The sequence below is a fragment of the Capra hircus genome, chromosome 9, assembly GCF_001704415.2.
Source record: "Capra hircus breed San Clemente chromosome 9, ASM170441v1, whole genome shotgun sequence".
NCBI classification, from domain to species: Eukaryota; Metazoa; Chordata; class Mammalia; order Artiodactyla; family Bovidae; genus Capra; species Capra hircus.
In genome coordinates this window covers 89,343,419-89,413,708 of record NC_030816.1, presented here as the reverse complement: position 1 = coordinate 89,413,708, position 70,290 = coordinate 89,343,419, and the positions used below count along the sequence as shown (strand labels likewise).

The window sequence follows — 70,290 nt, the reverse complement described above, 5'->3', positions numbered from 1 at the left end:
GGAAAGTGCAAGAGAGGAGGGGGAGATGCTTGCTGTTGGGGGGTCCCTGGGCTAAGCTGGGTGAGCCTGGGCCATGCAGCAGGGAGGGTGGGTTAAAGAAAGGAAGGCTACAGATACAAAAATCTGTTTAATGGGTGGATTTGTTTTCAAAGTGAAAACTTGGGAGGAAGAAATCTCAGTCTACTCCGAGCTCTGAGGGTCTGGCCCCATCAGTTGGTGCCGTCCATCCTGAGCGTCTTTGCTCGTTAGGAATAGAGGCTGAGAGAATGAACACGTGGAGAGAACTGTTTAAGTAAAGTTGAATTATTTGGAAAACTGTGCTCCCGAGGTTCAAGCGCAGTGCTTTCTTGTTTTGAAGTGAGTCTTCTCACATGGATCGTCTGTCCCAAAGTGAGGAAGCAGATAGAAGGCTTATTTGTCCAGCATCTCCCTCCCAGGACGCCTGGGTCCTGTCCTGCCCAGCAGCTTGTCTTCACCATTTACACCGAGCATCTGCACCCATCCTTGGTCTCTGCGTTTCCACACCATCCTGAGTCTGGCTAAGAAACAACTATCTGTTGCCCCAACATCAGGGAAACTCCGGGGTTCAAAGTGTGAAGGGCTGGGTAGGTTACAAGACCAACACCACATAGCTGTGACATAATGGGAGGCCACCTTCCAAACAGGTTCTTCCAGACTCTCCTGTTTGCATTAGTTTGCAACAACAACAACAAAAAGGTGCGTGTGGGTTAGCTCTGGTCACTGAGAGTTCGTATGGCAGTGAAATAGTTCAGCACTCCAACATTCACCCTCAGAAAGGGCCAGAGGCTTAGCTGGAGTGAAAACGCAGAGCCATCAGCTGACCTCTCTAATTAAAACCAGTAAAACAAGAGGGAAACAGCAGAGATGAGCTCTGCAGCCCTTCAGGACTCCCAGGGCCCTAGCGCTACCTCTTAATCCCTAAGCCTGGTTTAAAAAAAAAAAAAAAAAGTCAAGTTACATATTTAAAGAAGGCTTAAGAAATGTGTCAAACAGTCTGGTGATGTTTCGGTGCTAGAAGACAGTTATCAGGTTACCACTCTCAGAACCAAGTTAGATCCCAAATTGTCTGGACAATCGCCTTTCTGGAGAAGTTCCTGTAAAAACTCCAGATTCTGCTGAATCTCTTCCCCCCAATACGATAACTTAACACAACCCAGACATCCGTTCGTCCCATGAGCCTTGGTCAACGTGACCCCTGCTCCCTCCAAACACGTCCCGTGCCTCTACCGGTCATACCCAGAGTTCTCAGCTGTCGGGGCCTGAGTGCTCGACATGCACCACGCGGCACCGGCCTGCTGTGACCTTAGTCTGTGTAATAACCTGCAGCAGATTCTCCCGGCCTGGGCACAGCTGACAACTTAGGCCATATCGTCCTTTGTCGTGTGTGTGGGAATGGAGGGGGCACCCTATATATGCTGTAGGACGCTGACCGTGCCCGTGGCCTCCACCCTCTGGATGCCAACAGCCCCCCCACCACTCCAGTCATGACAGCCAAGAGTGACCCCCAGCATTGTAAATGCTCCTGGGGGCCAGTTGAGAACTGCTGATCTGTTAAACACGTGTGCCCTGATTTTCAGCTGTGGAAACTGAGGGCTCAGGAGATCAGTTCATTTCCCATGTTCACGATCATGGTCACCGAGAGTGATTCTGTCCCAGGCCCCTGTGGCTCCAAGGCCCGGACTTCCTGCTTCACCCAGCACCCAGCACCCAAAGACCAGCACTGAGCACCTAGGACCCAGCACCCAGTGCCCAGCACCCAAAGTCCAGCACCAAGCACCTGGCACTCAACACCCAGTGCCTAGCACCTAGAGACCAGCACCCAGTGCCCAGCACCTAGCACCCAGCTATGGAGAGACACGCTCCTTCTCCTACCAGACAGTGCAAAAGCCATTCAACTGAAGAAGAGAGAAACCATCTCCTTCCCTTTGACCTCCAGCTTATATTAGGACTGAGTCCCTGGCTCTCTGCCTGAGTCTGCTGCAGTGCTAATGCTAATTCTATAATTAAGGCACTTCTGTTAGGTGTTTACTACTGAGTAGGAGCACAGGCCATGCCCTGTGTCACTCGCTCTCATCACCATCCATCCAGTGAAGCTCATGGATGAGGCTTAGAGGGCTGACCAGTCCCTGAATGACTGAGTGAGAACTCACGGCTGGGACAGGGCTGGCGGCTACTCCCTCTCTGGTGTGGAATCCCGAGTTTCCCATTGACTTGAGCATCTCACCGGCCCAAGAGCACCCGGTAGGCAGAAGAGCCCCCCCAGTGAAAGCCTGGCACCTGCCCACTATCTAGCTTCATCCTTGAGCCCCCGAGGAAGAGGGTGACAATGAATAGAAACTTTCCTAATAACTGGGTGGGGTTTGATTTTTTTTAAGACCAACGTATAGCTGTACACACCAGTCTGGTGTCTTGTGGGCTCTCCGTCACGTCCCAGTTAGAACATCGTGGGGTGGTGTCTGGGGCTGCAGCTGTGGCCATACTGTTCCACCCGCTTCCTGAGAGCCCTGCCCCCCAACAACACCCACCCCCGCCCTCTCCATGGACGTGACCTTCAGGAACCAAGACTCTTTGCACGGGTTGAAATGTGGAGCAAGGAGACACTCCAGGCAAAATACGAGGCAAGTTACGTGCGAACCTGTTTCGCTCTGGGAGGTGCGTGGCCTTGTTTACTGGAAGCAGACTGTCAGCACGGGAGCTCGGTCTGGGAAGACGGACGGCACCACCACAACGTACCTCGTCCTTGGGGTGCTGGACCTCCCCCTCCTCCTCTTGTCTTATCTTGGTGTCCTCATGCTGGGACGCATTTGGGGGCAACTCTGGTTCTACAGGAAGATCCTGTGGAAAGAGCATCACATTGTCTGAGGAGACCGTGGTTAGGACGCCTGCTGCCGCACCTCTCTGGGCCAGCCCCGTGGCCCATCCAGGGCCATGTTCTGGGCTTCTGTGAAGGCGCACGTCCCCAGCGTCCCTGTTCATCTGATCTGGGCCAGGATGGCCGAGTGGCAGCACAGCAGGTAAGGGAAACCTCCTGATCGAGACGTCGCGCCCCATCATCGGCCCCGATCGTCGCCCCCCCATTGTCGCCGCCCCCATCGTCGCCCCCTCATCGTCGCCCCCATCGTCGCCCCCACCGTCGCCCCCATCGTCGAGCCCCCACCGTCGCCCCCACCGTCGCCCCCACCGTCGCCCCCACCGTCGCCCCCCACCGTCGCCCCCACCGTCGCCCCCCCATCGTCGCCCCCACCGTCGCCCCCCCATCGTCGCCCCCACCGTCGCCCCCCCATCGTCGCCCCCACCGTCGCCCCCCCATCGTCGCCCCACCGTCGCCCCCCCATCGTCCGCCCCCACCGTCGCCCCCACCGTCGCCCCCCACCGTCGCCCCCCACCGTCGCCCCCCCACCGTCGCCCCCACCGTCGCCCCCCCACCGTCGCCCCCACCGTCGCCCCCCCACCGTCGCCCCCACCGTCGCCCCCACCGTCGCCCCCACCGTCGCCCCCACCGTCGCCCCCCATCGTCGCCCCCACCGTCGCCCCCCCATCGTCGCCCCCACCGTCGCCCCCCCATCGTCGCCCCCACCGTCGCCCCCCCATCGTCGCCCCCACCGTCGCCCCCCCATCGTCGCCCCCACCGTCGCCCCCACCGTCGCCCCCCTCCGTCGCCCCCCACCGTCGCCCCCCCACCGTCGCCCCCCACCGTCGCCCCCCCCACCGTCGCCCCCACCGTCGCCCCCCCACCGTCGCCCCCACCGTCGCCCCCCCATCGTCGCCCCCACCGTCGCCCCCCCATCGTCGCCCCCCCATCGTCACACCCCCCCATTGTCACCCCCCAACATCGCCCCATGCAGAGCTGGCGGGGTTCCTTCTGAGGCATTGAGGTGAGCCCATGAGTGAGGGTCCAAAGTCAAGTAAAAGCCAGAGGAAAATGTCAACTCTTAGCGCCTTACTTATGACGTCAGGAAGGGCAGAACAGAATGTGGGCTGTTCTTGGGAGAAGGGAAGGGAAGTTATCTCTCACAGCTCCCTACTTCTACACCATATTGCTGTTGCCGCGCTCCCCAGGTGGCTCAGATGGTAAAGAATCTGCCTGCAATACAGGAGGCGTGGGTTCGATCCCTGGATCGGGAAGATTCCCCTGGAGGAGGAAATGGCAACCCACTCCAGTATTCTTGCCTGGAGAATCCCATGGAGAGGAGCCTGGGGGGCTGCAGTCCAGAGGGTCACAAAGCGTCAGACACGACATAGAGACTAAACAACCACAACTTTTACCCCATAAATACGTTCAAGCCCAAATTTCCTTCCATGAAGAAAATTATAAATTCTTAAAGAGATGGGATTACCAGACCACCTGACCTGCCTCCTGAGAAATCTGTATGCAGGTCAAGAAGCAACAGTTAGAACTGGACATGGACCAACAGACTGGTTCCAAACCGGGAAAGGAGTACGTCAAGGCTGTATATTGTCACCCTGCTTACTTAACTCGTATGCAGAGTACATCATGAGAAATGCCTGGCTGGATGAAGCACAAGCTGGAATCAAGATTGCTGGGAGACATATCAATAACCTCAGATATGCAGATGACACCACCCTTATGGCAGAAAGTGAAGAGGAACTAAAAAGCCTCTTGATGAAAGTGAAAGAGGAGAGTGAAAAAGTTGGCTTAAAGCTCCATATTCAAAAAACTAAGATCGTGGCATCCGGTCTCATCACTTCATGGCAAATAGGTGGGGAAACAGTAGCTGACTTTATTTTCTGGGCTCCAAAATCACTGCAGATGGTGACTGCAGCCATGAAATTAAAAGACGCCTGATCCTTGGAAGAAAAGTTATGACCAACCTAGACAGCATATTAAAAAGCAGATATATTACTTTACCAACAAAAGTCCATCTAGTCAAAGATATGGTTTTTCCAGTAGTCATGTATGGATGTAGAATCGGACTATAAAGAAAGCTGAGTGCAAAATAATTGATGGTTTTGAACCATGGTGTTGGAGAAGACTCTTGAGAGTCCCTTGGACTGCAAGGAGATCCAACCAATCCATCCTAAAGGAGATCAATCCTGAATATTAATTGGAAGGACTGATGCTAAAGCTGAAACTCCAATACTTTGGCCACCTGATGTGAAGAGCTGACTCACCGGAAAAGACCCTGATCTGGGAAAGATTGAAGGCGGGAGGAGAAGGGGACAGAGGATGAGATGGTTGGATGGCATCACCGACTCAATGGACATGAGTTTGAGTAAACTCTGGGAGTTGGTGATGGACAGGGAGGCCTGGCATGCTGTAGTCCATGGGGTCACAAAGAGTTGAACACTACTGAGCGACTGAACTGAACTGAATAATACTACTGATTCTTGTTTTAAATACAGTGTATAATAAGCAGATCGCTAGCTAGCAGTTGGAGGTAATTATGCTATATTTGCCTTTGATTTTACTATTAATATTTTGGTTAAAAATTATAAGTAAAACTGTTATAAAACTTCAATTTGAGAACTCAAGTGATGGAAAAGTATCACTCTTATTTTGACAACGTGCTAAATGCCTCCAAGTGAAAGCAAGGAAAAATGTTTCGACATATAGGCAAAGCTGCAGCCCCTCAGCAGGTAAGGGGGGCGGTATTTGGAATCACCATGGTTTTCTGTTCTCCCCATGAAGACAGAGGGGGCATCCCTCTCAGTGCTGGGGTCTGCACGCCCTCAACACACCCACCTGTGGCTCCTCGGAGATGCTCGGGGAGGAACACGTGGGCTCATCCGTTGGTACCTGGGCGGGGAGCCTGCCTGCATCGCTCCCGGAGGGCGAGGAGCGTGTGTCTGCAGAGCAAGCATGTGAGGCTGAGAGAACAGTGCACACACGTCTTGAAACCACATTATCTAGTTTCCAAGTCCCACATGAACTGACATGAACACATTCTGTTTCCTTCACGAGATCAATATGAAACAGAGGGTCAGTCATACAGACACAGGGTCAACTGATCACGCGGGAAACGTGAACTATTTAAAGAATACGCCTGCTAAGTCGCTTCAGTCGTGTCCGGCTCTGCGAGCCCATGGACTGCTGCCCACCAGGCTCCTCTGTCCATGGGATCCTCCAGGCAAGAACACTGGAGTGGGTTATCATCTCCTCCTCCAGGGGATCTTCTCGACCCAGGGATGGAACCCATGTCTCTTACCTGTCCTGCCCCAGCAGGCAGATTCTTTATCACTAGCGCCACCCGGGAAGCCCATTTAAAAAATATATTCACCCTTTTTCACGTACTAAGATGGTTCGGGTGATGGAATTCAAAGGCCTGTTCTCTGCCTTGGAGCTGCGAATGAGCCAGCAGGCAGATGGGTGTGAGGAGAGGAAAACCTGACCCCACGGTGGCAGGTCTGCTGGGCAGAAGGGGTCTGGGGGTGAGCGCCACCTCAGTCCCAGGAGTCGGGGAGCATGTCTCCAAGGAGGCACCGCTCGTCAGGGGAGACAGGGCTGGAGGCTGAGGCTTGGGTGGGTGGGGGCTGTCCCACTCGGCATATCAGGAGCAGGAATCTCCAGCAGGTAAACTGAGGTTGGGGGATCAGGGTCGGGCCTGGCCCACAGGGTCCTCTCGGGGGCCAGGGGCCGCCAGCATTGACCCTCGAGGGGATGAAGAGCCAGCCTGGGCTGCGGGGAGACCCCGGGGTGGACCCAGAGGACCGGCAGGGGGGAGGGGCGGGGGCCCGCCGGGCAGGCAGACAAGTCCGCGTCCACCCAGGCTGAGGGTGGGCTCTGAGATGGCAAGGCCGGGGGTCCTGCCAGGAGGACTGGCATGGGGGACAGGCAGCTAAGGGCAAGGTCTCCGGAAGCCACGCGATCCTGATCGCCCTGCTGAGTCCACGAGGGCCTCGGGCACCCGCAGCTCATGCTCGGCATAAAGGTGCCAACCTGCAGGGCCCCGGCTGGCGTGAGGCAGGGTTTAGGGTGGCAGGTCCACACGTGGGTCTGAAGTGACTTGGGACGGGCTCCCTCCCTGACACGTCCGGAGCTCAGGTCTCTCTGGTCCTGCTGCCAGGACCCCGGAGGGGATGGTCCCATCTGGGTGGTAGACCGCCTGCCCCCAGGAACAGCTCTGGGTGTGCGGGGAGAGGGGGGATGTGCGGGGCAGACTGGCAGAAGACCCAAAGGAACTGGAGAAAGAGGGTCAGAGCAGGGTGGACAACCTGCTGAGAACCACAGGCGCTCGCCAAGGGAAGACCTTCAGGATAATAAACACTAACAGGATAATAAAAGCCAACGTCTGGGAGCAAACAGCAAACATGGGAGAAAAGCCGGCTCGAGGGGGCTCACCCGGGTTGGCCTGGGCTCGGTGGTCCTGGGGCGCGACCGCAAGGGCAGCTGGCGCTGGGGACCTCCTGCCGCTCCATTTCTGCAGACTTCGGGGCGATTGTTGGAGCGCCTAGGGGCAAGGACGGGCACAGAGCTCACAGGCCCGCTGAGCTGCGCACCTCGGGGCCAGAAACGACACCACAGGAAACCTCTTCCGCTGTCAGTGTTTTCAAACTGCCCGAGGGCTCCGCCAGCAGCCCTGAGCCCAGCGCTGCAAGGACCGAGGGCTCCGCCAGCAGCCCTGAGCCCAGCGCTGCAAGGACCTTTATTTTTGGTTTCGGTCATATTTTTGTTGTTGCTGCTGTTGTTCTTGAAGCAGAGTTGATTTGCAGTGTTGTGTTAATTTCAGGCGCACAGCAAAGTGATGCAGTTAACTATGTCTATTCTTTCCCAGCCTCTTTTCGCTTATAGGTTATTACAAAATATTGAGCAGAGTTCCCTAGGCTGCACAGCAGGTCCTTGTATCCGTTTTATCTGCAGCAGTGTGTACCTGTTAATCCTAGTTTATCCCTCTTTGCCCCGTTTCCTCTTCGGTAAACATAGGTTTGTTTTCTGGGTCTGTGGGTCTATTTCTATTTTGAGGGTAAGCTCATTTACATCATACTTTAGATTCTGCATGAGTGACGTCGCATGTGCTTGTCTTTCTGTGTCTGGTTTTGCTCAGTACGGTACTCTCGGGTTACATCCACGCTGCTGCACGTGGCCTTGCTTCACTTGTTCCCTGGCTGAGCAGCGCTCCGTTGTGTATCCGTGCCACGGCTTTATCCTTCCTCTGTTGACCGACCCTTAGCTAGCGTCCGCGTCCTGGCTGTTGTAAACAGTGCTGCCATGAACGCTGAGGTGCAAGTGCCCTTTCAAATTATGACTTTCTGTGGCTGTGTGCCCAGGAGTGGGAGTGCTGAGTCACGTGATGGCTCTATTTCCAGGGGCTGTTTTTTTAAATGTATTCTATCGAGGTGTAGTTGATTCGTAATGTCTCTCAAGGTTTGCCATACAGTCAGTTCAGCTCAGTTGTGTCCGACTCTTTGCAGCCCCAAGGACTGCAGCCCGCCAGGCCTCCCTGTCCATTACCAACTCCCGGAGTTTACTCAAACTCATGTCCCTTGAGTCAGTTATTCAAGGGGCTGTTTCTAGGTGCAGGAATATACAGAGCACAACAGAGAAAATGATAATCAACTCCATTCATTTACTTTTTTCGCATTAAAGTCAAATAATATTCATTAATACATGAAAATATAATTATTCTTAATAAATTTAAACTATTTAGAACGATAAATTGAGTCTCCTTTTTAGACACAGTGGAATTTCATCTAAATCTAGGTTTTCAGTGTACAAATTAGCGCTGCTCTCCAGTGTTACCTTTCCATCCTCAGACAGGGCTGGCTTTTCTTCAGAGCCTTGTTCCCTCCCAGGAGGCTTTGCATGTCTGTCTTGAAGACTTCTGGAAAGAGCTTTATCTCCGTCTTCACATGGTATCAGTTTCCCCGAGTCAGTTTTCTCTGTCTCTCTGCTTATTGGCTGAAAACAAACGTGGGAGTACTGTTGCATTAATGACAATCATTATCCAAAAATATCAGCAAATACCTCATCTTGGCCATCACAGAAGCTAGGTTGTTATAGCCCTGTTTTCACGTGCTGCAAAGCAGAATTCTTGGTGTATCTCATCTCCCATGCGATAGCCCATGTTCACATGGAGTCGAGGAAAGTTAGCATTGATTGTCTAAAAGAGGTTTGCTATCACGGCAAAACAAATTGCTCAAAACTGAGTTTTAAAACATACAACATAAATTTTTTCTACCCTTTGCATTATTCAAAAATGGATAACTTTCAGGTGTGAGCACACCAATTCACTTGCATGTGCATTGATTAAGGAATTATGTTGCACGCTCCTAATTAATTCAGTTCAACACAGAACATAAGAGAAAGCTTCATCCCAAAGCTAACCAGTGACTCCACATAGCGCTGGAACTTCGGACACTCCCCACCCCAACAACCCGAAAAAGATAGCTTTCCTACTTTTAATAAACACCTGGATTAGGAGATCCCAGACCCTCCTTCAAGGAAAAAAATATTTTCTGCTCAGTAGAGGTATTGGGGCAGGAGGGCAGGACACGAGGTCATCCCCAGCAGTCCGGGGGCTTTTCAGCCCAAGATGCTAGCCTCCAGGTGTGAAGACACCTCAGAGTTGAAGTAGCAAATATGCTGCTAGTAAGATGGGCTAAAGAGGGGCTGCCCTTAGCCAGGAAAATGCCGCCAGGATCAAATAACACCCAGCAGGAGGCCCCCAGAAAGCAGCGTGGACTGTGCGTGGGGAGAGGCTGGGGCACGGGCCGCGAGGAGATGCGATGGCTGCAGGTACACACGAGGACGAGCCGGACAGTGTCGCGGCTGTGGTCACCTGGGCCCCGGCCCGAGGCTGGGCTAGCAGAAGGGAAGCGCAGACCCAGGTGTATGGCTCTCCCGCACGTGCCCAGCTCCCTGCCAGGCCCTCTGCCCTCGGGGACCCAGGGAGCCTGCAGCAAGGGAGGGGAACCCCTGCCTTTACCAAGAGGGATTTCCTCCAGGGAAGCAGGGTGCCCCTGGGACGCGGCGGGGACACGTGGGCCTGGGTCCCCAGCCTTCACATCCTTTCACAGACGACACACCCGAGAGTCAGCTGGCGGAGGTTACCTTTCCTGATGGCAGTCCCAGGAGCGCTGCCTTGTGACTTCGGCCAGCGTGCTTCGGCATTATCCCTGTATCAGCTGGCAGAGGGGACGTTTTCCCAAAAGCAGACTCTGACACCTAAGACAATTTATCACACAGAAAATTCAGGAAGCGAGGTCACATCTCCTGAGGTACAGTAACTGAGAGAAATGCACATTTAATCCATTCAACAGTAACTACAGGGGAAACAGGGATGCCAGGTGGGGGACCGGGGTGGGATCCTCCACTCAGGGTGTTGCCAGCTCTCAGGAACACACGCCGCGCCCCAGACAAGGGGCCCTGTGTGCTTTGTGGTGCTCTGTGTCATGGCTCACTGTCTGAAAATATCCCGAGATCCCCAAGGCAACGAAACCAACGCCTGATCTGTTTCCTTGCGCTGTGTGTCTTCAGCTGAGAAAGGATTCAAGAAGGAAGAAAACGTGCCCCCGTTTCTAGCATCACTCACAGTTGATCTAAGATCTGAACTGGGAGACCCGCAGCCTCCCAGCTCTGAAGCAAGTGGCTGGATCCCTCAGGTGGGAGGGAGTATTCTAGTTACTCACCACTCAGCCCAGAGGGCGGGGAAGGGGCGGGGGGGCAGGGGGCTGGGGGAAGCTGGTCCAGCGTGCTAATGGGTGGTCACTGACCTTGAGGTCGTTGGCCTTCTGATCTTCTGCCCCTGAGTCATGTCTGCACACAGATACGCCTGTGTGCACCTAAGTGTGCAATTCACTTGTGTGTCTGTTCCCTTCAGGTCAGGTGTGTGCTCTGCAGGGCAGGCCCGGTCCCTCTAAGCAGCCCCGTGACCCTGTGACGGGGACTGTGCACAGAGCTAAGGGATGTTTGGAAGCCCACCAAGCACAGGAGCTCAAAATGAGCGAGAGAGAGAGGAAGAGGGAGGCCCATCCGTCGTATCACAGACACCCCAAGTCCTTGGGCTTCCCTGGGGGCTCAGCTGGTAAAGAATCCACCTGCAATGAGGGAGACCTGGGTTTGATTCCTGGGTTGGGAAGATCCCCTGGAGGAGGGAAAGGCTACCCACTCCAGTGTTCTGGCCTGGAGAATCCAATGGACTGTACAGTCCCTGGGGTCACGCAGAGTCGGACACGACTGAGTGGCTTTCATTTTTCAGTTTCAAGTCCTTATACTACAGACTCAGAAGCCCACACAGTGAGTGTAGACAAGAAGTGTTAGCGCTTCCCTTAATCTGCTGGAGGAAACCCCCAGTTACATTTCTAGGGTGTTTACGTGGTTTCTCGCTGACTCCTGCACACACAGCTCGAATGGCCCAGTTCTTTAGATGCATATCAGGAAACATGCCAACCCAGCAACAGACTCCCAGCCACCCCACCATCTCTGCGGCCTGTGCTCAGGACAGCCACCCACGTGCGGAAGCGGGCGCTGTGTGCAGGGAAGCAGGGTGAGCTCTTTCCCATCGCTCAGGACGGCCACCCACGCGCGGAAGCAGGCGCTGTGTGCAAGGAAGCAAGGCGAGCTCTTTCCCATCGCTCAGGACGGCCACCCACGCGCGGAAGCGGGCGCTGTGTGCAGGGAAGCAGGGCGAGCTCCTTCCCATCTCTCCATTAAGTGACCCCAGTGCTTGGACAGAGCCCTGGGGCCTGTAGGCTGCTTCTGGGGTCAGCGAGCTGGTCCGAGTCTGGACTCTGGCTCCCCAGCCACATGACTAACCCTGGGGTTAGACGGACCCACCTCAGGGGTCGTGACACTGGTCAATAGGAGCAGAAAGCACAGATCGCTCCCCGTAAACCCGGGCAGCATCCAAGTGCTTTTGCTTGGTGTTAGTAGATGTCTTTGCAGACAGACGCACAGGGCCCCCATGAATGCCCTGGCCCACTCCCGACTGTAACTGGTTGCTCATGGGGCGTGGAGTTGACCAGAGGAGGCAAGCCCTCCTGTCTCACGGGAAGTGCCACAGTCACCCAACGCCAAGCATGCGGCTCTGTGGGTGATGCTCTGGGCTAGCAAACAGAGGCCCTGGTACCCGAGCGTCTGAGCGTCTTCTCACATGCACCGAGCCCGCTGAGCTCCGCTTGGCCTCCAGGCGGCGCCGCTCCGAGGCCCTTAGCCCGGCCCGAAGCTCCAGGTTCTGCTTCACCAGCGCGTCCATCTGGGCCCGGAGCTCACGGTGGGTGGCTGCCCAGCGGGCCTCCTGCCTCCTGAACTCCTCTCGGAGCCCCGAGACCTCCTGCTGCAGCTGCTGCAATGGGAGAGAACAAGGACCGCTGTCAGGAGCCCATGGCCGCTGGGCCGGACGCAGCCAGGAGACCTCCGTCCGTCTCCACCAAGTCACGTACAGGTGACACAACCAGCTCAGGAGGCTTATCCTTCCTGCTAAACACTACTGGGCAGAAGGAGGCTGAGAGGGCTCTCGCTTCTTCCCCCCTCATCTTATCCTAAAGGGTCAGGACAGCCTGGACTGAAGAGTATGAGCGCTGAAGGGATTCAGACCCAGACTGTGACCTTGGCTGCCCCCCTTCCTTGCTGTGTGACCTCAGGTAAGCCACTCAACCTCTCTGGGCCTCAGCTTCTGCTCCTCTAAAATGATGATACAAAGCGACCTCAGGCCATTGCTTTGAGAGGGGAAACTTATGCGTAGAACACTCAGTGCGGAGAATGAAAAATGGGGAATAGATGTTACTTGTTGCTTTGCACTTCTTCACTCAATTATGTCCAGCTCTCCACGTTAAAGTACAAAACAGACTTCAAAATTAGAAATACAAGGGGCTTCCCTGGCGGTCTGGTGGTTATGAATCCACCTTGCAGTGCAGCGGATGCTGGATCAATCCCTGGTCCAGGATCGATCCCTGGTCCTACATGCCAGAGGGCAACTAAGGCCACGCACCACACCTACTGACCCAGGGCCCTGGAGCCCGTGAGCCACAAGCACTGAAGGCTGAACACCCTAGGGCCTGCGCTCTGCACCGAGGGAAGCCGCCGCGGTGAGGACCGCAGCCAGCAGTAGACCCTGCTCCTCACAGCTAGAGAAAGCCATGCACAGCAAGGAAGACCCAGCACAGCCAAAAATAATAGATAAGTAAAGAAATAAATATGCTTTTTAAAAAGTGGGTGGAAATCATCTTTTTATGAAAGAAATATAAGCTGTTGGGCATAACAAAGGAAATGTTCTTTGTATATCAGAATAAAAGCTGTTTTCAGAAAAAAAGGTATTAATTTGCCTACCTTAGAAACAGTTTAGTAGAGAGAGGGGAGGGAAAAATAAGTTTAAAAAACTCTAGAACTTGAGGAAGATATTTTCCTTTCATAGAGATTACCTCCAAAAAGTAATTAACATCACATTTGCAAATTAACTATTAAAAGGAAAAAAACACAATTTGAGAGAAAATTAGTAATTATATTATTCTCTCATTTTCTTCTAGAAATAGTGGGAAAGTCATTGCGATTCCATAGTGAAGTAAATTCATATTCTTCTTCTCCTCATCTGTAGCAATTATTCTAAAAACAAACAAGTTCTTGAAGGCTGATGCCGCAGAGCTTCTGGGCAGAGGGGTGGGCTGACGAGGCCCCAGAAGCTTGGGCGTGGTTCCCTGTCCTCCAGACCCCGGTTACTTTCCCACATAGAACCTGCGGGTCATGAAGAGAGGGCGGGGAGCAGGGGCATTCCAGAGCTGGGTGCCCAGGACACAGTCGGGCAAGGACTGGCAAGAGTGGGTCAACACCAGGGACTGAGAAACCCAGGCCTGCGCCACTCAGGACTGCACCCCCCAGGCCTGAACCCCCTGGACCTTAACCCCCAGGGCTGCACTACCCCTAAGCCTGCATTCTCCAGCCCTGCACTCCCCCAGGCCTGTACCCCGAGGCCTGCACCCCCCAGGCCTCCACCCCCCAGGTCTGCATCGTCCAGGCCTGCACCCCCTGGACCTTCATCCCCAGGCCTGCACCCCCCAGGCCTGAACCCCCTAGATCTTAACCCCCAGGGCTGCACTGCCCCTAAGCCTGCATTCTCCAGCCCTGCACCCCCCGGCCTGCACCCCCCTGGCCTGCACCCCCCAGGCCTGCACCCCCTGGACCTTCACCCCCTGGACCTTCATCCCCAGGTCTGCACCCCCAGGCCTGCACCCCACTCACCAACATGGCCTCAGCCCCGCCATCCTCTGGGGAGCACCCAGCTGCTGTCTCGGGCTTGGGCCCGGCCCTGCCATCTTCTGGGCAGCCGGGCTCTGTCTCCGCCGGCTCTTCGGCCCCCAGGTGAGCCCTCAGCATTCTGAGGAGGGAGCAGAAGGTCGGTGGGCGGGGAGGGAGTGCAGGCTGCCCCCGACTGCCTCATGGGAGCCCCCCTCACGACAGCCCAGCTCGGCCAGCGTGGTGCCTACAAAGCTGTCTCACGGACCGGCCATGGCGCTGTCTGCCAAGCTCCCACGGAGGACCGAGCAGCCACACGCCGGCGCTCCTTGGCGGTGGAGCGCAGACGCTGTGACTCACAGACCATCGGGCCATGCAGACGGGACCCCGGCTGGCCCCGGGACCGCAGCTGTGCTCAGGGGGGTCTCTGTGGGAGGCTGAGGCCCTGGCTCTGCGCGCAGCACTGCCCAGACTGCTGGAATGGACCCTCTGCCCACCAAGCTGAAGGGGCGGCTTCTCTGGCACCAGTGGGCTGAGTCTGGGCCACCGGGGACCAGGGACGCCACCCAGGAGCGGGGATGCTGGCCCTGCCCCCGGCGCCTCAGGCGGGGGACGGGTGGGCAGGTTTCCAGCCTTCAGGCTGCGGGCTTCTGGAGACTCCTGCGGCTCCCGGCCAGGCTGCGTGCAGACACGAGGAGGAGCCGGGCTGGAGGGGAGGCGCGTCCACCGCCGCACCTCACAGCCGCGGAAAACAGAGCCAGACCCGAGAAAGCAAGTTCCCGCAAACACGGGGCATCCTCCGAAACCGCTCTCGGCCGATGGTCCTTCCCTTCTGCTCTAAGGAAACCCGGGCCTTGATCAGAATGAGGATTAAGGCTGACTCAGAGTGACGGGCGAGTGTGGCCTTGAGTACAGAATGAAGCAGGGCAGAGGCTAACAGAGTTTCGTCAAGCGAGCACGCCGGTCATAGCAAACATGTTCTTCCAACAACGCGAGAGACGACTGTTCACATTACCGGGCAGTCAAAACCCAAATCAGACTGATTATATTCTTGCAGCTGAAGATGGAGAAGCTCTATACAGTCAGAGAAACAAAAGACCAGGGGCTGACTGTGACTCAGATCATGAGCTCCTTATTACAAAATTCAGACTCAAGCTGAAGACAGTAGGGAAAACCACTCAGGTATGACCTAAATCAAATCCCTTTTGATTATACACTGGAGGTGACAAATAGATTCAAGGGATTAGATCTGATAGAGTGTCTGAAGAACTATGGAAAGAGATTTGTAACACTGTACAGGAGGGGGTGACCAAAACCATCCCAAAGAAAAAGAAATGCAAGAAGACAAAGTGGTTGTCTGAGGAGGCCTTTCAAACACCTGAGAAAAGAGAGAAGTGAGAGGCAAATGAGGAAGGGGACGATAAACCCAGCTCTCCAGAGAACAACAAGGAGTGTTCCAGAGAACACCAAGGAGAGATAAGACAGCCTTCTCAAGGGCATAATGTGAAGAAATACAGGAAAACAACAGAATGGGAAAGATGAGCGATCTCTCCAAGAAAATTGGAGATTTCAAGGGAACATTTCAGGCAAAGATGGGCACAGTAAAGGACAGAAACCACAAGGACCTAACAGAAGCAGAAGATATTAAGAAGAGACGGCAAGAATACACAGAAGAACTTTATGTAAGAGGTCAGAATGACCTGGATAATCACGATGACCACGATGGTGTGGTCACTCGCCGAAAGTTAAACCTCCTGGAAAGTGAAGCCAAGTGGCCTCAGGAAGCATCACTACAAACAAAGCTAGTGGAGGTGTTAGAACTCCAGCTGAGCTATTTCCAAACCTGAAATACGGTGCTGGGCAAGTGCTGTACTCAATGTGCCAGCAAACTTGGAAAACTCAGCAGTGGCCACAGGACGGGCAAAGGTCAGTTTTCATTCCAATCCTAAAGAAGAGCAATGCCAAAGAGTGCTCAAACTACTGCACAGTTGTGCTCATTTAACATGCCAGCAAGGAAATGTTCAAAATCCTTCAAGCCAGGCTTCAACGATACATGAACTGAGAACTTCCAGTCGTTCAAGCTGGTTTTAGAAAAGGCAGAGGAACCAGAGATCAAATTGCCGACATCCGTTGGGTCATGGAGAAAGCAAGAGAGTTCCAGAAAAACATCTACTTCTGCTTCATTAACCATTCTAAAGCCTTTGACTGTGTGGATATCAACAAACTGGAAAATTCTTAAAGGGACAAAAATACCAGACTACATTACCTATCTCCTGAGAAACCTGTGTGCAGGTCAAGAAGCAACAGAACCAGACATGGAACAACTTACATGATTCAAAATTGGGAAAGAAGTACTTCAAGGCTGTATATTGTCACTCTGCTCATTTAACTCTTATGCAGAGTATATCATGTGAAATGCCGGGCTGGATGAAGCACAAAGCTGGAATCAAGATTGCCAGGAGAAATATCAATAACCTCAGATATGCAGATGACACCACACTTAAGGCAGAAAGTGAAGAGGAGCTAAAGAGCCTCTTGATGGGGATGAAAGAGGAGAATGAAAAGCTAGCGTAAAACTCAACATTCAAAAAACTAAGATCATGGCATCTGGTCCCATCACTTCATGGCAAATAGAAGGTGAAACAATGGAAACAGTGACAGACTTTTCTTGGGCTCCAAAATCACTGCAGATGGTGACTGAAGCCATGAAATTAAAAGATGCTTGCTCCTTGAAAGAAAAGCTATGACCAACCTAGACAGTATATTAAAAAGCAGAGACATTACTTTGCCAACAAAGCTATGGTTTTTCCAGTAGTCATGTATGGATGTGAGAATTAGACCATAAAGAAAGCTGAGCACCGAAGAAATGATGCTTTTGAACTGTGGTATTGGAGAAGACTCTTGAGAAGACTCTTGGACTGCAAGGAGATCAAATCAGACTACCCTAAAGGAAATCAACCCTGAATATTAATTGGAAGGACTGATGATGAAGCTGAAACTCCAATATTTTGGCCACCTGATTCGAAGAGCCAACTTATAGGAAAAGATCCTGATGCTGGGAAAGATTCAGGGCAGGAGGAAAGGGGGGCAACAGAGGATGAGATGGTTGGATGGCATCACTGACTCAATGGACATCAGTTTGAGCAAGCTCCAAGAGATATTGAAGGACAGGGAAGCCTAGTGTGCTGCAATCCATGAGGTCACAAAGAGTGTACATGACTTGGCGACTCCGACAACAACAGAGGACATCAGTGATTGTCCCAGGGCGAAGGACATGGGGGAGGGGCAGGCTTACAAGGAAACTGAAACTATGACACCTACAGCTGTGTGCAAACAGAAACGCGTTTATTCATAAACGTCAAGCTATACTAAACATGGAATTTAACCACAGTGACAGATAAGTCAGAAGTTAAAAGCATCTGTTTTGTGAAGAAAGACAATCAAGAGTACCAACAGCAAAGACTATGAACAGACTGATAATTCCATCGTCCCACCCCCAGTCGGGTTTTACTAAAGTTTTGCTCAGAAGTTGGCTTGAGTGTGTCATTTTTGTGCCTCTGAAAAGGTACTTCTTTCCTATTTCTCTAACAGGATGAATATCAGCTCCAAAGGCAGTCTTGGGGTCACCCCCAGCATCAGCCAACCCAACAAGAACTGCCGCCTCACCTAGTCCAGGGTGGTCATCAGGCAGGGTCCTGGAGCCCCCCGACCCCTCCGCTCCTTCTCAGAGAACAGCGATCGATTCTAAACTGCCTCCCCACCTTAAAGGGGCACACGCATACCACACTTCCCAACACTCTGGCTAGCTTTATGACTTCATAAAGTTAAAAGACAATTAAATGTTTACAAACATGTGGTTTGGGTATAGTCAGTTCAAAGTCAGTGCAATATATTACCCACACAGGGAACTGAAGGTGGTGGGACTCCACCTCCCAACTGGCCGCCCACGATGTGTTTAATATCGGGCTCTCCGCGTGTAGCACAGAGCAAGGCCTCATCTCTCTCAGCCCGTGTCCTCAAGGACGCAAACCTGCCCTCTCACCCGTTAGTTGCTAGAAGGGTCCCTGCAGACACAGAGGGAGCGTGGCTGTGTGAGTCCGCAGCTGGGGAAGTGAATCAGATGGCGTCCCTGGAGGTGGGGGAGGGCCCAACCCCAGGCCTGCAGACCCTGGACAGGAGGAGAGCAGGGCTTCCTGGCGAAGCCACAGGATCAGAGGACCCGGACACAGGCTCTGGGGCACCACGTGGCAGTGAAAGCATGCTCTCGACCATGCTGGCTGTTGCTGGGAGTTCTAGGAAAGTGCTGGAAGAAAAAGGCATTTCTAGTCTCTTAGCTCTATGAAGGCATGACCCTGTGATTCATTAGAAAGACTATTTGTGACTAACGCTGCCCGCTGAGAAAACAGTTTGAAAGTACATTCCTAACCGTATCTAGTTAGAGAATCCTCTTAACAAGAACAGTTTGACCAGATCGTAATATTCTTCAAATACACCGGGGAGAATGTCTAGTTAACTGTGGCCACAGTGTTTGAATTTGGAGTATGACTTTAAATGTGCTCCTGGCTCTGGGATCTCACTGAACGTGCCAGTTAAGAGCCCAGTTGGTGCTGAGTGGGGTCCTCTGTGAACACCAGCTCCTCTTCTCTCGTCACAAAATTTCAGCACACGGGGCAGACTCCACCTCTCTATGCCCCCATCTGCCTTCTGAGCGTCAGGTCAGAGGGTCCCTTTTCCCCAAGGCCCCCCAGCCTGCAAAATTCAGACGTGAATGTGGTTTCAGGTTTTGTTCAGTGTCGATAAATGAAGAAGACTGCTTGGTAAACTGTGATTCTTTCAACGCTTCCCGCACCCAGGAGCCCTGTGGGAAGCTGCCACCCACGGGGGCTGCCCGAGCAGGGTCACAGCTGGGGGAGCAGCCAGCTCGTCGCAACCACAAGCCTGAGAAACAGGAAGGGGCGGGCCTGTCCCTGAAACCCATGCTGTGGTGGCCCGAGCGCAGGTTCCCAGAGCTGCGTGGAGCCAGCCTGCAAGGTTCGTCCCGGGTCACTGATGGAGCGGTGGGGCAGCACTTCCTCCGGGTCACGGCTCGGTCCCGGGGCTGCGTGTAGAGCCGGGGGCCCTGCAGGGTCCCACGGTAGGAGAATCCACCCCCAGTGCCTCCTCGGCGAGCTCCCCAGAGTGTGTTTCCTCCCCCAATTCCTGGCCTAGAAGATCCATAAAGAAAAGCAAAGAAATGCACAATCTTCTGTGTCAACTCCACAGCTATTTACTAAGAACAACGAAAATTGAGATCAAACCCACGGAAAGCCCTCCTGTACCCTGGACACAAGTTCTGACTCTTAGAACCTTTTGTAAAGTCATAGCTAGTGGCCTAAATAAAGGCTCAGCTATAGGATATCCCCCACCTTGTCTGCGACGCTGATTTCCAAACATTTCAAAGCATAATGACATGAGAAGCTATTTACGATTACAGATTAAATGGAGAAAAAAATCCACTTTGTAAACATCTGCTTCTGCTTCACTGACTGCACTAAGTCCTTTGACTGTGTGGATCACAACAAACTGTGGGAAATTCTTAAAGAGATGGGAATACCAGACCACCTTGCCTGCCTCCTAAGCAACGTGTATGCAGGTCAAGAAGCCACAGTTAGAACCAGACGTGGAACAACAGACTGGTTCCAAGTAGGGAAAGGAGTCCGTCAAGGCCGTATACTGTCACCTGGCTTATTTAACTTATACGCACAGCACATCATGCAAAATGCTGGGCTGCATGAAGCTCAAGCTGGCAAGATTGCAGGCAGAAATATCAGTAACCTCAGATATGCAGATGACACCACCCTTACGACAGAAAGCAAAGAGGAAAATAAAAAGCCTCTTGATGAAGGTGAAAGAGGAGAGCGAAAAAGCTGACCTAAAGCTCAACATTCAGAAAACTAAGTTCATGGCATCCGGTCCCATCACTTCATGGCAAATAGATAGGGAAACAATAGAAACAGTGACAGACTATTTGGGGGGCTCCAAAATCACTGCAGACATGCAAATAAAGATGCTTGCTCCTTGGAAGAAAAGCTATGACAAACTCAGCATATTAAAAAGCAGAGACATTACTTTGCCAACAAAGGTCCATCTAGTCAAGGCTATGGTTTTTCCAGTGGTCATGTATGGATATGAGAGTTGGACCATAAACAAGGCTGAGTGCTGAAGAAATGATGCTTTTGAACTGTGGTGTTGGAGAAGACTCTTGAGAGTCCCTTGGGCTCCAAGGAGATCAAACCAGTCTATTGTAAAAGAAATCAGTCCTGAATATTCATTGGAAGGACTGATGATGAAGCTGAAACTCCAATTTCCAGCCACCTAATGCGAAGAGTCAACTCATTGGAAAAGACCCTGATGCTGGGAAAGACTGAAGGCAGGAGAAGAAGGGGATGACAGAAGATGAGATGGTTGGATGGCATCACCGACTGAATGGACATGAGTTTGAGCAAACTCCGGGAGGCAGTGAGGGACAGGGAGGCCTGGTGTGCTGCAGCCCACGGGGTCGGGAGAGTCTGACACGACTGAGCGACTGAGCCAACAGCAGCAGCAAGCTGAGTGAAGCAGCACCTGACGGAAAGCACTGGACGGAAATTCACCGAACTTTTAGCAAACAGTGTCTCTAAGCAGTGGGATTAGAAAAAAACGGAAAATGGTTTTATTTTACTTTACAGCTCCCCATATGTTCTATGACAGAATAGATCACTTTACTAATAAGGAAGTAGCAGTGAATTCTAACGTTTTTAACCTTTAGAGGGATATGTTGAGAGGGACACGTTTTCTTTGGAAGAATCAGTCTGAGACTGAGGACCGCAGTGTTTGCTCGTGTGACGAGCAGCCTCGCAGCGCAGTTCGTTATGTGGACACGGGCATCACACCCTCTTGAGAGACACACACACAGAGGCAAAGACGTCAGGAAGGGCGAGAACATGTGTGATTAGAGAGTCATGATTGATCTCTTGAGGACAAGAATTTAAAGCTCACTAGACCACTTTCCAATCGATCTCATAAGCATAGAAATTACGTTGGCCATTTTCACGTCTGGGGGAAGAAGAGCAGGGAGGAGGCGAGAGAACGCAGATGGCACTGGCCGGAGGGCATGAAGGGGGAGCAGTCACACCGTCTGGCAGGAAGCCCACCCCACACGCAGTCACACCGCTGATCCGAGAGAGGGGCCCGGTGGGAAGACAAGCTACACACAGCAGTTACTGGGCGACCCGCTCTGTATGTGAAGGCCCACGTGCAACGGGCGGTTATGTAACAGCGACTTCCCTTTTTACTGTGTTTTTTTACTTCCCTTTTTACTGCGTCGCCCGTTTGCTATGCCCTGAGATGACATCAGACTGCAATGAGACGAAACCTGAGACTCCTCTGTGAAAAAGCAAACCTGGGAAAGGGCCTGGGAAGACAAGCGTCGATTTCTCCTCATCCTTCGAGCTGTGCGTTCTCAGAGTGGTTCTCAGAGTGGCGGGGTGGGGGGGTTGTGGCCGCAGAAGGCGGGGGTGGTGGGGATGAGGCGGCTGCACTGACCGCCCCCTAGCCCCCGGCCCCCAGGCTCTGCCCGGAGGGCGAGGAGAGGGACGCAAACTCGGGACCACAGCATCACTGCCCCTCGTCCAGGCGTGGGGAGGAGCGCAAGCCAGGGGCCACGGCGTCCTAACAACAGTTATCCAAGTTGCCTTCGAGGCAAATAAAGACCTAATGTAATAGTCGTCTTCCCTGAAAACTAGCTGAGCTCCTCTCAGCTCAGTGTAGAGACTGTGATGCCCACACAGACGCACGTGTGCACACACTGTCCATATCTGCTAGCTCATTATCACATGAGGGCTTTTTTAAAAAACTGTTTTATCGAAATAAAGTTGATTTACAATGCTGTGATAAAATCTCCTGTACAGCAAAGTGACCCAGTTACACAGACATGCATGCTTTTTCATAGTCTTTCCGTTATGGTTTGTTATAGAATGTTGGAGACAGTTCCCTGCGCTGTGCAGTAGGACCTGGTTGTTTATCCGCTCTGTACGTAATAGCTGGCATCTGCTAACCCCGAACTCCCAGGCCATCCGTCCCCCAGCCCCCCCCAGCCCCTTGGCAACCACAAACCTGTTCTGTCCGGTTCATCTGTGCCACCCTTTGGATCCCACGCGTGCGTGACAGCACGTGGTGCTCGTCTCTGTCTGACTGCTTCCACTCAGGGCGGTCATCTCTGGGTCCATCCGTGCATGAACAGCATACTGCAGCCCATGGGGTCGAAAGACTCTGACACGACCGGGTGACTGACCTGAAGATTACGCTGCGGCCCACGCGTGGTTCAGGCAGAAGACTTGCCACCTTACCAAACGTCGGCAGCTGCCGCCCTGCTCGCACACTGTCCAGACGCCGAGCTCCCGTGCGGATCCTCGGTCTGGAAGGAGAAAGGGCTCCCTGGCTGAATGTTGCTCACACCCAGCCCCTCGGTGAAGCCCCTTCTGGTGAGTTTCCCCAAGTATGAGGGCTCCTCCAGCAAGTGCAGGCCCCCAGAGGCGACGCCCCTCCTCCCTGCCTATCCTCCATGTGGCACAGCTTCCAGGGACCTTCGTTCACTCATAGCATGGAAATTTCGACAGCGGCACAGCGTCGAAAGGGTCCTGCAGGGACCCTTGCCGGAGCCGCCCTCTGGGAGCCTGTCCCCCGTGGACCAAATCTGCTCACTGGCATGGGCACCACAGAAGGGTTTCTGGGATTTCACGTGCTGGGACAGACGGAAATGTCTCAAGAAAAGCACAAAGTCCTGTAAAGCAAGTTTATCACGTTCTGTATATTAGACTGTTTCTTTACTAAAGGCAAAGGAGAAAAGGAGAGATATACCCACCTGAATGCAGAGTTCCCAAGAACAGCAAGGAGAGATAAGAAAGCCTTCCTCAGCAATCAATGCAAAGAAATAGAGGAAAACAATAAAATGGGAAAGACTAGAGATCTCTTTAAGAAAATCAGAGATACCAAGGGAACATTTCACACAAAGATGGGCTCAATAAAGGACAGAAATGGTATGGATCTAGCAGAAGCAGAAGATATTAAGAAGAGGTGGCAAGAATACTCAGAAGAACTGTACAAAAAAGATCTTCATGACCCAGATAATCACGATGGTGTGATCACTCACACTTATCTAGAGCCAGACATCTTGAAATATGAGGTCAAGTGGGCCTTAAGAAGCATGACTATAAACAAAGCTAGTGGAGGTGATGGAATTCCAGTTGAGCTGTTTCAAATCCTGGAAGATGATGCTGTGAAAGTGCTGCACTCAATATGCCAGCAAATATGGAAAACTCAGCAGTGGCCACAGGACTGGAAAAGGTCAATTTTTATTTCAATCCCAAAGAAGGGCAATGCCAAAGAATGTTCAAACTACCACACAATTGCACTCATCTCACAGGCTAGCAAAGTAATGCTGAAAATTCTCCAAGCCAGGCTTCAACAGTATGTAAACCATGAACTTCCAGACGTTCAAGATGGATTTAGAAAAGGGAGAGGAACCAGGGATCAAATTGCCAACATCTGTTGGATCATAGATAAAACAAGAGAGTTTCAGAAAAACATCTATTTCTGCTTTATTGCCTACACCAAAGCCTTTGACTGTACGGATCACAGCAAACTTCTTAAAGGACAATACCATCTTCCAGAAGTAAGGAGAACAGACCAGTATGCTGAGAAAAAGAAGCAGAATTTTTTTTACTCTATAACTTTGATTTTCTATATTTAAAAGGAAACATATAATTACTTATATATTATATAAATAATTATATATTAAAATATATAATTATTTCCCTTTTATATTTAAAAAATACATAATCATTAATGTTTAGGTTACTTATTGAGTAATTGAGTATATTGAGAATATTAATAATTTAGTATTGAAAATATTGATAATTTAGAAAGTTTTTGGTATACTGTGAATCTGCAGTTAAGGGGTAGTAGCTTTTAAGGTCTCTCCAAGTTTTCAATGCATTGAATGATTTAATCCGTTTCTTTCCTGAGTTTGTGTAACTTCTGCCCCTGAGCAGCTGAGTAAGTGCCAGCTTTCCTGGGCGTCACCAGGAACCACAGCATCCCTGGAGACACTGGTGGTCTCCAGCCAGCCCTCGTTCCAGCTGGAACGAACACATCCTCTCGTGTCCCTGGAGGCGTCGCCGGAGGCACCAAGTGGGACGTTTCTGCAATTGCAAAAGCTTAGACGACTCTCCAAATGCACCTTTCAGGGAAATAGGGGGCAGGCGGGCCTGCATGATGCAGAGACGGAAGGATGTGAGTGCTGGCGGTCCAGCTGGAAAGGAAAGCCCGACAGAAGTAAAGCAAGAAGGAATACAAGTCCAAGTGCCGGAAAAGTCACGCAGACCAAAGGCCGCGGCGGGCTTGCTGCGGCCTGGACTTCCCACGCACACAGGAGTGAGGCTGCCGCAGGCGTGGAAGCCGTGGGCAGCGTGGCCGAGACGCGGGCTCTGGGGCAGGCTGGGCTGGGAGCACCCGGCCCCTGCCGCTCGCCGCCCTGTGACCTGGAGCCAGTGGCCTCGCCTCTCTGAGCCGCCGCGCCTCCATCCACGATGCAGCGCTTAGACCTGTACCTTCTCCACCTCGCACCACTCAGTTCAAAGCAGTAGCACAGGCGCGCACACGACGGCGCCTGGAACACGGAGGACACACTGCAGCTAGCAGTCCCCACTGTTGGAAAATCCCCTGCAGCTTCCAGCTCAGGCCTCAGCAACGAAGGTGTCGTAGCACGTGGAACTGAAGCCAGGTGTGGAATTGTATCACTGCGCTGGGAGAAAAAAGTTTTGTTCAAAGTGTAAGTACTGGATAGAGGTTAATGACGACCGCAGCACCCGTGTCTGGCACCCGTGATCTCCCAGATAACGGTGCCCAGCACCATGCGTGTGAGAGTCTCAGACACGGGGACCCTGCTCACAGATGTCCTCACATGCACCCCGCAGAGCGGCTAAGTGGGGAAGCCGGATGGAACTGAACTCTATTTGACTCCAAAGCTCAAACCAGGATGAACAGGGAAATCCCTAGTGATAGAGGGTAAGAACTTCACACTGCCATTGCAGGGCACACAGGTTCAATCCCTGGTCAGGGAACTAAGATCCTGCCTGTCATGAAGTCAAAAAAGAAAGAAAAAAAATTCAGGCTGAACAGAAACAGGGAGAATCAGGGTGAAGAGCGGGCCAAGACCTGAGTGAATTGGGATCAGGTCAGAAGGGCGGGTTCGCCCCCGTTTAGCTTCGACTCTGCTCGTGCGTCAGACACGCGGAGCATCACCAGCATACGGAGTGCGTCCCTGGGCTCGTGGGCCGGACAGGCTGGTGGAGTCCGTGCATCCAGACCCATCACTGATTTTACTCTGCTTTCCAAGCCCGTGGAGACCCGGAGGTGCTGGTCCCCATGCGGCGGGCGTGGGAGGGGAGGGGAGGATCTTCTCCTCAACAGAAGATCAGCTCTGATGAAATGAAAGGACAAGTGAAAGTGGGCAACCATCGAATGACCGGGTCGTCCACCTCCTCTTCTCTGGGACCGCAGCACCGGGTCTGACTGTCGGAAGACAGTGCCAACTCGAGAACAATCTGTTCCCACCGTTGTCTTAACTAAAGTCTTCCTGAACTTCCCAAGCCCCGCAGGGGCCACACGCAGACCCTCAGGATAAAGTGCTGGATTTAACACAGGACGACAGGAAGTGAAACACAATTTCCCCTTTTTCAGGGCAGAACAAAACTGCAAGGGTTTTTTCCCTCTGCTCCTGATCCTCTTTCCCCAAACAAATTTTACTTTATCCGGATGCTGTCAGTGTGCCGTCTGCCCCGGTGGGAACCAGCACAGCCTTGGGCTCCATCCCTGACTTTCGCTCTGGAAGCCTCGGCCCCGCAGACAGACGGACGGACAGACGGACGGCGAGGACTCGCGACATGCTGCAGCCCAACTGCTCGGAGCACAGCCGCGCAGCGGAGGTGGCCGCGGCCTCGCTGCTGCTGCTGGAGTGCGGGCTGGGCACGCTGGGCAACGCCGTGGCGCTCTGGACCTTCTTCTTCCGTCTGAAGGTGTGGAAGCCCTACGCCATCTACCTGTTCAACCTGGTCCTGGCGGACCTCCTGCTGGCCTCCTGCCTGCCCTTCCACGCCGCCTTCTACCTGGGACGCAAGAGCTGGGGCCTGGGGCGCACGTCCTGCCAGGCGCTGCTCTTCCTGCGCGCCCTGTGCCGCGGTTCGGGCGTGGCCTTCCTCACGGCCGTCACCCTGGACCGCTACCTGCGGGTGGTCCACTCCAGGCTCAGGGTCAACGCGCTGTCCCTGCGGGCGGCCTGGGGCATCTCGGCCCTGGTCTGGCTGCTCATGGCCGCGCTCACCCACCAGAGCGCGCTCCTCTCGGAGGCGGACTGCCCCAGCTCCGAGCCCCAGGAAGAGTCCTCCTTCCGTCGCCTCTGGCAGGAGGCGCTCTTCTTCATCCAGTTCATCCTGCCCTTCGGCCTCATCCTGTTCTGCAGCGCGGGCATCCTCAGGACCCTGCGGCAGCGGCTGCGGGAGCCGGACAGGCAGCCCAAGCTGCGGCGGGCGCAGGCGCTGGTGGGCGCGGTGGGCGCGCTGTTCGCGCTGTGCTTTCTGCCCTGCTTCGTGGCCCGCGTCCTGCTGGCTGCCTCCCGGGGGGCGCGCGCCTGCGGGCTCCGGAGCGCCGCGGTCCACGCGGCCGACGTGACCGGCAGCCTCACCTACCTGCAGGGCGTGCTGAACCCCGTGGTGTATTGCTTCTCCAGCCCCGCCTTCCGGCACTCCTACCGCAAGCTCTTCTACAGCCTCACCCTGCGCGCCCGCCAGCGGCACGCAGAGGCCCCGGGCTGGGACCTCAGAGACTCGGACTCCTGAGGACCGCCCGCCCTTCCCGTCTCCAGGACGACTCCCCCGGGGGCGAGCAAGCAGGATGGGAAGTCAGGATTAGGCTCTACACACTCCCCACCGTGGTCATGGGGATTTCCTCCAGCGATGGAGCCTCACGGAGCCGCTACACAAAACTGAGCCGGCAGAGCCTCCGTGACACAATTCTGAGGCAGGCTGAACTGCTCAGTCATGGCCCCACGCTCAGAGCTGAGGAAAGATGCTCTGGTGTCCGCTGAAGGAGGGGGAGGAGGAGGAAGGTGGCATGGCTGGTGTGGTTCTGACGGTTCGGCGTTGGCAAATCACTTAACTTCCTCTGCTGATTTGTTAAAGCAAACTGCTCTTTGGCACCTGCTGTGCAGACCGTGGTAACTGACGTGGGGAAGTGGGGCTTCGGGGCTGAAACCAGGTTCCGCCGGGTGTAAGCGTCCCGTGCTCAGCTCTGCTTAGCTCACCGTGGTTTGATAAACTCGAGCTTCACTTGCATAAATTATAGGTCACACCAAGACAGCACGGTCAGTGCCTACCTTTGTTATTAGGAGCGCTTTCTTACTAAACCTCTCAAAAGTGCTCGTAGAACTCTCTAAGGTTTGAATGGCTACGTGCTTCTGAGAATCCGTCTGCTTCCTCTCTCTGTTTGAGCCTCCTAGAAGGAGCACTCGGAGTGAGACACCACTTTGCGTGTGACAGCGTGCTTTCCACCCCAATGCCCTCGACGCCAAAGTCCTGAGCAAGGTGGCTGGGGCCTGGCCGGGAGCAAGGCCACTGCAGAGGAGGTGGGCAGAGCCCCTGGAAACCGGCAATAGTGGCCTCCTCCTCTCTCTTAAATGATGTCCCAGATTTGCAGCCCACGCTGCTGACAGAGGACTTAGAACATCACCTTCATACCTGCCTCATCGCCCGTTCTCTGTTCAAGGCGGTGATGCCGCCCCAGAGAGACTCTAAGATGCTTAGATGAGGCCTGGGCTCTGCCTGGAGCGCTGGGTCTCAGGATCTGCCTGGAGCGCTGGGCCCCGGGCTCTGCCTGGAGCGCTGCGTCTCAGGATCTGCCTGGAGCGCTGGGCCCCAGGCAGCCCACACTGGGGCCTCACATGACCTTTACCTGTACCGCCCCCAGGGAGAGACTTCTGCTTTTCCCAGAAGGTGGCTCCATGATTGTTGCAGTATTTAAGGTTAGAACTGCTGGAATTAGATAACAAAAAATGGCAAAGCTACCTCCTTTCCAGGACCCGTGTGCCTCCCATGTAGGCTCCTTGCCAGAACCAGGCGTGAAATGTGGGCATGGCCTTTCTACTGTGCCCCTGAAGGATGCAGGCCACAGTGCTAGGCACAGTGTGCCCAGGGCTCCAGGGAACGCGGGTCACCCAGCGACACTGCGCTCTCTCCTCGGAGTTCAGCTCCTCCCGAGTGAACAGTTTCAAAGGCCTTAGGAGGGAAACAGGACCAGATGAGGTGTGATGCCTCTGAGTAGACTCTCTGATGTGGATTCTAAACTGTGTTTCTTCTGTCTCAGAGAAAAGAATTGTCTCCATTTTTCTTCCTTTGATCTTACTGCATATATAATTTTTAACGCTGCTTTAAAGAAACAGGGAAGCCTGGCGTGCTGCAGGACATGGGGTCACAGAGTCAGACAAATGAGCAACAGAACTGAACTTAAAGAAACTAGCGTTCAATGTAAGCATTTCCCATATTATGATTAGTTCCCCATAAGCCTTACTGATAACCCAGTTAGGGTTTTGGTTAAGAAACTAACCGTCCTCGCGCTGATGACATTTACGTCCCTATGCAGGTAAATCCACACCCTGAAAACATGTAGCTGTCTAGATATCAGGTACCCTTGGGCGGGCGTGGGGAGAGCCAGCCCATGTGACCGTCTGGACAGGCTTGCTGGCGCACACTGGGCACTGCCTGCTTCCGACACCCGTCCTTCCGGGCTCCCTCCACAACGCTGGGGCCAGTGGCTCTGCCCGCACCCAGGGGGGCCAAATGGGGAGGTCTCGTCACAGAACTTCTGCCTCTCAGGGTCCTGATGACCGTCTCCTGGACTCGCTGTGGTATCAGCCCGGGAACTTTTGAAATCTGGATGCCTCAGCTCACCCCGGGGGTTCTGACTCAGTTGGTCTGGGAGGCATGGGAAGGTCTGAAGCCCCCTCTTGACTTTCGTTGGGTTTCCCAGGTGGCTGCCGGGTAAAGCATCCACCTGCCAGTGCAGAAGATGCAAGAGGCCTGGGTTTGATCCCTGGGTCAGGAAGATCCCCTGGAGAAGGCAACGGCGACCCACTCCAGCCTTCTTTCTGGAGAAGCCCATGGACAGAGGAATCTGGTGGGCTGCAGCCCACAGGCTCGTAGAGTCAGACACGACTGAGCAACAGCGTCTGCCGCTGTGCAGCCAGGCTGAGCGTCCCGGGGTCAGCGGTCATGCCCGGGGCCCCAGGTCAGCCTGCTTCTCCGTGACGTCCTTGCCTTGTGACCTGGGACAGCTCATCCAACTGCTCTGAACTTTCCTCTCCTGTCAAACGGGGACAGTAGAGAGGACCACACAGGGCGGTCGCATGGCTGAAACGACGTGAAACTGTGGGCACTGAGCCCGGCCCAGGACACAGCGCGCCGCAGGGGCTGCCCGGCCATCTCCACGTCGCCTGCTCAGTCAGCAAGCTCTGTTTATGTGCCCCCAGCCTGTGGTCCCTCTGGGGACTCAGCTGTTCACCCTCAACACAGCCTCCTGAGCCGGGTGTCCAGCAGCTCTGCTAAATCAAAGCTTTATTGCTATTTTTTCCTTCCAGTAATTCCTTTCTGCATATTTCCTAAGGATCCTGTGAAACGGGACAAACTTCTGTGTGTGGAAGGTTCAGGATCCTCCAGGCATCTCTGAGGATGTTTTGGCCGCCTGGTCCTGCCTCTCCCGTCGGACGCCAGCTCTGCACTCGGATGGGCCTTTTCTTTAAAGACACGGAGCATGGAGGCTGTCTTCTCCAGATTATTTTCTGTGAGTAAGGAAATGACTCAGAATGAAAGTGTGAGTACACAGTACGCGGCGGTGTCGGAACCACAGCCATCCTGCTGCAGGCGGAGGTTTTGGTTTCTCTTCTCCCCTGACTCACTGCTTGTAACGCGGCGGGTCCCCAGCCTTGCTGTGCGTCTTGCAAATCTCAGCCCTGCCTCAGCTCTGACCCGGATTTCCCTACGAGAGATGTATTTCTTTCTCTGCTCAGATCACGCCGTCGTGCTTTGAAAATCCCGGCCACCTTCTCCTTCCCCTTTCCAGACTCTAGCAGCCTCTGCGCCCACCTGGGTCACACGGCCTGCAGGTGCAGATTCCAGGCTGGGATGTTCCCAACTCTGTCCCGGAAGCCCCTCCCCGCCGCCCCCTGCCCGCCGCCCCTGCCCGAGGTCTGCCTCACCCTGCCCGCGGCCCCCTGCCCACCGCCCTCTCGCCGCCGCCCTGCCCATGGCCTGCCTCACCCTGGCCCTCGGCCCCCTCCCCGCCGCCCTCTCGCCACCGCCCCTGCCCGCGGCCTGCCTCACCCCGGCCCGCAGGCCTGCGTGGGCCTCCCATCTGTGCTCCCCACCCTGGAGGCTCCTTGCACCAGGCCTGGCGCACAGTAGATGCTTAATAAATCTGCAGACTAAACACATACTCAAATCAACCTGATTTAAAGTTTAAAAATGCACTTTATTCACTGTTTAATAGGGATCTCTTTAAAATGGGAGGAGCCGTGCCCGCAGAGGGGCGCCGGGCCCGAGGCTCTGGGTCCAGCGGTCTGAGGATTCCGCGCCCTGTACGCACAGTTCTGTCACCGGTCCACGCTCCTGCCGGCTGTGCACGAGGGCTCCAATTTCCCCACCTCCTTGCCAGCCCTTATCATATCCGGTTTTGCTTGTTCACTTTGGTAGTAGCCCTCCCAAGGGATGTGAAGGGGAGAAACGTTTCTCTGAAAATCAGGAAACACTTGATGACTTCAGAGACAGAGAAGAAGGCAAGAACCAGGCCCTCAGCGGGTTCATTCTGCGGCCACCCTGCTCTGTAATCCACCGGGATCTCAGGCAGCTTCCGTGTCTAAGCCTCTTTTTCACTAGAACCGTAGGTCGGGGGACACGTGTCCTGAGGGTGGTCGGAGAAGCCACTCCCTGGACGCAGGGCTGAGGGCCCCCCGTGCCCAGCCTCAGGCATGGGACCCCCGGGAGCCTGGAGTCAGGGCGGGATGGGCTGCCGTCCCCGGGAGTGCTCCGGCCTCAGCTGGAGGTTCAGCCCCACTGCCCTTTGGCCAGGGAAACTCGAACCCATCACCAGGTGGGGCCCATGTCTCCATCCGGAAAGGGAGATGACCGTTCACTGGAAGGACGGCTGGGAGGACGGCCAGCCCTCGGGACCACGTCCTGACCCGTGCACATCAGACGCCTGGGGTCTTCAGTGCACAGCGCCCTGCAGAGCAGCCGTCTGCCAACTGCGGTCAGACAACGGGAGACCGGGAGCTGTGAGGCGCAGGCCCTTTTCACACCCTCCCCCGCCGCCCCCCGGTACCCAGGCTGACACCTCAAGTTCACCAGGCCCGCCGCCTCCCCGGGCACTCCCCGCCCCAGGCTGGGCCGGCGGGAACCTGATGGGAGCTTCTCTCCATCAGTCCAGCCCCTGGACAAGCGGCACAGATGGTTTCCACATTCGCATTCAACGGGACAGTTTGCTTAACGCGCTGGTCTTTGTCCTGTGACTTCACTTTACCTCCGAGTAGGGGAGAGCAGAGTGGAGGACGCGCCCCAGGGCGTTCCTGGTCCCACGTGAGGCTCAGAGGATGGAGGACAGAGATGTGAGTGTGCCGCACAGGGCGTGGGAGACGGAGCAGGAGAGAGGGTCCCGGCCTGACCTCTGAGGCCCTGCACGGCCCTGCACAGCCACCTGGCGTGTACCGGCCCCCTGGCAAGCACTCGGCCACCTGGCATGTAGCAGCTCCCTGGCGTGCACCCCGCCACCTGGCGTGTACCAGCCCCCTGGCGTGCACTGCACCATCACAGCACCCACCTGACCACCCAGGGGTGCAGGAGGGGCCTCCCCAGGCTGCCACTGTGCCTGGATTGTTAAGTCCTCGTCCATCTCAGAATTCTAACAGCTGCCCGAAGGCTGCGCTCCACCCACAGGAGGCTTCTGGTTGCCTCACAAGTAACTTTTAATTTGCCTTATACTATACCTAGTTAAGAAGACCCAAGACTCTACATTTTTTAAAGTCTAGATTTTCACCTCTTCTCTGAAAACTGGCAGCCCTGGGCACAGACCACCCCATCCCAGGCTTTGGTGGGGTGGAGCCACACTCTGGAGTGGCCTCCCTGCCAGTCCGTCCTGGCGGCTGGGTGGCCCTCCTGGCCCCTGCGAGCAGCTACACCTTCGTGAGCTCCGGTCCGCACGTCCCTGCCGCTGCCTGTTCTCAGTCATGTCCAGCCCCGTGGACGGCAGCCCGCCAGGCTCCGCTGTCCCTGGGATTCTCCGGGCAAGAGCACTGGAGTGGGTTGCTGTGCCCTCCTCCAGGGGGTCTTCCCGACCCAGGGACTGAACCTGTGTCTCCACGTCACCCACGTCGGCAGGCAGGTATTTTTTACCACTGAGCCACCTGGGAACCCGTATGATCAAGGCACATCGCTACCAGGAAAGTCCACGGCATCCCAGTAAATGAGCACTGAAGTGGCTTCACTGACCTACGGTGGTGGTGATCTAGTCACTAAGTCATGTCTGACTCTTGCGGCCCCGTGGACGGCAGCCCGCCAGGCTCCGCTGTCCCTGGGATTCTCCGGGCAAGAGCACTGGAGTGGGGGGCCACTTCCTCCTCCAGGGGGTCTCCCGACCCAGGCACTGAACCCAGGTCTGCTGCACTACAGGCGGATTCCTTGCCAACTGGGCTCTGAGCAGCAGGCTCACTGACAGACCCTCACCCTAAAGCACCGGCCACCTGGGAAGCCCGACCCCCCACCCCGAGTTTCAGATGATTTTCCAGCTTCCCTTCTCCGGTCAGCGCGATGGTTACCTGTCCGTGTCCACACAGCCCGACCTGGGTGCCCAGGGACTCACCAGACCCTAATCCAGGTGATGTGTGGAAGAGCCTGCGGACGGGTCAGCATCTGCCTGTGAGGAGAGGAGCTCACCCTTCCTGACGGGGTGGGCCTCGTCCGATCAGGAGGGGGCCTTAGAGGCAGAACCCCGGGTTTCCCCGAGAAGGAGGCACTCGGCGCTCAGACCCGAAGGCAGAAACCCTCCGCAGCCTGCAGCCCGCGGGTGCAGGAGGCCCTTTAAATGAACCCCTGCACCTGTGCGCATCCTGCCTGCCCCTCAGGGAGGCGCGCTCTCCTCCACTCTCGCCCTCCGCTTCGCGGTGCCGCAGCAGTGACCAGCTCGGCCGCCGGGGCAGGTCGCTGGAGGTCTGCTCTTGGCGCTTCATTTCCGTTTCCGCCGCCCCCGCCCCCCGCGGCCGCTTCACCTGGGCCTGCGTTCCCTCCCGTCCGCAGTGCCCTCCTGTCCTCGGATCCCCGACTCGCGCCACCCCCACCCCTGGCTTTGCTCTGCCGTCTTCCTGTGCCCGCATTAGGGACAGTCTGGAGTCCCCAGAGCGCGCGCATTTGGTTTCCGTTCGACGTGAAACTGAACAGTTCTCGGTTAGATTCAGCCCCTATCAGATCAGGCTGTGTGTTCGCACAGCCGTGTTAGACACACGGGAGTTCAGCGCAGAGGACAGGCTTGTTTCTCAGTTCAGCTCAGTTCAGTCGCTCAGGCGTGTCCGACTCTCTGCGAGCCCACGGACCGCAGCACGCCCTGTCCATCCCCAACTCTCGGAGTCCACTCAAACTCATGTCCGTCAAGTCGTGATGCCATCCAGCCATCTCATCCTCTGTCCTCCCCTTCTCCTCCCACCTTCAATCTTTCCCAGCTTGAGGGTCTTTTCAAATGAGTCAGTTCTTCGCACCAGGTGGCCAAAGTATTGGAGTTTCAGCTTCAACATCAGTCCGTCCAGTGAATATTCAGGACTGAGTTCCTTGCTGTCCAAGGGGCTCAAACCCAAGGGACTGTCCCACCTCTGGACAAAAGCACAAACCACTCTAGTAGCTATATACTCGTATGACACGATTTTTCACTTAGAAAAAAGTAGCCAGTTCTCACCACAACCCTACCTGGTCCAACACCTGCATGAAACACAGTCCCCAGGGCTAAGCTACAGGCCTTGCTTCGTTTCGTTGTTGTTGTTTTTGAGTCACTAGGTTGAGTTAGACCTTTCCTGACCCCATGGACTGCAGCACGCCAGGCTCCTCTGTCCTCCACTACCCCCCAGAGTTTGCTCAGATTCTTGTCCATTGAGTCAATGATGCCATCTAACCGCCTCATCCTTTGCTGCCCCCTTCTCCTCTTGCCTTCAGTCTTTCCCAGTATCAGGGCCTTTTCAAATGAGCCAGCTCTTTCAAATGGGCCAATGTATTAGAGCTTCAGCTTCAGCATCAGTCCTCCCAATAAATATTCAGGGTTGATTTCCTTTAGGACTGAGTGAGTTGATCTCCTTTCGGTCCAAGTTATTAAAACTCAAGAAATATATTTTTTAAAAAAAGAAACATATTTAATTATAGCAATTATTTCCAAATTTAAAATACAGGCAAAAGAAACTTTTTAAGGCTGATCAGGAATGTTGCGTGTGAACACACTCACCATACTAGAGAAAATAAATGTATTTTATGGAAATAATTCCTCCAAGCTGCTGTGAGCTCAGCTCAGGGGGAGTTGCAGGCACACCCTTTTGATTTCTAACTTGAATTTCTGTGTCAAGTGGGAGAATCTCTAGGACCGTCTCATGACTCAGTTTTCTCATTTTTACTAGAACTCTGATGCTATCATGCATTTATTTACTGAGAACCGCCCCCTCCCCCAATCCTGCTGCACCATAACAAGCCTGCAAGCAGTTAGAGCTTTAATTTACTCTAAAACATTCACTGTGATTCCAAACACCAGCATCATAAAATCTGAAGGGCTGTCTGCCTAGAAAAACGCACTGGCTATGCCTTTTGCCAACACAAAGGCAAACACTGTTAAGATAAAGGAAGAAAACAGCAAAAACGAGGTAGCAAGATTCCCTGAAAACTATGGTGACTCAGCAGTTGCATTACTTGAAAATTAAATTCCCAACCTGACATTTAAGGTGTGTGTGTGGAGAGCTGATAAAGAGAGCCGGTTTATCAACAGAGAGGCAGACGAAGGGACCCTGCTGTCCTCCGTGGCCGAGAGACGGGAGGGGGCGTCCAGCAGATTGGGGTCTCCCAGCTTCCTTGCCCACTCACACCAGACCGCAAGAGGGAAGGGCTTTCCTGGGCACTGGCAACGGGGGCTGCTCCCCTCCTGCTCCTGCCCACCTGTCTAGTAACCGTGGTAACCGCCACTGGCCTGTGGAAACCCTGGTACCCGAGTTCCTGGCAAGCATCTGGCAGCGTCCCTCCTTCAGCCGTAGACCATCAACAGATTCCTTCCCCGCCCCAAGTTGGGGGTGCGGGGCATGAACGCCTCCAGGGGAGAGCGCGGGAAGCCCAGCTCCGACTTAACAGGAGACTCATCATAATTCCCACACAGAGGGCTCTGCGTCTGCTCCCCCGGGCCCCTGAGACCCCTGCCACACTCAGCTTTGGTCCCTCAGGGCCTGCGAGTCGCTCCTCCCCACCAAGACAAACAGAAACAGCAACACTGGAATTTTCAGTTCAATTCAGTCACTCAGTCATATCCGACTCTTTGCGACCCCATGAACCGAAGCACGCCAGGACTCCCTGTCCATCACCAGCTCCCGGAGTTCACCCAAACCTATGTCCATTGAGTCGGTGATGCCATCCAGCCATCTCATCCTCTGTCGTCCCCTTCTCCTCCTGCTCCCAATCCCTCCCAGCATCAGGGTCTTTTCCAATGAGTCAGCTCTTTGTATCAGGTGGCCAAAGTACTGGAGTTTCAGCTTTAGCATCAATCCTTCCAAAGAAATCCCAGGGCTGATCTCCTTTAGGATGGACTGGTTGGATCTCCTTGCAGTCCAAGGGACTCTCAAGAGTCTTCTCCAACACCACAGTTCAAAAGCATCAATTCTTCGGCACTCAGCTTTCTTTATGGTCCAACTCTCACATCCATACATGACCATAGAAAAAACCACAGCCTTGATGAGAAGGACCTTTGTTGGCAAAGGTGGGACCAAAGTGCTCATGGAGAGAAGAGTGAGACCCGAGTGCTGAGCACACACCAGGCTTTCTGGGTCGGGGGTGCAGACCTGGAAAGATGGCTAAGGACAGCTCCTTGGGAAGGCCGGGCTGCTGGCCGCCTCTGACGGCATCTCCAGGGCGGCGGCCCGTACCCCACTGACCTCGCGTAAAGACGGAACGCACTGAGACGCAGGACACCCTGGCCAGGTTTGCCCTCTGAGATGCTGGGGCCTCGGTCGCCTGGACTTTCTGTAAGCGCAGACTGTGCCCAGCAGGTGGCGGCAGTGTCCCGTCCAGGAGGTCCGGCCCCCACGTCTCCTGCGAAGTCAGGAGTGTGTGCGCTCAGTCAGTGTCCAACTGAGACACTCGGTTCCTAGGCAGCTTGATAAGCAGCCCAGGGTCCCCAAGGAGGAGACAGGGGTCTGGGGCTCTCAAGAAGACAGGGAGGGGTCTGGAATTCTCAAGGAGAAGGAAAGGACAAATTTTTTTTTCTGCATTCATTAGTCTTCGTCACATAAAAACATTTTTTTCTTTATGCCCAGAGCTGATGATTACACAACAAAGAAACTCAGCTTAACCTCTGTACTGTGGCCCCTGATGCGAAGAGCTGACTCACTGGGAGAGACCCTGATGCTGGGAAAGATTGGGGGCAGGAGGAGAAGGGGACGACAGAGGATGAGATGGTTGGATGGCATCACCAACTCGATGGACATGGGTTTGGGTGGACTCGGAAGATGGTGATGGACAGGGAGGCCTGGCGTGCTGCAGTTCATGGGGTCACAAAGAGTTGGACGTGACTGAGCGACTGAACTGAATGACTGACTCTAGGAAGAATGTGAGAAAGCAATCTGGCAGTTTTCAATGAGTTGCGGAATCATAGCAGGAGAATATAAGCCCCAGCTGCTCACTCTGACCGCTGGTTCTGCAGCCTCCCCGCGTGTACAGTCCCTGAGCTCGAGGACAGCGAGCGTGTCCCTCCGGCTCCCTCGGGGCAGCAGGCACCACGTGGGAGGAGGTGCTGCAATCCCACTAATCGACCATATTTGTGAAGCATGTGTGAAGCCCTGACTCTCCCTGCGGTTGTGAGGGAGGCTATGGGCTGCTGATCAGACAGCAGGGGCCTCTGCAGCCTCGAGCCAGGGATCCCCTGTCTGTGCAAACAGGTGGGCACACAGGGCCCCCCCTCCACCAGCACCATCAGAGCTGCTTTTGCAGCCACAGCCGCTGCCCACAATCCGGAGGTCCCCGAGAGAAGAGGGTGCCCTCTTGCGTCGAGCACAGAAGTGGCCTGGGTTTTGGGGAATGCCCCCTACGGAGCTGAGGGCGGGGCTGGGGAAGCAGGACCACCCCCTCCCGTGGGGTGAGATGGAGGGGGCAGGTGGCCAGCGGAGGCTCCCAGGGGAGGCCCGTCTGCAGCGGGAGCACGGCAGGGGTGTCCACCCAGGACCACAGCATCGTCATTGTCAGCATCCAGCGGGGAGCACACGTGGAGACTGAAGCCCGCAGTGGGAACGACTGCCCGGGCGCCCCTTACCAGGGAGGAGGGCACCACCCAGAAATGAGTCCTCAGGCTTGAAATCAACTCGGATATGAAGAGCCGCTCTGCCTCCAGGAACCTAGCCCTTATGGGCTAGCTGGACTTGTGGCCCCCAGATTAACACACCGGGGTCCCGACCCCTCTTCCTCAGAACGCGACTGTGTCTGGAGTGCCTGTGTGCCAAGCCGCTTCGGTCGTGTCTGACTCTTCGTGACCCTATGGAGCCTGCCAGGCTCCACTGTCCATGGGATTCTCCAGGCAAGAATACTGGAGTGGGTTGCCATGCCCATCTCCAGGGGATCTTCCTGACCCAGGAATCGAACCTGGGTCTGTAATGTCTCCTTCATTGGCAGGCAGGTTCTTTACCACTAACGCCACCTGGGAAGCCCAGATTTGGAGAGAGGATCTTTATGAGCCGATTAAGTTAAAAACAATACCGTTAGGGTGGCCCTAATGTGACTTATGCAGGCTTATGTGACTGGTGTCCCTATAAGAGATTAGAACACACACACTACCCCCCAGAAGCACAGCCATGAGGACCCAGGAGTGAGATGGCCGTCTGCAAGCTAGCGAGAGGCCTCGGAGAACCAGCTCCGCCGCACCAGGGCCTCAGACACTGAGAAGCCAGCTTCCGCTGGTCAAGCGGCCTGGTCTGTGATCCTCTGCTTCAGCGGGCCTCCCCACGAGACACACCAGGAGACTGCGTGCAGACACACTGTATTCACTTAGACCAAACTGTCCTGATGCCTCCCGGAATGCCCAGGACTGGCACACTGGCAGAAATCTTACAAAGATTCTAAAATACTGTACTTTTCTGGCCTTCTTTAAGAGCCAGCCTCTCGTCATCAGAAGAAAATCAGTGTACAGTTTGGAAGATAACACTTTAGCCCTGAATTTTCACCTGTGCTAATATATCATATATACATATACATATATATGTGTGTGCAAATCTCAATTATCCAGAAGCAATTGATCAAGACCATCTCATTTACTTTGTAACAGAAACCAAGAAAAATTATCTTCTGGTCAGTATATATTAAAAACACATACATACGCATTTGCAAGAAATTATGCACGTGCATAACAGCTTGGCAGGCACGAACCCGCTCTCCCTGCAAGTACAGGCAGCTGATCCCCAAGTACGGTGGAACAGTGTTTGCAAAGATTCAGAGGAGGGGCAGAAACCACACACTCAAGGTCCAGCCAGAGCTGACCGTGAGAGAAGACGCGAGAAAGCGGAGAAAAGACCTGGGCGCCATTAAAGACCAGTCTGGGGTCATTTAATGTGGACCAGAGATGTGGTAGTCCGGGGTCGACCAGGGGTGTCCGCCTCTGAGTGCCAAGTGGCTGTTGATACACCTGTTCTGACGCCCAAGGCAGCAAGAAAAAAGATCCCATTTAACGAAACAAAGCACATAGCATGTTTGCAAAACATCTTTATTCACTATGGCTGAAATCTGAGAAGGCTTACTGCATAAACAGGCGAGCTTCACCCCTCTGGGGCCAGGTGCAGAGCTGTGCAAGCTTCTGTGTGGGTTTAGAAACACACCTCCCCAGATCGCATCAGGGCTCTCTCTGGTCAAACCGAAAGAAGCATCTGAGTGATGTCTCCTCTGCTTTGATTTCTGGAGTCACATGCTAACAGGTTTGCAAGACCCATATGGGACGGCTGAACACCTGGGTCTCCAGTCAGAACGCTGAGACTGGAAGACGATTCCTACTTCACCCACAGAGCAGTTCTATTTTGCAAAGCCAAAACCGTGTTTTAAAAATACAGACTTTGGATCTTAAGAAATCCCATTGAAATGCATGTAGAGACGCAGCTGAGACTTGTAAGAATAGGAGAAACTTTCAGACAACATGCTGGTCAGCATTAACCATGTCAGCATCTTTGCAGTTCATGTCAGGACCTTTCTAATACACATTTTTCGGGGGAGGGGGGCAGGGAGGTTGTTTATTGTTTGGCCAGGCAGCTTGGGGAATCTTGGTTCCCCTATCAGGGATCAAACCAAGGTCCTCAGCAGTGAAAACAGAGTCCTAAGCGCTGGACCGCCGCAGAATTCCCGCCTCTGCGCTTCCATAAGATTCGCTGACACTTTTCCGCTCTGTTGGCGGTGGTGGTGTTCAGTCACTATCTTGTCCAACGCTTTGCGACCCCATGGACCGCAGCACGCCAGGCCTCCCTGTCCATCACCAACTCCCAGGGCTTGCTCAAACGTATGCCCATCGAGGCGGTGATGCCATCCAACCATCTCATCCTCTGTCGTCCCCTCCTCCTCCTGCCTTCAGTCTTTCCCAGCATCAGGGTCTTTTCCAGTGAGTCAGCTTTTTGCATCAGGTGGCCAAAGTATTAAAACACTTTCAAAATTTGAGTTCTATGATCTTTCTGTGAAGTCAAAGAGAGTTGTTATTCTGTAGTTAACCTCAGACTTTGGGTAAAACCACTTTACAGCAGCAGACACCGACATGACCCTTGCTCTCTGCCGGAAAATCTGACCAGACTCCACACGTCTTTCTTTAACACCACAATGGAAAGAACAAAAGCCCTTTCATTACTGTCTCAGCAGTTTCCTGGTTCTTTCTTTAAAAGTATTCTCAACAAATAAATTTGTAAAAACTAATTAAAAAAATTTAAACCACCAACTCAAACTGGTGTTTCCCTGGTAGCTCAGTCGGTAAAGAATCCACCTGCAATGCAGGAAACCCCAGTTCGATTCCTGGGTTGGGAAGATGCCCTGGGGAAGGGAAAGGCTACCCATTCCAGTATTCTGGCCTGGAGAATTCCATGGACTGTATAGTCCATGGGGTCACAAAGAGTCAGACATGACTGAGCACTTTCATTCTTAACCTGTACTAGAAGCCCCAGTTGTATTATGTTTTGTTAAACAAGTATTTATTGAGCACCTTCGTCTAGCTGATTTTCAGAGGATTGCCATTGTGGAGAGAAACGCAGCGCGCTGTGCTCCCTGACGTCCTGTGACGACCACAGCGGCCTGACCCCTGGGGACCAGCATCGCCAGCACTTCTGCGGCCACCTCCTCGGTCTCTGAGCTTGGTTTCCCTTCTGCCCTTTCACAATCTCATGCAAGCTGAGCGCATCATAAGGAAATGAGAGAAAGCCCAAGCTAGCCCATTTTGCTGCTGTGTGACCAACAGTAACCATGGCAATGGAAAAATGTTTAGTCCTTTGCCTAAAGGAGCTGTGTGAGGGCTTTTGATTGTTGTTCCTGTTCCGTTTTGGTTTTAAGCCATGGGGTGTTCCGCAATGACCAGGAGAGACTGTGGTTAAAGGCTGCTTTGCGAATATTCCTGAAAGTGTTTGCGCTTGTAAGCAGTTCATTTTCATCCAGCGCTTCCCAGAGCCTGCTTTGTGGAATGCCAGCCCTCGGGGACAGGGGCACAGGGCACTCCCGGTCAGATGAGCTGGGGGTGCTGCCTGTGGGAGCCCCCCAGCACCCGGAGCCCCCGCGGCCCTGATTCTGCAGGAACGACCCCACTCGCTTTTGCTTCATTTCCACGCCCCCCCCCCTGCATTTCCGTCCTATCTGCGCGAGCCTGGGGGGCGTCACATGGTGAAGGAGGACGGGCTGTCGTTGTCCGCGGTCTCGCTGTTCTGCCGGGAGGTGAAGGTGTCCGAGTGCAGCCGGGAGCAGGAGAAGCCCGGAGCCTTCTGCCTCCTCCTCAGGCACCACAGGTCCTTCATGATCTTCAGAAAGTAGCTCCGGAACTTCTGGCCAATGAAGGCGTAGAGCGCGGGGTTGAGGCAGCAATGCAGGAAGGCCAGCACCTCGGTGACGTTCTTGGTGTAGCCCAGCAGCCTCTCGCTGCTGCACGAGCGGCCCGTCCTGCCCAGGTTGACGGCGGTCACGAGGAGCACCATGTTGTGTGGGATCTGGCAGGCCAGGAACACGAGGACCACCGCGATGATGACGCGGATGGCCCTGTGCCGCTTCGAGTTCTGCGCCTGGACTAAGGTCTTGACGATGAACGCGTAGCAGAAGATCATGAACACCAGCGGGATGAAGAAGCCGAAAAGCAGCTGCAGCCCCAGCATCAGCAGCTTCCAGCGGATGGGCTCGGACACGGTCTGGTACCGGGGCTCGCAGACGTCGCCGCCCTGCAGCTTGTACTTCTGGTTGAACGTGAAGGTCGAGCTGGAGATGAGGATGGACACCACCCACACCGCCAGGCAGATCAGCTTGTGGTGAGCCAGGGTTCTGGAGCGGAGCCGGAAGGACTTGGTGGCCTGCACGATGGCAATGTAGCGGTCCAGGCTGATGCAGGTCAGCAGCAGCATGCCGCAGTTGAAGTTGACGGCGTAGATGCCCCGGGTCAGTTTGCACATGGTGTTGCTGAAAATCCACTCACCGGTGGCGTGGCTGACCGCCCAGAACGGGAGGGTGAGGACAAACAGGATGTCCGCCACGGCCATGTTCAAGAGATAAACGTCCGTCATGGACTTGGCTTTCTTATAGAAGGCAAAGGTGACCACCACCAGAACATTGCCCAGGAGGCCGCAGATGCTTATCAAGGAGTAAGCGACCGGCACGAAGAGCCCAGAGAAACTTCTGACCTCCTGCAAGGAACACAGGAGGCTGTCATCATCCAGCGAGTAGTCCGAACTATTAGCCAATCCAAAGTAGTCCTCGTTTGAATCGTAGATGTTGGTGGAATTCACTGGTTCCTGGGAAGTGAAAAAGGATAGTCAGCTGCAGTGTAAGTTTCTAGGAGTCAGATTGACTGATATTATCCTCCCAGGCAAAGTAAAAAGGATGCTCACCACTCTCATCCTGGTGCTTGATCTGGGCAGGAAGGCCGGGCCTGGACTGGGAGGGAGTGGCCTTTTCACCTCCGCTGGCTCACAGTGGAGAGAACGGGAGAGACGTGGACCTAAGGGGGGAGGCAAGCAGAGCGCACTGCAGTTGAGCGTTCTCGGAGAGCCAGAGTCCAGGAAACGGAACTCTTCCCGCTTCAACCCAAGAGTGCACAGCATGCTGTTTTATACAGAAATGCTCATTTAGAACTGGGGTCAGTGACCTCTTTCCACGGAAGGCCAGTCGGTGAGTATTCTAGAATCCGTGGACCGTGTCGTCTCTGACACCACTACTCAGATCTGCTGGCAGAGCCTGAAAGCAGCTTCAGACGGCTGCGTGGACGAACGGGCACGCCAGCCGCGGGCCCCCACCTGGAGTGTAAAAACAGGTGATACCAGCAAAACCACAGGCTCGCTCCGCAGAAAAACATTCTTGAAGATTCGGCTTAATCACATTCAACACGATGCCCCTGAACAAAACCTGTAGAAGTGTAGATGTTGCTAGGATACTTATGGTTTATAGTCCTCGCTTGAAAATATTATATATGCTATTAAAGACTGCATGGCTTTCCAGGTGGTGCTAGTGGTAAAGAACCCGCCTGCCAGAGCAGGAGACACAAGAGACCTGGGTTGGATCCCTGGGTCAGGAAGACCCCCGGAGGAGGGCATGGCAACCCACTGCAGTGTTCTTGCCTGGACAGTCCTATGGACAGGCTACAGTCCCTAGGGTCACAAAGAGTCAGACGCGACTGAAGGAGCCACAGATGTGTCCAAAATACACTCTCTCGCTAGCAACCACTGACCTGCTGGGGCAAACACACCCTCATCTTCAGAAACCAGGCTTCAGGGAGGGAGGCTTAGGCTGGCGTGGTTAGGGAAGGCTCTGTGGGCAGTACAGCTCTGGGTCCCTGGAGAACCAACCCCTGGCAGGTGGCCACTCTGGCTGAAGAGGAATGCTGACCACCAGGTGTCTGTGAGAGCCCAGCCTGGCCGGGCCGGCTCGACTGCTGCTCAGCAACCCCGATGGTGCCGAGACCGTGCTGGGAATGCCAACGGGGAGCTGCAGGGCTCCAGGCTCAAGGAGCGCACAGGGAGGTGGGTGCAGGCTGGAGCTGGGCCTTGCAGGAAGGCCTGTGAAATCCACCACTTTGAAACAAACAGGCAGAGGGGAACGGCGGCTCGGTGCTCTTCCCACACTCCCTCGTCCCTCTTTACCTGGTGTGGCGCAGCGCTCTGCTTTGTCACCCAGCCACGGATAAAAACCCTGGCCTGGACGTCTGAGACTCACCTGAAATGCACACTCCCTCTTCTCCTGCAGCTCCAGCAGCGCCCCCGCGCCCTCGGCCCAGGAGGCCAGGAAGAACAGAAATGCCAGCCTCGGGTGCTCAGACGGACAAGGCGGCCCCTGCCCTGAGCCCATCGGCTGTGCCAGGCCCGTCCTCAGCTATGGAGGCCACGCTGATGCTGGGGGAGGGATCCCGGGTATGCAGAGGTCACCCTGGAGGACTTCCTGCACACGCTTCTTGGGTCACGTGACTTCCACTGCGGCTTCCTGACCACACACCAGATGGCCTAAACCCACTCCCTCTCTCCTGCCCAGGGCCCGAGTCTCTGCTCTGCCTGGTCCCTGCTCTGGACACAAGACTGCACGGACGCTTGGCTCACCTCTGCACTTTTACAACCGCCTGCGGAAGACGCGCAATCAGAGCTTCTGTGTTGCAGAAGCATATGAGGAGATAAGCATCCATCAGATCACCAGATTAAATGTATCAGTCGAAATATGACCTCAAGATTTGTGCTTCCGGCCACGAGGGATTAGCAGAGACCAAGCGCACTGTACTGCATCAGGCCACCAAACTCGCCCCCAAACTGCATCAAATCACAGTTTTCAGACACTGGGGACGGACGGGGACTGTGGTCTGAGCTCTGTGAAGTCCCCGGGTTCTCACTGGGGGCCGTTCTCATGTGCAGGGCAGGGCCCAGAGAACGGCCTCCTCATGGCGCTGAGGAGACAGGGGCCAGAATCCAGGGAGACGGGCAGAGGAGAGAGGGCCCCACACACAGAGAGACAGGGGCCTGCAGAGCTGTCCTGAGAGGAAGGGGAGCACAGCCAAGGAAGAGCCCCCAGCATGGGCACAGGGCCGCCCGCAGATGCCTCGCAGGCGGAGACCAGCCCCCTGAGGCAGGGCGGGGCTGTGACAGAGCCGGCTGACGGCCCCCACAGCTTTAAGCGGTCAGCGTTTAGCCCAGCCCAACACTCTCTCTCACAGATCTTTTTTCCTGTCCTTGTTGAACTGCGCTTCGAAAGTGATTATTTTCTGGTTAGAACTATACTCTGCCCCTGCTGCTTACTTCTTCAAGAAAACACTCCCTCGCGGCCCTTTCCTTCAGAGCATCCTTCGTTCCAGAAAGAAGGGCAGAGAGCGACGGCCTCTAGGACCACCAGAGCCTCTAACAACTGATGGCTGGACATCAGCTGGGATGATTCTGAAACTCTGCTGAGGTGAAGAAGATTACACACCAGCGCCCTAGTCTGCAGCCCGATTTCCCTGGACTGTGAGACCCTTTTCTTCTCTGTCAAGTGAGGGCACCGGCTTGAGGTCCCAAGCCCCTGTGGCCCCCTTTGCCTGGCAAAACAATCAAAGCTGCTCTTTTCTGCTTCACCCAAAGCCCTGTCTCTATACTTTTATTCGGCTCCAGCGAATGGAGGCTGGGTTTCGGCCTTAGCAGCGACCACGACTTTCCAAGTCCCAGGACCCTGGGAGCGTACTCAGAAGGGAACAGTCTCAGGAGTAACAGGGTTACGATCAGCCGGGTTACGATAAATGCCTCTCAGGACCTGCCATGACAGAGCCTGAGAGAAAGTCTCAGATGAGCCATCTGATTCCAATCATACAGCTACCTTCAGAATGAATGAGTCCCCAAATTAAAGATATACGACCAAGTGGAGCCTTCAACATGTAAAATTCATAATGTCAGGTACCCAACAAGATGTCTAGACTTCTGTAGACTGAATGCTTGCAACTCCCCAAGGTTCACACGCTGAAGCCGAATCCCCAGGGTGACGGCGTGTGGACGTGCAAGGCCCCTGCCCGCTCCCCCGGGGGATCAGCAGCCTCACAAGAAGAGACGTGTATGAGAGCCCACTTCCTCTCTGCTCACCCTCCTGTGCGGACGCCGTGAGAAGATGCAAACCAGGAAGCGGGCTTTCATCAGACCTGGATCCGCTGGGGCCCTGACCTTGGACTTCCCAACCCCCAGAACTGTGAGAAGTAAGACGTTTGTAGTTGAAGCCAGTCGGTCTGCAGTAATTTGTTATCGCAGCCGAAACTGATCTAAGGCACAGACACCCAGAATGACAGGGAAGTGACCCGTGAGCTACCCAAGGAGACGGATGGAATTAGCAAAACAGAAGCTCCAGCAGCTGCTATGAACGCACGGTGCCTACAGTTGTGTCTGGCTCTTTGCGGCCCCTGCTCTGATGCTGGTATAAATACAGTGAGGTTCCGAAAGTGGCAGGAATTGCAAAGAACCCACCTGCCGAAGCAGGAGACATCAGAGACACAAGTTCGATCCCTGGGTCGGGAAGATCCCCTGGAGGCCGGCACGGCAGCCCGCCCCCGTGTTCTTGCCTGGAGAATCCCGTGGACGGAGGAGCCTGGCGGGCTGCAGTTCACAGGGTCACAAAGAGTTGGACACGACTGAAGCCTCTTAACACGCACGCACTATAAACACTGCACGTGATCAGGAAGGCAGAGGAGAGCACAGACATGATGAGGAACGCCATGAGAGATATAAAAAGGCCGAAGAAAGATCCTGCAGACGAGATACGCAATGTGTAGAATGAGGTTACACAGGCTGGGTGACTTCCCTGCTGGTCCAGGGGTTCCGACTCCATGCCCCCACTGCAGGGGGCTCAGGTTCCACCCCTGGTCAGGGAACTAAGATCCATAATACCTCTCAGCTGTAGCAGAAAAAAGAAATACACCGATGGGGATTAACATCAGACGGAACTCTGTTGACACGCACAAAACAATTGTGATTCTATATTGCAGCAACATTTAGAAACTGAAATTGAAACCAAATTATAATAGCATCAGAAGACATCAAATCAAATATTTATGGCCACATCCCCCCTTATCTATACCCTGAAAACTATAAAACAACATGGAGAGAAATTAAATAATCTAAATTAATGGAAATATATATATATATTTATGATCAAACAATTCAATATTGTTAAAAGGTCAGTTCACTCCAAATTGATCTACAGAGACAAACAAACCCAAGTGAAAACGGTGGCAGGGGTGTTTGTAGAAATCGACAAGGTAAATTTAAAATGATAAAGAAACTCAAGGGATTTAAGATAGCCTAAGCAACGACCGAGGATGAGATGGCTGGATGCCATCACTGACTCAATGGACGTGAGTCTGAGTGAACTTTGGGAGTTGGTGATGGACAGGGAGGCCTGGCGTGCTGCGATTCATGGGGTCGCAAAGACTTGGACACGACTGAGCGACTGAGCTGAACTGAAGCAACTTTGAAAGAGAGACAAACATGTAGGACTCACAATATCTGATCTCCAAACTTGCTACAAAGCTGCAGTAGCTAGGACAGTGGGGTGTTGTAAGAATAGATCCACAAAGCAGAATAGAAAAAAGACTGAGTTCTTACTAAAGGACCACAGGTAATTCGGTAGGAACAACAGTCTGTTCAGTAGATGGAGCTTGAAAGCTGATCTGTACCCCTTATCTCACAACACAGGCAAAAAAAAAAAATCAGCATAGGTTATAGCTCTATATGCGAGAGCTAAAATCACAAAACACCCAGAAGAAAACATAGCAGAAAATTGTCAGGCCCCTGGGAATGAATATCTCTTATATAGATTGCTCAAGGCATGAGCTGTTAGAGAACTGATCAACTGTAACTCTTCAGAATCTAAGACTTCTGTGCCTTGAAAAACTTCAGAAAATGAAAAAGACCGTTGAATGGGGGGAAAAATGTAAACTGATATCTCATCACTGTAGCAAACATCTTCAAACACTTACAACTCAAAGACCACTCAAGAAGAACCAGGCGAAAGATTCTAAGTCGATTCACCGAAGAAAACACGTGGATGGCAAAAAGCATAAGAAGGGGCACATCGCGTCCTTAGTTATCAGGAAAACGCAAGTTAAAACCGCAGTGAGAGGCCACGCCACGCTCACCAGACTGGCTGAACTCAAAAGGGCAAGCGACAATGTGGAAGAGACAGCCAAGGGCATCCCGCCCAAGCAGTGGGGCCGTGACGCAGAGACCGGCTCTGAGAAAAGAGGGCCAGCCCTCTCGGGTCACACACACACGCACTCGCCACCCGAACCGCAGCTGGCCCCTGCACTCACCCGAGAGAATGGAAATGAAAGACGCGCAGTCACAGGTTTGTTCCCAGCAGCCCAGGCTGGAAAGGAGCCTGGTGCCCATCGGCTGGCAAGCAGACATGTGAATGGCGCCCCAGACACACACTGGGCCCCAGTCCATGGGCAGCCGGGGGCTGCTGAGAGCCCAGACTCCAGGGCATTGTTCTGGGAAGAACTTGGACATGTATGCCCGGGTTCTGCGTTGTTCCAATTATACAGAATTCTAGAAAAGGCCGAACGGCGGTGGTGGAAGCCGAGTTGGTGATGGTTGCAGGTGGGGAACGGGGAGAAGGGCCCGGCCGAATGGCCCGGAGCGGGGGAGCCTTTCTGAGGTGCCCGAGATGCACCCCGTCAGGATGATGGCTGCTGGCAAAGCCCACTGAAGGCTGGCTTTCAGTCTGGGGCCGTTTACTGCTATCATTTGTGCCTCAAGCGGCTAATAAAACAACTGCACGGGGCTCCACATAAACGCACTGACGCTGGTGACAGGTCCCCTCTGAGGACCAAGAGGGTCTCAGGTCTGAGGATGGGCACTGGGCCCAGCCAGACCCCCGTTCAGGGGAACTACTTTTCAGGGACAGTGTTATACCCCTGTTGGGAATAAACATTGTTCAAGTGTGGGTGATGATGGATGCATCGGTCTTGTGGTGAAGCTCAGTGTTCTTGAAAACACGGCTTTCGAGTCCTCGTGTGCGCCAGGCACGAGCAGTAATGGTTCAGCCTGCCTCAGACCACCATCCTCATCACAAAAATATGGCGGAAGGACTAGTGATGACCCCAGAAGGAGCAAGAGGGACAGGCTGAGGGGTAGGGGTGCAGGTGCTTGGGGAGGGGGCTGGGGCAGAGCTGCAGTGGAGACCCCATGCTGCCGGGGGCCGTGCGGGGCCCGGGGGCCCGGGGGAAGGCCAGACCCGGGGCATCAACATGGGCCCTGGGTGGGGCGCCTGGGTGGGGCGCCTGGGTGGGGCGGGGTCAGCTCCTCGTCCTGTGTGGAGATGAGGGGGGCAGCCCAGCTGAAACGCGGCCAGGGAGGACCCAGGGCACTGGGCCCAGCCAGAACCCCACTCAGGGGAACTACTTGTCAGGGATAGTGTTATACAGCTGTTGGGAATAAGCATTATTCAAATGTGGAAGATGACGGATCCATTGCTCTTGTGCTGAAGCTCAGTGTTCTTGGAAACACGGCTTTCGAGTCCTCGTGTGCGCCAGGCATGAGCAGTACCTGGAAATGGTTCAGCCTGCCCCAGACCACCACCCTCATCACAAAATCACGTCAGCTCCGTGCAGGAATCGTGCTGGTGACAGGCTGGCATCAGCGTCACCACACCTGCCTTTCTTCCCCGCAGGTAAGTGACCTCAGATCTTGAGCAGCAACAGTCAGCTTTTTGGAGGACTCTGTTCTAACAGAAGGACTCTCTGTTGTTTTTATGAAAATTGGTAAAAACATTAAGACTTTTAAATGGAGACATATCTGTGCCTTCTTTAATGAACAGAGAATAAAATAGACATGAGGAAATTTGTCATGACCACAATAGGAAAGTTAAATAATGCTCAATAAAGGTTAAAAGTAACTGACGCTCCGTTCTTAGGCCAAATCGTTGTAAGGTTTAAAACGAGGTGCGGGATAGTGTTGTCGGGTCTACAGCAGTCAGACTTACAGAGGAGTTTAGAGTTGCGCTGTGGGGAACGCGGCTGGCCAGAAGCAAGGGAAGCCAAGCGGCCGTGATGGTGCAGAGAGACCCCGTGCACCAGAGCGGGGTGCTCCTCTGCAAAGACGGGGGCCAGGGAGGGGCGAGGTCACTGACCACCTGCAAGGAGGCCATTTGAGAGGGTCTAGGCTTACACCACCCTGCAAAGGGTAAGAAGGCGGCCAATGAGTAGAGATGGAATCCAAAGAACTGACCGAACGTCAGGAAGATTATTTGAACGGTTTGGCAAGCTGGGCACAAGCTGCCTTGGGGGCCAGCAAAGCCCAGGTCAGGCACAGTGGTCACTGCTTACAGAGCATGAGGTGCGTGTGAGCCGGGTCAGACCTGCCGAATCGGAGTCTCTGGTGGAGTGCTCTTTGGAGAGGAAAGGATTAGAGCGGGTGCCCCTCTCCTCTCCAGCTGGGGGCCGTGGGGCAGGATGGGCTGGAGCGTCAAGAGGTGCCTTTGCGAGCAGAGGGTCTGGCTGAGGAGCTCTGAGGCAGACAGCCCCGCGTGCCCCGGACGTTTCACCACCAATGAGCCTGGAGGTGGGGCTGTCAGTTACTTTTAACATTTAACACCACGGGAGGGTGTGGGGCTGCGGGGCCCCATACACGCTAGGGTATAGGGCGGGGGAAAGGCAGCTTCCAGCCGGGCAGTGAGCGGGAAAGATGCTGTTAGGGCGGGGCTGTCACGTGTCCTGCTCACGGCAGGAGCTCTGCTCCCCTGTCTGTTGAGCCATCAGTGCAGTTGGGCGTCAGATGAGTTCGAGAGCCGGCGCAGGGCAGCGGCGGCCACTCACCGCCCTTCACAGCACCTCTGGTGACTCTACCGCACATTTGTGTGAGCGCCGTGGCTTCGTTGGGGAGTCCAGCTTCTAACACCTATAGCACTGGAGTTTAGATCAGCGTGTCAGTCAGTGAGCTCAGATCAGTGAGTCCTTGGGAGATGCTCTCACTTCAAAGAAGCAGGCGCGAGGACGGGCTGGGGAGAGACGCTCCGGGGTTAGCTTTGGGAGCTGCCGCCTCCTGCCTCCTCCTTCTGGAACGTCCGCATCATCGTTTATCCCCAAGGGCTCCTCAGAACCTGTGTCACCCCTTGGAAAAAGCTGGCGGAGAGGAGTCCTTCCTTCCCTGCTTCTGCCCTCCCTCCCTTCCTTCCGAGACAAGCATAAACGTCAGGCCTGTGGGCTGCCCAGCCAGCGGCTCGGAGCTCTGACCAGGCCTGGGAGGACATCCCCAAGGCAAGGGACGTCTCCCCTTCGGTACCAGCTGGTCTCCGTGCCAGGCTGCTGCCAGGAGTAGACGCACCCTCAGAGACTGCAGGGAGGGGACAGTGAGCAGGGCCTGCACCAACCCCGGCGGAGTCGCGTCTCATCGCGGACACACAGAACTCATGTTTCTAAAAGTCAGGCCATCGAATGGCTTCTCTTCCTTTGGCAGAGGCACACAGTGACAAGCTGAACCTTTGCACGACTTTGCACTGAAGGTTTGAGGCCATAAATGACAAGTAGGCGTGCCAGAACCCAAGATTGAATGGAGCCTTGGGGAGCAAGCCTCTGCCCTCAGCTGTCACACCCAAAGACTCAAGGAAACCATAGCGCTACTTAATTAGACCAACATCTTTAACACGGTGTTCACAATGCTAATTTACATTTCGTCACAATTAAGCAACGTGGCTGCCTTGGACCACTGTCATTAGGTACCGTGGACTAAAGAAGGCACCTCCGAAACTATCAGCTAACTGACTGCCTCGCTCAAGAATGCAAAGAACAGCTCACGGCACGTGTCCTCAGATCAGAACGGCCGTGCAGCTGCTCTCAAGCCCACCAGAGGCCACCCCCACCACCCCCCGCCGCCGGGGCCTCCACTGCACAGAGGCCTCTTCTCAGGACTCTGAGGGCTTCAGAATTCTGCTCACAGGCAGAGGACAAGGCTCAGGTCCTCAGCAGACAGTGTCTTCACTGGGACCGGGTGACAGAGGACAGGCTTGCAGGGAGACGGATTACTGGTCTGTTCTCCGCTGGGGCCAGAAGCGGGTGGGGCAAAGGGGAGCAGGATACTGGAGAGGAGAGGGGAGGAGGGGAGAGGGGGAGGGGAGGGGAAGAGGGGGAGGGGAGGGAGAGAGGGGGAGGGAGATGGGGGAGGAAGGGAGGGGAGGAGGGGAGGGGGGAGACTAGGAGGGGAGGGGGGAGGAGGGGAGAGGGGGAGGGCAGGGGGAGAGGGAGAGGGGAGGGGGAGGAGGGGAGGAGGGAAATGCGTCCATAAATATGTGATTTCATGTTTTCTGATGCTATTATAATTTGTTTTTCAATATAAATTTCTGAATGTAGGGATCAGAGTCGGAACCCCTGGACCAGCAGGGAAGTCACCCAGCCTGTGTAACCTCATTCTACACATTGCATATCTCGTCTGCAGGATCTTTCTTCGGCCTTTTTATGTCTTCCATGGTGCTCCTCATCGTGTCTGTGCTCTCCTCTGCCTTCCTGCTCACGTGCAGTGTTTATAGTGCGTGCGTGCTAACAGGCTTCAGTCGTGTCCGACTCTTTGTGACCCTGTGAACTGCAGCCCACCAGGGAAGGGAGGAGGGAAGGAGAGGAGGGGAGGAGAGGGGGGAGGAGGGGAGGGAGGGGAGGGGAGGAGGGGAGGAGAGGAGTAGAGTATAGTAGAGAGGAGGAGGGGAGGGGAGGAGGGGAGGGGAGAGGAGGGGAGGGAAGGAGGGGGAGGAGGGGAGGAGGGGAGTAGAGTGTAGTAGAGGGGAGTGGGGAGGAGGGGAGGAGGCAGCTGGAAAAGCAGGAGGGGTGGGCAATAGGCCACCCTCAGCCTTTGGTCCCTTTGACCAAGGGCAGACTCAACCCATGAAAATTAAATATGCAGAAACATTAACATTTATCAAAGTATTATCAGCAAGGAAAACTTAAAGTTTTCATTTAAACAAATTAAACAAGTTTAACGGTTTGCTAAAATTAAAGCAGAAGGTTTTCAGTCTGCGCTTATTCTCACAAATAGTGATGGCCCCCAAGACAAGGAACAAGAACAACAGGCATATGTGTGTGTACATGCGTGTGCACGGTGAGTACGCACATGCACGTGTGTGCATGTGTGGATGTTACCCTGTGTGTATAGGCATGTGTGTTATGTGTTACACGTATGTGTGTGGCGTGTGTATGGCGTGTGTGCTGTGTGCACACATGGAGGCATGTGTGTGTAGGCCTGTGTATATGCGTGTGCATGCTTGTTGAGGCTGGAGGGTGGGTGTGCGCGCTTTCTGCTCTGGTTACACAGTGGGCTCCGGGAGCACAGCTTCATGTCTACTACCTTGCTGAGTCTGTCAACATCCCTTTCAGATGGCCTGCACCCACTTTACAGGCTTCCCTCATGGTAGTGTGCAAGCCACAGGCTCGCCCTCGGGACAGGGAACATGCCCTGGAGAAGGGAGTGGCAGCGCCCTGCAGTGTGCTTGCCTGGAGAATTCCACGGACACAGGAGCCTGGGAGGCTATAGTTCGCGGGGTCGCAAAGAGTCGGATGTGACTTAGCGCCTAAACGGCACACCCGCTTTACAAATGGGAAGACTGCAGTTCACTCTAATTCACCTGGTCTCCAACAGGTCTCACTGAAGGACTATGCAATTCCCACAAGATCTTAAATAACGTCTTTATTTTAAAACATTATAGATATCAGAGTCTTACATACCACAGAGGTAGGCATTCAATACCATGCCAACTGCTGTCTTAATGCACTTGACTCACAGGCACACAGCATTTTATCCTTTTTTAGATGAATGTCAGTGGAGCTGAAACTCTAGGCTGGCTTCCTTCTGCTTTTGCATGAACGTGGTTAAGAAAGAAGCCAGAAGGTTTTTTCCAGTGAGTTGAATATAGGTTTTTTTTTTTTTTTTTTCCTTCTGGTTCCTTTTGCTTCTTCAAAAGCTTTTTTACCTTTTCTTTTTTATTTACAGTAATTAATGTTATACCTCTAATCATTCCAAGAGCTAGTGACTAATTCAGACTTCGCACCGGTTTCTTTCCAGTGCTGATCACTACAATATCAGCTTTCTGCAACTACTTGGGCTTCGGGGGAATCTGTGGAAACTGTCTTAAAGACCCCCATGCATCCTTTTATAGTCATGAGACACTAACTCCCTAGTCACTGTGGCGTTTACAGCCATTATCAGAGCTTTTCCTGTGTTGTGCTGAGTCTCATAAAAATTTCCACCCCATCAACTTCTCTTAAATGACTGCCTGACAAGCTCCTTCCCAATCAACCTCCAACTATTCAAGACCTTCACTCGAACTTTGTCATAAATCACGTTTCTCATCACCTCCAAAACATTTTTAGCTCAGGTTTGGCTTTCCAAACTCTCTGTGGCCTTATTTAAGTAAAGAACTGCACCTCTCCCCAGACTGATGCCCACGGATATCACGTTATGAGGCAATGATCACACTGCCCAAGCTCTAGTGAGAGACAGTTAGAATGCAATCACTTACTGTATGTTTAGGAGGAAAGCAAGCTTCCTGAAAACGCAGCACTATTCCTCAAAGTGCAAGGACACTGTGCGTGCGAAAGTGAGGGTGCTTTACGAAGTGTAAACACAGACAGCACGCCAGCATCCTGGAATCCTCAAGAGGCAAGCAGGTGCATGTCTAATATTCTTCAGATGCAGGATCAGAGAAGAAAAGACGTTTTTGAAAGGGGCTCAGCAGGCTCACCTCCAAAAGGCTGTGGTCCAGAGAGCACGGTCCTGCTACACGGCCCTCACACAGGCGCGGGCATCCCCACTGTGACTTCTCGCCAGACGCACTTTCTAATGGTCATTAAGAAAAAAACAGTGAGGGGCCAGGATTAACCAGAAGCAAATTGCTGAGTTACCACTTCCTATGCAAAAGGAACGCCTATTTGCCCAAATACAGATGGTTAACCATCTATATCCTGTAGGTTATAAAATGATCATATGACTCCCTGGAGCGGCAGTAGAGCTGATGAGAAGGGAGGGGCCTGGTTGGGGTTATTCCTGCAAGAACGGCTCTGAGCTGCCTTTCAAGGTGTGGCAATGACATCGTGCTCAAATACGGCTCCTCCGGGCCAGCGACGCCTGGGAGCAGGGCAGCGTCGTGCGCTGCCTGGAAAGACTCACACGGGTTCAGAAAGGCCATTGAGCATGGTGGATGGAGCCTCTGGAGCCCCCTCCCTGGGTTCTCCTGAAAGCTGAGCGCCACAGCCAGGTTCTGGCCCTCCACAGCCCCAGGCCCTGCTCTGTGCAGTGAAGGCCGAGGCGCAAAGCCCCAGAGGGCCACGGGGCAGTAGGCCCAGCTCACGAGACTGGCCGGGAGGACAGAGCCTGGAGCGGGGCATTCAGTGAGTGGGCTCCTCAGGCGTCTTTGACTCTTTGGGACCCCATGGACTGCAGCCCACCAGGCTCCTCTGTCCATGGGATTCTCCAGGCAAGAGTACTAGAGTGGGTTGCCATTTCCTCCTCCAGGGGATTTTCCCAACCCAGGGATCACACCCAGGCCTCCCGCATTGCAGGCAGACACTTTACCCTCTGAGCCACCAGGGAGGCCCAGGACTGGAGAAAGTGCTCAATAAACTTGAGTTTTGGGAGGATAAAAACCCAGGTGGCTCAGTGGTAAAGAAGCCATCTACAATGCAAAAGATGGGGGTTCAGTCCCTGGGTAGAGACAATCTCCCGGAGAAGGAGATGGCAGCCCGCTCTAGGACTCTTGCCTGGAGAATCCCATGGACAGAGGAGCCTGGCAGGCCACAGTCCATGGGGTTGCGAAGAATCGGACCCGACTGAGCAGCTAACACATACACACACGGTATTGTATCCTCTGGGATCAAAACATCCTGTGTGGTGATGGATGCTGGCTAGACTTAACGTTCATTTCACAATATACGTAAATATCAGATCGTGGTGTCGCGTACCTGAGACTAATATGATGGAAGACGTCAATCATCTCTCAACTGAAAGAAACACAAGGCCCTAGACAGCAGGACCCGCGATCGTCAGGAGGCGGCGGGTGACGAGCCCCCCGAGCACCCTGTCGCTGCGTGCAGGGGTGGATGTGAGGAAGAGCATTTCAATGAGCCCCAGGCGAGCTCATTTTTCGGTATAAGTGGCTTTAAGAAATCAGCGAAAAAGTTAAAGAAAAGATATTCTAGAATCACAGAAGTGTTCACCATCACGTAGTGTGTTATGATCCAAGTCTCAGGAAATCGTTTCATAAAAAGGCTGATAGCAGAGTGCTACCGCTGTTGTTTGGTAGCTAAGTCATGTCCAACCCTTGGCGACCCTGGGGACCGCAGCGTGCCCGGCTCCCTGGTCTTTGCAAGGGTTTACAGCAAAGACCGACAGAGAGTAAGGCCGGGTGGAGTGATGCATTCCCTCCTTCCGAGCCTGGGCCCTCCCACCTCATGCTGAGCCGACCACGCTGCCCATGCACGGCCCCCGTCCCTCAGCTGGGTGCTGACCAAGCATCGGTCAGGGTCTCTCCGTGCTGTGGACCCCAGAGCCCGGTTTGCCCCAGGCCTCGGCCGCCCTGCAGTGTGGCCCCGGCCCCCTTTCCGCTCTTCCCGGGAATTATCGGAGCAGAGCGGGACCCTCTCCCTGGAACTCGCGGGCTACTTTCCTGCTCAGTTTCTGCTCATCCCTGCCCCCCACCCCCGACCTGCAAAAGAAGAGCCTTTCTCCATCTGACTGAGAGGCTGGACGACCTCCCGGCTCCAGGACCCCGCCGTCCCAAAAACGCTCTTCCTCTGCCACAGCAATCCTTTGGAAGGACAGTCTCTCCGGGTCCCGACTCGTCTTGCTCTGCTGGGTCTTAAGGTTTTCCACTGACGTGGGTGTCCTGCCCGCTCCCCTGAAAAGAACCCTCCCCGTGACATCCTGCGCGGTCCCTGACCCAGAGGACCAATGCCCAAGGGAGAGGAGGGGACCGTGTCCTTCCCGCCCCTCCATCGCACCTGCTCCTCACCCCACCACCGCCACCGCCTCCTCTGAGACCCTGTTCCTGCGGGCGGAAGCTGCTGGAAGGGCTGCCCGCCATGCCAACTCCTGGCTGAGGTCAAGAGTCAGGTCACCGCGGGATCGAGGGACACGGGTGTCACATACCCTCTAACCCACCAGTTCCCCCTGACGTCCCCTTCGACAGTCTTATTTGGCAAGAGGGTGGGAAGGTATGTCCTTTTGTGGCTCAGTATCACCCCGGGCCCAGCCTGCCTAAAACAGGAAAAATAGACTTGACTTTGCGGAGGACCCTGAAGGGCAGTGAGTGGGGTTCAGAACGCCAACAAGAGCAATGCCGGGAGGCAGCACCCGGAGGCGAGGGGCCTGGAGCGCCTTCCCTTCCTGGACACGGGTGCTGGGCCACCCGTTGGAGGAGCCTAGAGCTGGAGGGGGCACCCCCCAATGGACCGCTGCCCCTTGCGCACCTCCTCTGTGCCAGAGGGGAGCAAGTCCGCAGCGGGTCTGGCCCTGGTCTCTGATGGGCTCCAGCCCGAACGGTGGCCTTCCCACCCACCCCTGAGGCTGCTCCTGGGTGGGACTCAGGGGGCCTGTGTGGTCCTCCAGTGTCCTCTGCCCCCAAATTCCTTCTGCTTCAAAGTAAATTCCAAACTATACACCATCCTTGAGAAGCTCAGACCCATCTGTTTTCTCTCTCTAGAAGCGTCCCCACGTTGGGACTGTCCTGGTGGTCCAGTGGTTAAGAATCCGTCTTGCGGTGCAGGGGACGCTGGTTCCATCCCTGATCTGGGAGCACGTGCTAAGGGCCGCCCCACAGCTAGAGTCTGTGAGCCACAATGCAAGGCCCCACACAGGCAACAAAGCCACGGCACAGCCAAAGAAATCAATACTTTCTTTAGAAAAGCAAAAACTTCCCACGTCAAATATCTGTGAGCTCTCAACACTACGTCAATAAGATGACATGGTGATGGACATAAAGAGGTCCACCCTAGATCGTGCGATTTATATAAATGGTTCCCAGTCTGAAAGCCTGCCAGGAAATGTGAACAGTTCATCCAGGACAAAGTCCAGGGGCCCTTTGGTAAATTAACATCACAGTCAAGCGGGGAGTGCTTTACCCTTTGAGGTGAGACTGTGGTGAGTCCCGGGGACCCTCCTACTAACTGGCGGGCTCACCCCTGGGCCGTGGAGAGGCAGCTCCTCCAGGGCAGGGTCTGTGGAACCAGAAAGAAGGGAGTCCCAGCCCCGCAGAGAAGACATGCTTATCCCCCAAGGAGGAAGAAGAATTTAAACGGGAAAAGAGGAACTTGGGAAATGCGCATAGGTTATGAACAAACCCACGTGCACATGGCTATATTTAACATAGATAACCAACACAGACCCACTGTACAGAACAGGGAACTCTGCTCAGTATTATGTAACTACCTAAATGGGAAACGAGTTTGAAAAATAAGACACAGGTACCTACATAAACTGAGCGTCTCTGCTGTGCTGGAGGCGGCGCTCAGGCGCTCAGTTGTGTCCGACTCTGGGACCCCGGGGACTGTATCCCGCCAGGCTCCTCTGGCCATGGGACTCTCCAGGCAAGAATCCTGGAATGGGTTGCCATGCCGCCCTCCAGGGGATCTTCCCGCATCGCAGGCAGACTCTTCCCTGTCTGAGCACCAGGGAATACTCTCTACATCTGAAACTAGCAGAACATTGTCAGGCAACTGTGTGTGTGAAAGAGACGGTCCATCAGTCGTGTCCAGCTCTCTGTGGGCCCGTGGACTGCGGTCTGCCAGGCTCCTCTGTCCATGGGACTCTCCAGGCAAGGATCCTGGTGTTGGCTGCCATTCCCTTTTCCAGGGGATCTTCCTGACTAAGGGATTGAACCCAAGTCACCCACACCGGGGACAGAAGCTTTACCACCCCCCCGACCACAGCAACTGTTCTCCAGTAGAAAATAAAACTCTTAAAAAAGGAAAAATAGGAACTTGGGGAAGTTTGCATGGACTATGAACAAACACATTTTTCATTATAAAAGTTAAAATAATTCTGGGCAACAATTTTGTAAAGAAAGTCCTTCAGTCACGTAGGCTTCCTCAGCACGGATAACTGTGTGTCCCTCTAAGGATGACAAGCGTTTCATAGATTTTCACCTTTGTGGCTGATTTCCAAAGGTGTGCGACACATGGGTGACCGGGGTCTGCTGACGGCCAGGTGGCCCATCAGGCGGGCAGGTGGCCCATCAGTTCCAGCTGACTGAGATGCTCTTTGTCCCTACTGGGAAATTTGCTGGCAGGATGCTAGAGGTGGGGGAAATAAGACGTCTGAACAGCAATGTTGCTGGGGAGGTGAAGCGGGTAAGGTTGACAGCAGAGGGTCTCACTGGGGCGGCTCGGGCTGGGCCCTGGGGTGTGTCATTCCCTCCTCAGAGAAATAAGGAAACCCTCCTCACCGAATCCTGCCAGCAAATCTCCCACTAGGGACAAAGAGCATCTCGTGACGAAGTGAAGAAGTGAAGTCACTCAGCCATGTCCGACTCTTGGCAACCCCATGGACTGTAGCCCTCCAGGCTCCTCCGTCCATGGGATTCTCCAGGCAAGAATGCTGGAGTGGGTTGCCGCGCCCTCCTCCAGGGGATCTTCCTGACCCGGGGATCGAACCCGGGGCTCCCGCATTCCAGGCATCTCATTGAGCATCTCTTTGAGGGGATTAATTGCCAGCCGTGCTGACACCGTGTGTCTTGGAATTGGCCGAGACTCCAGGTTGCCCAGCCTCCCTGTTCAGGGCACGTGCTGCGGAGTCGATGTCCTGTCTCTCTCCGCCCTGAGCATTGTCCTCCGGGGCAGCGAGGGGCTCGCCCATCTCCTTCGCCCGCTGTCAGTCACTAGCTCAGAAAACCCCCTGTGCTCTCCTGCGGGGCTCCCCAGTCTCTGGCCCCCAAAGGCTGCTGATCTGAGGTGCCCCTGAACTAATAATGATAGGAGTACGGCATATCCCATTGCCACGCACTGAAGTCAACCCGAAATCTCCCCACTTCCTCTCTGTGGGAGGACAGGGGCTAAGTTCCCAGAACTGACCCTGGCAGGGCGCCGTGCAGGAGGGAGGTGGCCCAGAGCCCAGAGCCGCTGGCAGGCTTGAGGGCAGAGCCAGCCGGCCTGGTGTTCCCCTCATCCTGCTCTCTTCATCCTAACGGGAAGCCGGAGGGCACCGATGCCGTCAGACTGAAACTCAGAGACGCGGCAGCTTCCTCAAGAGCGCGCACCTCAGAACTTCCAGCCACGCCCGCAGGCTGCGCGTCTCTGGGATAAATGTGGAGAGAAAGGACGCCCTGAAACACCAGGAAGAAGCCAGAGGAACAAGGAATGAAAACGATAGCTTCTCTTCCATCTCAACAGTCGTGGGGGGATCAGACCTGGACGCTTACTTCTGGGTCTCTAACACATTTCTACACAGAAGGACAGAAACTGCTCGAGGAGGAAGGAAATGAGACTCATCCAAGGTGCGGAGACTGAGGTCTCCTGTCACGGGGAGTCTTGACTTTAGATCTGGGTCAGCCACGTGACGGGCATTCCTCAAAGCGGTCCCTGGGGGTCTGTCTCCTCCTTGATAAAGGGAAGAGGAGGTTCGTGGAGGATGAAGGTGCGGACTAGACCCACGCCTTGCGGGTCTTCCTGTGCGTTCGGCTCCACAGCCGGCCCCCCGCCCCTTCCTCCTGCTCCTCTTCCCCCCACTTCTTCTTCCCTGCCGTCCCAAAGAGGAGCTCCAGCACGCAAAGCAGGGGCAGTTCTGGGCAGGAGGTCACAGCTGAACTCAGAGGTGCTGATGAAAGCTCAGGGGCTTGCACTGAAGCCCAGGAAAGTGTTAGTCACTCAGTCGTGTCTGACTCTTTGGGACCCCATGGACTGTAGCCCTCCAGGCTCCTCTGCCCGTGGGATTCTCCAGCCCAACCTAGGGATGGAACCCGGGTCTGCCGCATCGCAGGCAGACTCTTTGCCTTCTGGGCCGCCAGGGAAGCCAGGAAGCAGGAGGACAAATCTAAGTGAGGAGGAAAGCAGTGGCCGGAAGCAGCGGCCACTGGGAAATCAGCTCAGTGTCACTGTGCTTGGAGAAAGCCCTGCAGAGCCGCGTCTGAGGGCTGAAAACCGGCCTTTGCTGTAATCGCTGGCGTTTACAGTGCTCTTGGAAGATGAGCTTTCGGTATGGATGTCTGAGTGAAGGCGTTATTACAAGGGTCTAAGAAGTGAGTGTGGTCTCAGGGAACAGAGACCACAGATGTAGGAAAAAATTTTTCTTAAATTGGCCGTGAGAAGCAACAAGGTCCTGCTGCATGGCACAGGGAGCTACGTCCAGTACTGCGATAAAGCGGAAGAGAAAATAGAGAAGAGTGTATGTATGTATAAACGAGCCACTTTGCTGTACAGCAGAAATGAACACATTAGAAGTCAACTATACTTCAATTCAAAAATGAATAGATAGAAAATAAAACTAAAGAATTGGCACTAAGACCCAAGAGACAGATGGCGCTGCAGAGGCAACAGGCACGAGTGAGACTGGGTTGAACCCCATTAGTCAGCAGACCCCCCACCCCCCGCGGCCCCCCACCCACCCCTGGCCCACATCTGATTCCAGCTGCAGCTGTGGGGCCAGAGGCTGCCCGCCCAGACAGTCCCCATCTCAACACCCAGAGCCCTGGTCTCCTGACTCCAGGCTTTTCCGCTCAGCCCTCGGGTACAGCCCAGGCGGGCAGAGGGTTAGGGCCCTGGTGGACCAAGGGGGACGGGAGCCAGCCCTCAGCCCTCAGAGATGGGGTCCAGGGTTCCTGCCAGCATCGTCCTCCTGTCTTCTCGTGGGCTGCCAGGATCTGGTGGCCAACCTGCCTGGCTTCCCAGAACCTGGAAACGGCAGGGCAGTCCCAAGCGGGCCAGGATCTATCGGAAGTAGTCGTAGAGTCCTGTCCCAAGGCCATGGACATGGAGCCCGGAACCAAGGTCCCCTCCGGAACTGACCAAGGCCCTTTGTAACGGTTGCCAAAGGCTCCCCTGATCTTCCCAGGCAGCTCTCTGATCCCAAATTAGGCAGAAACACCCACTCTGGTACTCAGCCTGGCTCACCCTCACCAGTCACCGAATGCCACCCTTCCGGCAGGAATTTTCCTTGTCTTGAGGCTCTACAAGTTGACTACTGACCCATGAGGAGCATCAGCTCGCCCTTGAGCTGGCCCGACCCGGGGTCCTGGCGAACCCCCTGCCCGTCAAGAGGTCGGCCGGGCCGCTCCCAGCGCCCTCATCACCTCTGCTCTTTGTTCGTAGTAAGCTCACTCCCTTCTGAAACGCTCTGGGTCTGAACGATCCCCAGGCAGGGTGCAGGAGCCTCCGCACGCGGGCCTGCTTAGCGCAGAGCGCGGTCAGGGAGCAGAAGGGGCCTGGAACCAGGACGCACCGGGAAGGAGGGGGTGGCTGGCTACCCCAGGGCGGGAGAGGGGACCACGGGGAAGATGCTGGAGTGGAAAAGGAACAGCCTATTCTCAGTCACGCCAAAAGGGAGGCCATGGGCCAAAGGACCCGAGGGTGGGAGGAGGCAGTCTCCGCAGGCGAGGGCAGGGCTCATGCCCCAGCCACCTGGCCATGGGGTACCGGCTTCCCTCCCTCTGACCTCCCGGCACGCACTGCGGACAGGAAGCCCAGGGAAAAGGAGCTACCCGGTCTAAAAAGCAGCGTACTGGGAGGTGGTGGAGGGAGAAGGGTGCTGGGAGGAAAGAGTGATGGGGTGCAGAGGGGTGTGCGGAGGGGGACAGGGAGCGGGCGTGGGGTTCGGGTTAGGGTGGTGGGGGCAGGCTCTACGAGGCTCCAGGGAAGCCGGCAGGTCTGGGGGGAGCAGGGAGGTGAGGCAGGCTCCTCAGGGACCCCGGAGCGTCTGGAATCCTCTCCTCCTGGTCGCTGACTTCGGAGGTCCTCAAGAAGGAAGAGACCCCATCACCCAGACACACACACTGGTCCCCTGTGAGGGTCCCAGACACCGGTCACAGCCACTGTTTTAAAAATGACTTCGTTAGAACCAATATTCACTCTCTTTCTAATGCCTGGTGTCTCTAAAGTGGGGGAGGAGAGGGAGATTTTCGAGGTTGTGGGTTGACCCCGAGAGAAGAGAGACTTCTTTGCAAAAATTTCATATGCGGCCCCAACTTTAAAGTTCTAACCCCGAGCACAGTATTTTAGACGCAGCCTTATTCTTTCCAAAGCTTCTAAGCAAAAATAGAACGTGACAAAGCTATAAAGCTACAACGTTACAATCCTCCCGCACACAGCGGCCAGGGCAGAAACACTCCGAAATGATAACAGCGTGGCTCAGGAGAAACATAAGAAGAGTAATTTAGTTTCTGCCTCTTTGCTTTCCATGTGCTTAGTAATGAGATACGTGGTTGTACAATGAAACAGTCTCTGAGAACAGGAAAAGGGCTAGTTGTAGTAACTGCTGCAGATATCATTCAGGTGAACCGCTGGAAAAATTACACCTGCTAGATAGCTCCTGATAACCTCCTCGCTGAGTGCCCCTGTAGTCACCGCTTTTCACGTCGGTTTCCTGAGCAGTCAACATGATGTTTTCCTTCAGATCAGATCCAGGAAATGGTGAAAGGAGCTGTTGCCCACGACCCCCGGTTCAGAACAGGGAAACCCGGGCAAGGTTACTACGACCAAGGAAAGAGCTCCAAGTAGCATTAAAGCTACCTTCCAGTGGGACTTGCTTTTCTCAGGTTTGCTTTGAAACTCTTCATCGAGGGCATGACTAATTTTATCAGAATGGATAGAATTAGGTCACAGAGTGGGGAAGACAGAAAGACCCCCGTTTCACATCAAGAGGGCGAAGGGGGCTTCCCTGGCGGTCCAGTGGTAAAGAATCCAGTGCAGGGGACACGGGTTCCACCCCCGATCCAGGAAGATCCCACGTGACTCAGAGCAACTAAGTCCAAGAGCCACAGCGCCCGAGGCTGGGCGCTGCGCGATGAAGCCTGAGTGCCCCTGAGCCCGAGTCCCACGGCGAGAGAAGGCATTGCAAGGAGATGCTCAAGAACAGCTAGCGAGGCTGAGCGGCAGTGAAGATGGCCAAGGAGGTAAAACGAAATCGAATGAAAGACGGCTGGCATTCGCACACCGTTCTTAAAGAAAAGAGAAAACCAGAGCGGGAGGCCTCTGCGCTGGCCCCCGCAGACCCCCATCCGAGGCCAGGGAGCCCCCCACCTCACGGCTGGGGAGCAGAGGCCACCGCCGGCCAGACCCGGGGAGGAGGGGTGCGAACGGTGCAGCCTGTGTTACAGAGTCCGGAAAGCGACAGAAAGGCCAAAGGAGGCCAAGCCACTCCATGGCATTTCATTTAATCACACACACAAGACCATGACTTTCCGTTTCCTAAACCTCTGTTTATCTGCCAGAAACAAACCTGAAAGCCACACATCCTTTCGTGCGGGGGAGCTCCACGCGAATAATTCTGGTGTCAGATAAACCCACAAGTAAAATCGACAGCCTCCTTCCTCGAGCCTGTAAAGAGCTCACAGCCTTAGTTCCCGACGGTGGCCTGCTGGGGCGCGGCGGGGGCCCAAGCAAAGAGTCTGGGGCCGCCACTGATTCATCATGCTCCTCGGTGACCCAGATTCAAGCCTCCTTTCTCAGTCTGTCTAACGGGAACCACCAGGTTGACTTATAAAGCTGCTACAGAAATGAGAAAGGCCCAGGGTGTGACATGCGACAGCAAGCCGGCTGCTCCCCGGCTGTCACAGCAGCCGCCACTGAGACGGCCGGCGGCCGCCGTGGCCTCCTCTGCTGACCAGCCTTCGGGCCCAGGACTCCTCTGCCGGTGAGAGGGGTTCCAAGCACGGGGGCTGAGAGTCTGGATGACCTCTCCAGACCCTGACCGGGCAAACCCCGGGCAGCTGGGCAGGAAAAACCAGAGCGCGCACGCAGTCTGCAGCCGGTCATCCCTTCACCCCGAGGATTTCCGGCGCTCGGTGTGATGAAGGGGAGATGGAGCACGGGGAGGAAGTGCCTGTGATTCCGTCCAGGAGGAGGACACTGCAGAGGGTCGTGCAGAGGCCTGGCTCTACCCAGGGGACCCCCGATGGTGGCAGGCGGCCCTGCCCCGCGCCTGCCCACCCAGCACCCGCCCTGGTCCCGTGTGCCTGCGCCCCCCGGGCCCACGGCCTCTGCTCCCTGTCTCGGCTCTGCTCCGCTATGTCCCTCCTCACCTTCTGCCCAGACCGCTCCCTCCTCGACACCCCCGCCTTTTCTTTGTTACCTGGTCCCTTTCTCAGGCCTCCAGCTCCTCTCTGGACTCTCAAAGCTAACTGTAAAAAGAACAAAGGACTGCGCATCCTAGGCCTCGGGCTTTTCCGGTAAGGCCTCTTTGGATCCTGGAACCTCGCCTGCCGCTGTGAGCCCTGCAGGCTGAGTGGACCTGATGGAGGGACACGATGGTGTCTGACTCACCTTGCTCTTGGGGAAAGGTAATTCTGAATTCTCTTTCAACTGAGGTCGATCAGTTCCAGGACTAAGTGTTCTAAAATTTCAGATCTGATTTATAAGATTCTTGCTCAAACGCTCCTTCTAGTAAAATCTCCATCGTCCAGCCCTGCCTCTGTAGTCCTTTGTGGTCAACCCTGTGAGTGTGAGTCTTCTCCTCTGCAGGGGTCACACAGATGCCTGGGGCTGTCTGCTGTGCACTATATGGCCCCAAAGTTCAGCACACTGTTGTCCCCTCTCTGTTCTAGGGTCTTCCCACCCCACCTCGTCCTCTCCCCTGCCTCATTCCTCCCGGGGTCTGACTCAGCAGTGACCTTCCCACTTGGAAACGTTTTTCTTCTCTGAGCTCTGCCCTGGAAAACCAAACAGCGTTACTTATCAGAACAGCACCCAAAACAAGAGTCCGTGTATCTCGATGCGCCCCTGAGGGTCTCCCCTGGGAGAAAAGCTGTGGGGGATGGGCTCTGTGGTATCTATTTTAGCTGCAGAGGCTCGTTTTTGTTAATTTCCTCTTTCTCAGTTTGTCTTAGAGGGTTGATGCTATTCGATAAGAGACCTCTAGGTAAGTGAGGGCTCAGGAGGTTTGATGTGTTTAATAAGAGAAGACCCAACCAAAGATTAAGGCACGTGCCTCAGTGCTATCATGTGAGCAGAATGACAGTATTTTTTAATGACATGAATGCATGAACCCACAGCAGAGTGAGACTCATCACCGCCTATTTGTCACTTTCACTTGAAGGATGTTTGTGTCACGAGAACGTCTTCCCATGGAGGGCAGCACCGTCCAGCCCCTTGAAGCAGACCCACGAGCACGTCCACCCATGGGTGCACACCCACTGCGGGCCCTGCCCTCCTGCGGAGCTGGCTCCAGGCCGCCCGGCCTGCCGCCCATCTCCCGCCCCGTCCTGCAGCGACCCCGTCTGCGTGGGGGCCACTCTGCCCGTCCCCTCACCTAGACACCACCCTGCGCTCCAGAGCAGGTCCTGCCCCGGGTCACCCAGTCCAGCACCCTCCCCCCCAGCCAGGCCCGCGTCCCATCCGCACTTCGATCCCCCAGCACCCCGTTCTGTGCATGGTGCAGCCCAGCACAGGTGCAAACAGTAGGTTAAGGAGACCGCATCTGGTTTGGGTCTTCAGAGCCTGTGCTCCTTCACAGTCAAGGCTCAACTGTGAGATCGCTCGTTCAAAGGTGGCGGTGGCTTATTAGGTTCTTTGCCGGTGTTTCCACAGCCTTTTCACAAGGGCTGGTCAGCATCAGCAGGGCCCGGAGGCTTGAAGGGACTCCACTCCCTCCACGCTACCCATGGACGGAGTGGCTTTTTCTAACTCTTTAATCACACCTGCTCCCAGGACTGCAGTCAGAACACAACGTAAGATCACGTAAGCAGTAGAGGCGGCATCGCTAGAGCGGCAGCCAGCACGGCGTGGGCTCAACAACCGTCAGGGTCTCTCCTGCTCTCCCCAGGGCGTGACAGAAGGGGCAAAGTGAGCACCAGTGTCTGACGGGATGATGCAAAGTTTCTCAACACTGTTTTCCCTTCAACACATTAACCAGTTGAGACAGCAGGGATACAACGTTTTCTAAATGCCAAGATGGAATAAAAACTTACCGACAGAGGAGTAGCTTCTTAATCCACAGATGAAGGGCCACAGAGCTGTCCCTCGTGAAGTTCAGGTCTCTTAAACCTTCAGACTTCTCTTCGCCAGGGTAAACCCCCGGCCTTTGTACTGACGGAAGCAGCTCGGAGTGCCTGCTCCTCGGGTGTCCTGGTGCTCATTCTGTGCCCACGTGCTGGGCGGTGTGGTGAACGCCTCCCCACAAACTTGGTTCCTCCAGCACATACCCAGATCATAGAAAGGCAGAAAAGAAGATGGGGAGAGGAAGGCAAGCGTATGCAACTAGGTCACTTAATAATTTCAATTTTAGAGAAAAAAATTTTCTTTCTTGTTTCAGAATTATTGGTCTGTGGAATATTTTTTTATTCTTCTTGGAAATTACAAATTAATCAGAATAATTATAAAGTTCTCTGAAAAGTTCCACACAATACCTAATGAACTTTATAGACAACTACTCACATTCTGGACTGTAAAGAATAAAAAGCCTTTAAAAAAAACCCACATGACTCTGCTTTAAAGGTAAAAATGATAAATAGAGAATCAGCACATCGCAAATAATGTAGGTCAGTGATCAGCTCCAAAAGAAGGCATAACCCAGTTGAAAAGGAGGAACACCACCATTTTCTACACTTTGCAGCCGTGATGTTGTAACTTGACCTGTGAGCGTCTGTACCCCCAGAGCAAATATTCAGTCTGGGGACAGGCCTGTAATTTGAGGGGAATCTGGGGTACCTTCTCTGAAACCTAGAATAGAAAGAGTCGAGCCACAAACCCCCCTGTGGAAAGTCCTAAACTGGCCCTTGAGAGAAACACCGGTGACCCTGATGGGCAAGAAATGAGAACCTTCCTCCTTGGTTTGTGCAACCGTCTGCTTTCTTTTCCACATGACTATACGTAGTATTGTTAATGTCAATTAAGACTAATAAAATTAGAAGCAATTTTTCATATTTATCATTTCGCTTAATCCTGACAAGTGATTTTGGCAAAGCATTTTCCTGAGGGAAAGAAACAAGCATACAAGGATGTTTTCGTAGTTTTCTCCCAAGCCTATAAATCAGGAGCAATGGATCTGAAAATTAAACCGCAATCCATTTATGCTTTCAGCAAATACTTACTGAGCTCCATCATGTGCAGAGAAGATTTCTAGGCCAAAGTGTTGTAGCTGTGACTGACACAGATAAAATCCTTCACTTTATGGGGTTTATATTCCAGTCACGAGACCTGGGCATGAACAAAATAAATAAATAAAGCGGTATACAATACAGTAGGCGGCGATGAGTGCCTTGGGGGAAGGCAGGCAGACAGGTCAGCTAGCGATCACCCAGCAGGAAAGGCGTCCCTGGGAGAGGGGCGTTTCGGGACACAGTGTCCCCGATGCACACAGACGTCCGCCCAACTCGTTCAGGGGAAACCTGGGAGGCGGTGTGACGGGAGTGAGCCTGGGAAGTGGGGGGAGTGTGGGGTCCAAGCGGCCGAGGGGGCCAGGTTCTGGAGCCTTCCAGTCTGCTGAGATGACTTCACCGTCTCCTCAGGGGGAGATGGGAAACTTCCAGAAGGTTTTGAGTGACACTACTTGTTAAGGGCTGTCTGACTTACATTTTAAGAAGATGACTCGGGGGGCAATGCGAAATGTAGAGAAAAGGGAACCTGGGTGGAATTAGGAAGAACATCCCAGCAGGATGCGATGCGCCTATATCAGAGATCAAGTCAACAAGATTTGCTGACAGACTGGATATAGGATTTGAAAGAAGCAGAAGCGCAAAAGGTGCCTCCAGGGCGTTTGGCCTGAACAGTAGGAGGATTGTTGCTCTTCTATCACAAAGTCATGTCCACCCCGAGGACTGCAGCACGCCGGGCCTCCCTGTCCATCACCAGCTCCTGGAGTTCGCTCAGACTCACGTCCATCAGGTCGGTGATGCCATCCACCCATCTCATCCTCTGCCGTCCCCTTCTCCTCCCGCCTTCAACCTTTCCCATCATCAGGGTCTTTTCCAATGAGTCAGTTCTTCGCATCAGGTGGCCAAAGTATTGGGGTTTCTGCTTCAGCATCAGTCCTTCCAATGAATATTCAGGGTTGATTTCCTTTAGGGTTGACTGGTTTCATCCCCTTGCTGTCCAAGGAACTCTCAAGAGTCTTCTCCAATACCACAGTTCAAAAGCATCGATGGATGGATTTGATTAAACAAAATTGCAGAAGAAGCAGGTTGAGGGTGGAGGAGAATATCAGGAAACTCATTAGGAACTTGAGAAATAAGATACCTATTAGACTATTCCAGTGGAAACATCAATACAACAAATAATTGCTGACCTGAATATAAATTTCCGAGGACAGCGCTGGCTGGAGAGGTAAGTTTAGGAGCCATGAGCTCTCTGGTGGACGAGATCACCAAGGGAGAGGGCGCAGATGGATAAGAGAAGAGGTCCGGGGCCTGAGATCTGGAGGCCAAGCACACATGTATTTCAGGAAGGGGAAACGAGTCAACTGTGTCAGCCCTGCTAGCAGGTCAAGCAGCGCCAAACTGAAAGGAGTGACCTCTGTTTCCAGCACACGCGATCGCCACAACCTTGACAGTGTTTGCTGAGCGGGAGGGGAGCTGAGGGAACTCCGGGAGTTGGTGATGGACAGGGAGGCCCGGCGCTGCGATTCACGGGGTCTCAAAGAGTCGGACACGACTGAGCGACTGGACTGAACTGAACTGAACTGAGGGGAGTCTAACTGGGAGAGAGCGGGAGACAGGAGAGAATGCAAACCCTCGCTTCAGGGAGCTTGCCCAAGGGGAACAAGAGACATGGGCAGGAGCTGGAGATGACGCTGGAATCCAAACATCTGTTGCTAAGATGTGAGCAATGCGCGGTCTTCACGTAGTGGGGGGCACGATCCACTGAGAAGGGAAATGTCGTCGTTGCGAGGAGGAGAAGCGAGGAGCACTGCCCCTCCACTTCGTGTGGATGGAGGAGGCTGGGGACCGGCAAGGGACTTCCTCAGCGGGAGGCAGCGCCCACGGGCACGGTACACAGGAGAGTGCGGTCGTGGGCGCTCACGCTGGTTCTTTTCTGATTGCTCCTTTGTTCGCAGTGAAAAAGGAAACCAGGTCATCGGCTGAGACTAAGATGGAAAAAGAGGCATCAGAGCTTTGACAAGAGAGGAAGACGAGTGAACAGCCATCCAGGAGCAAGGGGGAGCAGACGGGGTAGAAAATGGCATGACTGCCAGACAGCACGTGTGAGCAGCCGTGAATGTCGAGCGCGACCAGTAATGACACGTCCTTTTCTAGACACAGTCACCGTGTAGGCACAAGAGCTGCAGAGAGCTGAACTCAGCTGGAGTACGGTTCAGCCAGCTGAGTGAGACAGAGGGCCAGTGGGCTGTGCGGTAGAAGCGTCCCATCGCGTTCTAACCATCCAAGATCACTCCAGCCTGAGATGGTCCAGGGGTGGCCCTAGACAGATTCCTTGAAATGGAGCCTAGTGGTCACCATCAAGTTTCAGACACAGGTTTGCTGAACACACAG

General features: G+C 54.3%; 3 protein-coding genes across 3 annotated transcripts; 2 read left to right on the top strand and 1 right to left on the bottom strand.

Annotated features, from left to right (window-relative positions):
- On the top strand, positions 2,604 to 3,895 carry LOC108636778 (vegetative cell wall protein gp1-like). Its single transcript, XM_018053523.1, has 2 exons — positions 2,604 to 2,673; positions 3,012 to 3,895. The coding sequence occupies exons 1-2, from the start codon at positions 2,604 to 2,606 to the stop codon at positions 3,893 to 3,895; spliced, it is 954 nt and encodes a 317-aa protein (XP_017909012.1).
- Positions 25,991 to 28,227, top strand: GPR31 (G protein-coupled receptor 31). The gene has a single exon (XM_018053539.1). The coding sequence runs from the start codon at positions 26,110 to 26,112 to the stop codon at positions 27,058 to 27,060; it is 951 nt and encodes a 316-aa protein (XP_017909028.1). The 5' UTR covers positions 25,991 to 26,109; the 3' UTR covers positions 27,061 to 28,227.
- Positions 40,556 to 54,508, bottom strand: CCR6 (C-C motif chemokine receptor 6). Its single transcript, XM_013966650.2, has 3 exons — positions 54,409 to 54,508; positions 42,582 to 42,691; positions 40,556 to 42,485 (listed from the first exon to the last, which is right to left on the bottom strand). The coding sequence occupies exons 2-3, from the start codon at positions 42,588 to 42,590 to the stop codon at positions 41,367 to 41,369; spliced, it is 1,128 nt and encodes a 375-aa protein (XP_013822104.2). The 5' UTR covers positions 42,591 to 42,691; positions 54,409 to 54,508; the 3' UTR covers positions 40,556 to 41,366.

Excerpts from the sequence above, each read along its gene's own strand:
- LOC108636778 (XM_018053523.1), top strand. The coding sequence starts at position 2,604 with ATGTGGAGCAAGGAGACACTCCAGGCAAAATACGAGGCAAGTTACGTG. Across the intron at positions 2,674-3,011 it reads AACCTGTTTCGCTCTGGGAG|GATGGCCGAGTGGCAGCACA; the intron begins GTGCGTGGCCTT and ends GATCTGGGCCAG.
- GPR31 (XM_018053539.1), top strand. The coding sequence starts at position 26,110 with ATGCTGCAGCCCAACTGCTCGGAGCACAGCCGCGCAGCGGAGGTGGCC.